This window comes from Carassius carassius, chromosome 9 (genome assembly GCF_963082965.1).
Source record: "Carassius carassius chromosome 9, fCarCar2.1, whole genome shotgun sequence".
NCBI classification, from domain to species: Eukaryota; Metazoa; Chordata; class Actinopteri; order Cypriniformes; family Cyprinidae; genus Carassius; species Carassius carassius.
The window spans coordinates 5,949,077-6,019,403 of NC_081763.1; the positions used below are offsets into that span (position 1 = coordinate 5,949,077).

At 40.4% G+C, this 70,327-nt stretch overlaps 6 protein-coding genes and 1 long non-coding RNA gene across 8 annotated transcripts; 3 read left to right on the forward strand and 4 right to left on the reverse strand.

The window, feature by feature from the left end:
* Positions 1-3,697: 3,697 nt before the first annotated feature.
* On the reverse strand, positions 3,698-8,489 carry LOC132148793 (galectin-3-binding protein A-like). The gene is made up of 5 exons (XM_059557506.1): positions 8,334-8,489; positions 7,881-8,084; positions 7,656-7,787; positions 5,652-5,913; positions 3,698-4,793 (listed from the first exon to the last, which is right to left on the reverse strand). The coding sequence occupies exons 1-5, from the start codon at positions 8,398-8,400 to the stop codon at positions 3,767-3,769; spliced, it is 1,692 nt and encodes a 563-aa protein (XP_059413489.1). The 5' UTR covers positions 8,401-8,489; the 3' UTR covers positions 3,698-3,766.
* Positions 8,490-10,110: 1,621 nt separating this feature from the next.
* Positions 10,111-12,652, reverse strand: LOC132148794 (galectin-3-binding protein A-like). Its single transcript, XM_059557508.1, has 5 exons — positions 12,498-12,652; positions 12,141-12,347; positions 11,915-12,046; positions 11,567-11,828; positions 10,111-11,435 (listed from the first exon to the last, which is right to left on the reverse strand). Exons 1-5 carry the CDS (start codon positions 12,556-12,558, stop codon positions 10,364-10,366), a joined length of 1,734 nt encoding a protein of 577 aa, XP_059413491.1. The 5' UTR covers positions 12,559-12,652; the 3' UTR covers positions 10,111-10,363.
* Positions 12,653-24,355: 11,703 nt separating this feature from the next.
* Positions 24,356-30,235, reverse strand: cant1a (calcium activated nucleotidase 1a). 2 transcript variants are annotated; one of them, XM_059557510.1, is made up of 4 exons: positions 30,124-30,235; positions 26,096-26,757; positions 25,542-25,745; positions 24,356-25,330 (listed from the first exon to the last, which is right to left on the reverse strand). In XM_059557510.1, the coding sequence occupies exons 2-4, from the start codon at positions 26,733-26,735 to the stop codon at positions 24,960-24,962; spliced, it is 1,215 nt and encodes a 404-aa protein (XP_059413493.1). In that variant the 5' UTR covers positions 26,736-26,757; positions 30,124-30,235; the 3' UTR covers positions 24,356-24,959. The 2 variants fall into 2 exon arrangements, with proteins under 2 accessions (XP_059413493.1, XP_059413492.1); XM_059557509.1 differs by lacking the exon at positions 30,124-30,235 and adding an exon at positions 28,206-28,342.
* A 653-nt stretch (positions 30,236-30,888) lies between these two features.
* On the reverse strand, positions 30,889-33,667 carry LOC132148796 (synaptogyrin-2-like). Its single transcript, XM_059557511.1, has 4 exons — positions 33,427-33,667; positions 32,607-32,844; positions 32,369-32,502; positions 30,889-32,270 (listed from the first exon to the last, which is right to left on the reverse strand). The coding sequence occupies exons 1-4, from the start codon at positions 33,523-33,525 to the stop codon at positions 32,076-32,078; spliced, it is 666 nt and encodes a 221-aa protein (XP_059413494.1). The 5' UTR covers positions 33,526-33,667; the 3' UTR covers positions 30,889-32,075.
* Positions 33,668-43,258: 9,591 nt separating this feature from the next.
* LOC132148494 (uncharacterized) lies at positions 43,259-44,548 on the forward strand. The gene is made up of 3 exons (XR_009434919.1): positions 43,259-43,349; positions 44,111-44,225; positions 44,437-44,548. It is a non-coding gene; the product is annotated as an uncharacterized LOC132148494 (long non-coding RNA).
* Positions 44,549-46,041: 1,493 nt separating this feature from the next.
* Positions 46,042-56,987, forward strand: LOC132148710 (transmembrane channel-like protein 6). The gene is made up of 15 exons (XM_059557411.1): positions 46,042-46,053; positions 46,263-46,430; positions 50,738-50,992; positions 51,131-51,276; positions 51,366-51,510; positions 52,336-52,497; positions 53,553-53,686; positions 54,239-54,332; positions 54,963-55,060; positions 55,132-55,227; positions 55,308-55,383; positions 56,293-56,426; positions 56,541-56,648; positions 56,740-56,818; positions 56,913-56,987. The coding sequence occupies exons 1-15, from the start codon at positions 46,042-46,044 to the stop codon at positions 56,985-56,987; spliced, it is 1,782 nt and encodes a 593-aa protein (XP_059413394.1).
* Positions 56,988-58,308: 1,321 nt separating this feature from the next.
* On the forward strand, positions 58,309-61,060 carry LOC132148495 (heterogeneous nuclear ribonucleoprotein A0). The gene is made up of 4 exons (XM_059557185.1): positions 58,309-58,389; positions 59,057-59,152; positions 59,821-59,967; positions 60,631-61,060. The coding sequence occupies exons 1-4, from the start codon at positions 58,318-58,320 to the stop codon at positions 60,673-60,675; spliced, it is 360 nt and encodes a 119-aa protein (XP_059413168.1). The 5' UTR covers positions 58,309-58,317; the 3' UTR covers positions 60,676-61,060.
* Positions 61,061-70,327: the final 9,267 nt, after the last annotated feature.

Consider the following 70,327-nt stretch of genomic DNA (forward strand, 5'->3'; position numbering starts at 1 on the left):
AGGAGCAAAGGAAAGAATGTTTCCTTACTCTAGCAGAGGAAAACCAGTCTCTTATAGGCTTATATAGAAATCCTCCGACATTCCTTTCTAAAAATCCTAGTTTTGTGCTTCTAATTCGTGAATGGCGTTTTGTTTCTTTTTGTCTCTGTGTTCATCACTAATCACGCAACGTCAATGTCTTATATTATCTGCCTGGAATGATTTCTGCGAATGACAGTCAGTGGAAGTGAGAAAATGTGTTTATTACGTTTGAAATATGGATATTTATCTTACAAAATGCATGGATTTGCTACAGAAGGCCTTTATTCACCCCCCGGAGCAGTGTGCGGGACATTTTATTATGGATGCACACACTTTATTTCATGTCTTTTGGACTGTTGACAACCAACACCCGCTTACCCCCATTGAAAGGCTTGGAGGGGTCAGGAATATTTTTTGATATACCTCTGACTGGATTCGTCTGCTAGAAGAAAGATATATACACCTAGGATGTTTTGAGGGTGAGCACAAAATTTATGAATTTTCATTTTTGGGGTGAACTTAAATTTGTCAATTTGCTAATTAATTTGGAAATTCAGTTATCATAGCACAAAATGTAAAATTATTAAAGGAGTACAGGGGTAAGATGACCATTTTGGGGCAAGAAGTTTTGAAAAAATGTATGGAACATGAGAATGGCATAGAAGCAGTTAAAAATATACATAAATATAAAATTAAAATGAGGTCTTTTAGCCATCTGTAATACTTTTATGCTAGATTTTCATGTTTCACATCAGGTGGTACTGTTATGTGATTTACCAGTTTATAAAATGATGTAACTGACTAAAGATTAGCTCTGATCTGAATAGATAAACAAGGGGATTTTCACACAAAATTGTGGCTATTGGGTAAGTTAAGCTATTGGTTGAAACTATATATCCAATTTAACTTTAATGCTTTTTTAAACATTATGCAAAACTATGCAACAGCATTAGAGAAAACCTGAGGCTTTATGTAAGAGCCCCGAAAAGAGAAGTGATACTAACTCATGTTGGTGAGCATGATTTCATCAAAGTACAACATGTTTCTGGATCAACATCCTTGTTGATATTGGAACAACATTCCAAGCAACCAACCAGAACTGAGATATAACTTTTCAGGAAATATCTGCTTCTACACCCTTGTTAATTAGTTATTATTTCCCCCTGATTTTAGGAATAAATTATGGGTAGGGATAGGTTTAGGGGTCAGGACTGGGTTAAGTCTATATTTTTGGACAATAATGTTGATCCAGGATCATCAAAAGATGTTGATCCAGGAACATGTCTTCCTTGGCAAAATTATGGCGACCAACTCATGTTAGTCGTGGTAGTTGTTGGTGATGCTTTTATAGTGAACTTTTGAATCAAATGTAGGAAATACCATTGAAATACTATTACATAATTTCAAAGAAGAAATCCACTGGACCACTAAACATTGAACCCACCCGTTTGACGATGTGGAAAGCTGCCTCTGGCTAACATGGACAATATTGTTATATTTAAATCTTACGTTGTAAAAATGTATTCAATTCCAATTCAGTATTCAGTATCAATTCAGTATCCCATCCTTCGAAGTATCCTTAAGCACTGAGGTGCCTCAGGGTTCAGTTATTGGCCCGCTCTTCTTCTAATCATTCATAGCTTTTCCTACTACTGCTGCATTGATTACTTGCAGTCGTTCCAGCCTAACAACACCAGATCCTGTGAGTGAATTTGGATTTGACATGGACAGCCACTCCAACTCAATCTATCTATCCTTTATTTTGAATGGCATCATCAGAGAAAGAATATTTTTGGACGTTTTCAAGTATGAATGTTTTAATTATTTTAAAAACAAATCCCTGGGTATAGTGAGCTTAAAGTGTAACTGTCAACAGGTTTTTTCCTTCCCAAAATGAAGAACAAAGCACTATTTTGTCCAGACACCAGTAGTGCCCTCACCCAGGAAAGAACAGAATTGTGAAACTGTGATATGTGTGAGGTTTTATCATGTCATTGATGTGAAACATCTCATAGTATTTCAAGAGCCTGGCGAGACACAGAACAAGTTCTAACACAACTAGATATATTTATCAAACCAACCTCATCAAAACAACATTAGTCATTTTAATGGTATCATTTTTGTTTTTTAAAGTCTCAACAAAAGCTCCTTTGAATATAAACGTATGCATATTTTCTCCGAAATGTGTCATGGTGCACTGGTGGCAACATTTATTTATTTTTTAACTATGTGGCCTGCTACAGGAATTCTTGCTTAGTCACTAGACTTAAATAAATAAATAAACATGATATGCTGCTCATTTGTAAACTAGAGTGAACAATTTCAGACTTTCAGAATAATTATATCAGACATGTTTACAAGTCTTGTAAAAGTGTTTTAATGATCAGACAAAATATGTGCATAGGAATTTCCTTTATTGAGTTTGACCATGGAGCATTTGCCACTATTCAAAAGCTATTCTCAAATGTGTTATGCATAAGAGGTTTGTCTATTATGCTTTCTTACTGGACAGATAATTTTTAGATACTGTACTTCTGAATGCAAACATCACAACAAATTACAATGGGGTCCAGAATTCTTAGATTTTGGTTAATGCACAGGTGAATGTGAATATGAATATAGAAAATATAGAGCATGTTCTTCTTCAGAAATAAAGCAAATGCTATTCCATTATAAGTCCACATGGAACGAAGAAAGATTATTCAATGAGTTGATTTCTGTGATATCTAGATATTTTTGTTTTTAATTATTTTTTATAGAATATTTGATTTGTGTCAATAAGATTATCAAACAGAGAAAAATTATGTAACTTAAAGTGTTGGGTAAAGTTACTTTTAAAAGTAATACATTACAATATTGTGTGACCACCTTTAAAAGTAACTGATTGCGTTAGTTATATTATATGGAAAGTAAAGCGTTACAATACTTTTGCATTACTTTTTTCTCATCTGGGCTAGGCCTGCTTGTCTGTATGCAGCGATAGCTTTATGTCTATGAATGTTAGCACACATTATTGATTTTGGGTACATAGCAGCTGTTTAAATCTAGTGTAGTAGATGAAATATTGCATATAATTCTCTATAAATAGAATCAGGTACTATTTTCTGTGGTGACACTGATGAAGATGTGAATCAAAACAGTTTTGCCTTTGCGCTGAGCATGTTGCACTTTTCTTCTACAAAATTTTGTAAGATCTTTTTCTACAACAATCTCTCGTTGAACTCATTTTTAATTATTATTTAAATAAATAAAAAAATTAAGCTTACACACCAAAGTATTCTCCATCTCACTTCATTCATTCATTCATTCATTCATTTACAGTCTTTTAATATTGTAGTTACAAATTAATAATCAAATAATATATTTGCAATAAAAATATTAAGCATTAATATTAATAAAAATAAAGCATTAAGATTACAACAATAAAGGAAACAAGGAAATTATTGTTTGATTCACTATTGTATACCATATCAAAATATATATCAGAATCTTTAAATTTGTCATTTTACTTCATACAGTAATGACAAAAAAAATGATAAAAGTAGTAATGTAAGAGTAATGTAAAGAAAATACATGCATAATGATAAAGCTGATTGAGTTAAAATACATTTTCCTTTTTACCAGTCTATGATTTATTGCCAATTTACCAATAGTACAGCATCATGATTTTAATTTGATTGAATAAAAAAAAAAAATACAAACAGACGTAAACTTTACCACCGGTAGAAAATGACAGTCAGTGCAGTCAGATATACTCTGGACGCACTACAAATCTGAAACTGTAGTCGTCAGGACAGGGGTTCGGCAGACCCATACTGCTGTTATTTGGAAGCACAGCCATGTCATTTTTGAAATCTTGGACTTGAAAGACATTGTTTTCATTCTTACAGGTGAGAATCAACCTGTTGCTGTAGCGAATGTTGCTAGTGTACAGGTTCTGATTACTATATCCATACAATCTTGCAACAGGAAATGATGTACATGAAATACCATAATAAGAGCATTCCTGACTACTAAGAAACACCTGGGCTTGCCACTGCACATTTTGTTCTCTGTAAAGAGCACTAGGGTGTGCTGGAGTGGAGAAGGATTGCATTCTGTTATTTTGGCCATAGTAGTAGTTATGGTATTGGTAATTGACGGTTGTGTCATTGATAAATACACTCCACTCATCTCCAGTGTAGATTCTGGGTAGATACTCACTACTCGTGTTATTTCTGATCTTAGAGAAGGGCAGAGCATTGAACTGGAAACCCCTGAGCAGACCTGTTAGGTACAGTTTCTCATGATTCTGATGGAGAACGCTTGAGGAAAACTGCATTTCGTACAGTTTGTCCACTGGGATCAAGAGGAAGCGGATCTGGTTCAGGAGACTGGCCTGTTGGTCTGAGCTCATCTCATCACCTTTGTCTTGGATCCATCTCTCCAGAGCTTCAAGAAGAAAAGCTTCATCCTTCACAACCAGGTCTGAGCGCTGCAGCAGAGCGTCCATCATGTGAAAGGAGACGGTGCTCCACACTGGAGAGCTTATGAGGAACTCACAGTTCCAGGAAAGATACTGAAGGACGTTCTCCTGCAGGACAAGGTCACCTGTGCGGACGCCATACTCGAACATGGATACCTGTGTTTGGAAAGTGTTGTCTTCAGGGATGAGTGAAGTGAAGGCCCTGCCGACATCCTCCATAAGCTTCTTCACTCCAAAGGTAAACGCCAGCTGATGCAGACATTGAGCCGATGTGACGGAAACATCAATCTGACGTGTGTACAAATACCTGAGAAAAAATAGATGGTGCCTAAGTACTGTGTCAGTATTTAGTTCTGATGAGTCATTCACAGGAAACACTGTCATTTGTGGTTGTAGCTGGTGGCTACACTATCTTAATACTCAGTCTAAAAGCTTGAATACACTACATGAAATAAACGCCTCACTGCTAAGAGATGCATGATAAACTGCCTAGAGCATTAAGTGCAAGTTTCACAATGCTAACCATGTTACGGCTGTCTTGGTGTTGGAAGCTGCCATTCAGCTGTCTCAGCAAGCTGCAAGAAATAGAGGTTGAGTGACTGAATGGAATTCAAGCGTATTTCGGGCAAACCACTGGTCGCTAACCAATATCAGCTGTTGATTCGTCACTCCACCTACTTGTGGACGGACATATGCGCCCACCTCCACCCCTTTCCGTCCTAGCATCTTGACAAAAGGGCATTTGGATATCTGCTTAGGAAATTATTTCGACTGGACTGCTGACAGGAGCCACTGACTTCCATACTATGCAAAAAAAGTATGGAGGTCAATGGCTACCGTCAACTGTTTGGTGACTAGCATTCTTAAAATATATATTGGAACAATTTGACGGTGAGTAAATGATGACAATGTTCATTTTTGTGTGAACTATCCCTTTAAACCAAAATAATTGATCCACAGAATTCCCAATAAATTCTATTTTTAACAAGTGGTGCGGACTGAACTTTATTATGATTTATTTTTGCAAGGTGGAGCTTTTATTGGAGCAACCACATTAGACATTCTACCTCATTCTTTGTATGATCACAGTAAGCCACAAAAGACACTGTTCAAGAGATTCACACACAAACATACACAAACAGAGAAGTGGTCTTCAGAACATTACCTGAGAAACGCAGAGACATGAGGGTGGCAGGTCTGGCTGACATCTACTGTGAGGTTTCTAGAGTTATCTGTTATGTTAAGTTCTGGATAAAACACGAGGATCATTCTGTGCACACAAAAAGTCAATTCTGACTCTTCACCGATGTCTTGGACATTAATTCTGAAATCACAACCATCTCCACTGTCAAACAGAAGACCAAGATCATCAGACAGACCCAGACTGTTATCCAGAAAGAACTGATGATTGCTGGTTATGTTTGTACCTGCAAAAAAAAGGTAATAAATAAGATTAAAATGTTCCTCAATTCAATAAAAATCGTGGTCAAAGCACTTTAGGAAAACACAGAAAATAAATGTTAAGTTTCTGTTAAAAAAATGTATTTAGTCCACTGAAAGCCAAACATGGCCAATGAGTCTATTTTTTTTCCGAAGCCCAACCTGAAAGGGAGTCCAGAAGATCCCACAGCATTACAGTTCACATAATTCACTTAGTTTTAATTCAAGGCTGAGCATGCATTTTATTAACAAACGAAACAACTAACAATCAAATCAGGAATCTCCATTTTTGGGAAGCTCCAATTTACCCACAAATTAGTCTGAAAGTTTCATGAATGAGGCCCACTGTCCTTATGTGATCCTTTACATACTCTTCCAAATTCACGACGATTAAGGCATTTGCAACTGAAATAAATACCTGGCGAAAATTAAATAGATATTTGTGGCTATATGTTAGGCTTGTAAGTGTATCTGCCAGACAAATTGAACAAAAAAGAAATCTTTGAAATTCAAGGGGAAACATTAAATAATAAAAGGCAAGTATTGTCTAGTTTCACACATTTAAATGTTGTATACTGGTTGGAGATGAGACCTCAGGTATGCTAATTTAAAATGTGTAACAGCGCCACCTAGCAGCAGATGCCAAGTGCAGTGGTTCTTACTCCTGGGCTGATTGAGATCATCCTCTCGTTTGAAGAGAGATCCATGAACTGATGACATACAAAATGTGCACAGCAGGGGATCCCCAGGACCAGGAATAAAAAAAGCCACTGGCCTAGTGGGTGATATCTGGGACCATTCTAGTTTCTGCACTTAACCACAGATACAGAGGGTGACACTCATTCATTTTATTTAGATATTGGACATTCAGTTGTTTTGTTTTTTTAATGATACCGAATATTTGACTATCCATGCTTGCTATCCTTCCTCGTTCCTCTGGCTCTGCCTAGGTCAATCATCGACCTGCCTCCTCCCACTTCACCTTGTTGCTCCATCTATCAGGCTCCATTTGGCTTCCATTTGGCTTCCATTTGGCTTCCATTTGGATCCTTCCAGCTCCACCTTTGTCCTCAGTTGCTTTGACTCTGACACGGTCTTCTGGGTTTCCGGCTCAGTCGCATGATCTTGGCCATCCGGACCCATGGTGTTACTCTGGCTCTTCGTCTCTCCGTCCCCGTCTTGGGCTCCATCAGCCTACCTCCACCATGGCGACTCCCTCCATCATCTCATTGTGGGTCTTCTTCCTGCCTGGACTCTGGGTCCACATCTGGTTCCTCCTTCTCCTGGCTCCTCCCTCTGTCATCGCTGCCTTGGTCTCTCCATCCATCAGCTCCCCTGGTTCCCTGACCTCGGTGTACTCTGTGTCCTCCTCCAGAGCCCCCCTTCCCTCCTCAGATGGACTCTTTACGGTGTGTTTCCAATTTTGTCATTGATTTCCATAGTTACGTATTAGTTTCAGGTGTGTCTCATTTATTTACCCATTATATATACCCCCTGTTTTGTTCAGTTCTCTGCCAGTTATTTGCTTTATATGGTGTTTGTGCTACGTTTGCTCCTGCAATTCTCCTGTGTTTATTCCTTGTGGAGTTAAAATTAAAATGCTGTTTTGGATTATGCTACTTCGTTGTGCGATTAATATAAGCCTACACATTACAATAGCATTGCAAGGCCTAAAACTATTTCCATAAGCAAACGCTGCAATTTTTGCAAGATCCAGTAGATGTCTTACCAGTCTCACAGACCACCCCTGCATCCTCTTTATGTGAGCAGTCAGTAACACCCCAGCCTTTAAAGCAGCATTCAGACAAAGAGCTCTCCGAGCCTTTACAGTTCATGTCATCCAGCCAGATTGAACCAGAGCCTAAAAAGTATAGGTCAAAAGGTCAAAAATTAGACTGCTGGTATCACAATGCATAACATTTAAATCATTTTCCCCACACTAATGTGTTTGTACCTTCACCATATTGTCCTCCAGGCGTAACCGATATTGCTCCAGGAAAACCCAGCTGTCGACACACCACTTGTGCTTCAGCCATGTCCCATCCATCGTCACAAACTGTACCCCACTGTCCATCATGGTAGACCTCCACACGACCAGATGAGGGCTGATCCCCCACCAGTCGCACTCTGCCTTCACGTTTAGGCTTTGACTCTTCCTCTGTCACAAGCGATAAACTTATTTATTTAGAGGGTTCATGAAAATGTAAAAGAAAGCCCAAAACAAAAAAGATCTGTGCAATGATGAAGGCTATTTTTAAATCTTTGCCAAGATTTAAAGGAGACAGTAGTATATTCTTATGTTTGTAAACACATGATTATTTGTGTAATATTTATATAGAAAGTGTAAATGGAAACAATATTATGTATTTGTAAAAAAGACTTATGTATGTTCATATAGTCTACTAACCAAACAAAGTCCACCGCTGCGCTGACACATAAAAAAACAGCAATGTCCATAAAATATACATGACCATTTTCTTGCTGGAAACTCTTTAAAACACCAAAGCAGGATCAACACAATTCACGGAGGTTCTTACTAAAAGACAAACCAACTTGCTTTCATTTATATATCTTCTAAATTAGGTCAAGCATTGTGAGATATCCCTTACATGACTGACCACTATCCAATCAGAATGAAGGACTACCTTAAGTTTCATTTCATGAGAAAACAAACTCAAGAATAAAGGCAGTGTGCATGTTCAAACAAAACCAGTTTCAGTGGCTGTTTGAGTTTGAGACAAAAAACTTTCACACAATACAAAGAGGAGGTTCTCAAGCCACTTCTCAGCACTGGTGTATGTACATAAGTCTATGCTCAAATAAATGTGACTCTTTTATGTTTTACTAGTTTTCAAAGAGACCTTTTGAATCTGGGGTTTGGCGTTCAAGTGATTTCTGCGAATCCTGAAACGGATTTGAGCATGATGCAGCTGAAACACTCAATATTAGGGTTAACTACTATTCTTTTACTGCAGATTATTGTCACATATATAATTACAACACAGGCTTTTACTTACTGATAACTCAGGAGTTACAGTACAACAGACGTTTCATACAGTATTCACAAGTCTTGAACAATTAAAACTATTGCGAAATTAATCATTCTGAATGTAATGGCCAAAAATGGTCCTCTGTCCTCAGGTTTAACAGGGTGGACATTAACTGGTGAACACCTCAACTCATTTCATTTTAATACATAGAGGGTGTATTCAGTGGGCCGTTGAAGCTTGTATGTACTGTGCTCAAATGATTGACACTTTCAGAGCATAGCAAAAGTCTTTTATCAAAGGGACATTGTTTCTTAGAATAATAAAACTCTTTTGACACTGGCAGGTGTGAGCACATCTTAAAGAAGAACTCATGAAATATAAGCTCTTTGACATTTAGATCTTCATTTCAAACTTATAAGATTACTCACTTAAACAAATATTACTGTGACAGTACTTGTATTATTTGTTCATGCAGTTAACATGAATTAAAATGCAAAGCATTTATTTAAATGTAGTTTTTCTTTGGCTAAAGGTGCAAGAAAATAAGTAGGCCACCTTAAACCTTCACTAATTCACATTTATTAAAATAGACTGACATTGACTGATTGTTTTCTTGTAGCAATGACGTTCAGAAAACAGAAGTGTGCAGTTAGGAATTTCAAAAAAGTGAAAGTGAGAGCAGAAAGGAAGGTGAGGCATGAAGCTGAAACTGTGGAGTGAAGGAAGAAATGAAGATGAAGAAGTCCATGTAGATGGAGAGTAGAGCTATTTAAATTATGTTCACAATTATAATTTATCTAAAGGGAATAGAGGAAACATGTTTGCTTTTGCATATGATATAGTCACATTTTAAATGTGTTGTAGAGTTAATTTCCATCAATATGCTGTTAGAATTCATCAAAGTGAATGTTATAAATCAAGGAAAGCCCACTTTACCGGAAAATACATTTGCACGAGTGCGTGATCTCAAAATACATCTCTCAAATAAAACATTTTATAAAATAAAAGAAATATCTACCATATCCAATATCTAGTTTATGCCTAATGAATGTGATCATTCTCATATTAATTTATTAAACAATGAACTGTTGTGCAACTGTCAAATGTAATCAAATCTGATGAGGCTAGATCTTTTTCTGAAACATCTTAACTATTAACACCCGGCCGTCAAAGAGAAATCAAACTGACAAGAGATCATGTAAGAAATATGTTATTTTTTATTTTTTAAGTGCACTTTCGAAATCAAGCATTTTTATTTTGACAATATTTAAATGAAAAGTTTCAAATCAACTGTAACATTTGAGAGAAATCACTGCAGAATGAGTAACATTAATAAAAAAAAATTCAAATAAAAACTATTTAAATGTAATAGATTTGATTAAACTAGATTTGAATATACTGAAATGCCTGTAGGTAGGAAGCTGAAGTCAAACAGAACTCAGTGCAGTCAGATATACTCTGGACGCACTACAAATCTGAAACTGTAGTCGTCAGGACAGGGGTTCGGCAGACCCATACTGCTGTTATTTGGAATCACAGCCATGCTGTTTTTGAAATCTTGGACTTGAAAGACATTGTTTTCATTCTTACAGGTGAGAATCAACCTGTTGCTGTAGCGAATGGTGCTAGTGTACAGGTTCTGATTACTACTTGCAGTAATTCTTGCAACAGGAAATGAATAACATGGAATACCATAATTAGAGCACTCCTGTCTACTAAGAAACACCTGGGCTTGCCAAAAGACCTTTTGTTCTCTGTAAAGAGCACTAGGGTGTGCTGGAGTGGAGAAGGATTGCATTCTGTTATTCTGACCATACCCGCGGTTATAGTTATACTCCATATTATAACCATTTCTGTATTCATAGCGTGGGTATTTGACAGTGGTTGCATTAAAAATTACGCTCCACTCATCTCCAGTGTAGATTCTGGGTAGATACTCACTACTCATGTTATACATTTGCTTTCTGATCTTAGAGAAGGGCAGAGCATTGAACTGGAAACCCCTGAGCAGACCTGTTAGGTACAGTTTCTCATGATTCTGATGGAGAACGCTTGAGGAAAACTGCATTTCGTACAGTTTGTCCACTGGGATCAAGAGGAAGCGGATCTGGTTCAGGAGACTGGCCTGTTGGTCTGAGCTCATCTCATCACCTTTGTCTTGGATCCATCTCTCCAGAGCTTCAAGAAGAAAAGCTTCATCCTTCACAACCAGGTCTGAGCGCTGCAGCAAAGCGTCCATCATGTGAAAGGAGACGGTGCTCCACACTGGAGAGCTTATGAGGAACTCACAGTTCCAGGAAAGATACTGAAGGACGTTCTCCTGCAGGACAAGGTCACCTGTGCGGACGCCATACTCGAACATGGATACCTGTGTTTGGAAAGTGTTGTCTTCAGGGATGAGTGAAGTGAAGGCCCTGCCGACATCCTCCATAAGCTTCTTCACTCCAAAGGTAAACGCCAGCTGATGCAGACATTGAGCTGATGTGACGGAAACATCAATCTGACGTGTGTACAAATACCTGAGAAAAAACAGTTCAGGGGTTATAAGTGTCTAACATTGATTATATAGTCAGTTTTGATTTGCAAAATTCTAATTCGCAATTAACTGAGACAATTGGATTGAGCTTTGAAGTGGTCTTCAGAACATTACCTGAGAAACGCAGAGACATGAGGGTGGCAGGTCTGGCTGACATCTACTGTGAGGTTTCTAGAGCCATTTCTTATGTTTAGTTCTGGATAAAACACGAGGATCATTCTGTGCACACAAAAAGTCAATTCTGACTCTTCACCGATGTCTTTTACTTTAATTCTGAAATCACAACCATCTCCACTGTCAAACAGAAGACCAAGATCATCAGACAGACCCAGACTGTTATCCACAGAGAACTGACGATTGCTGGTTATGTTTGTACCTGCAATAATGTAACAAAATAGATTACATAGTACAAACTAAAACAGACATTCAAATGCAAATATATCTAGTGGCTGAATGTCTTACCAGTCTCACAGACCACCCCTGCATCCTCTTTATGTGAGCAGTCAGTAACACCCCAGTCTTTGAAGCTGCATTCAGACAAAGAGCTCTCCGAGCCTTTACATTTCATATCATCCAGCCAAATTTTACCAGAGCCTAAAAAACACAAACAAATATAAGTCGGATTAAAAATATAAGACTTCTTTTTATCACAGTGTGTAATAAATAAATTGTGCTGTGGAGTTTGTACCTTCACCATAACGTCCTCCAAGCGTAAATGATTTTGCTCCAGGAAAACCCAGCTGACGACACACCACTTGTGCTTCAGCCATGTCCCAGTCATCATCACAAACTGTACCCCACTGTCCATCATGGTAGACCTCCACACGACCAGATGAGGGCTGATCTCCCACCAGTCGCACTCTTCCCTCTTGTTTTGCATGCTTTAGTCCGTCATCTTCAGCCAGTGACATAAGATTTAGAAGAAGACAGAAATGTAGAGATGATTACAAACATAATTGTGACATTGTATTATTATTATTTTTTCAAACTTTTGAAAAACACATACAAATAATTTGGAAAAAAAAGCAATATTTTATTTACTAACCAAACAAGCTCAGACGCGCTGCTGAAACGTGCAGAAACAGTAGAGGCCACAGAAGGTACATAATTCTTCTTTTGCTGGAGATATTGGAAACAGTAGCATCAGGAACACAATTCACAATTGAATGAGTTACAAAACATCCAGCTCTTCCTTTAAATAATGGCCAAATCAAGTCAACTATTGTGAAACTTAGATCAAATGCTGTGTAATCACATTTGATGGCTACCAACAGTTTCATTTCGTGAAAATGCGAAAAATGGGAAGTTTCATTACTGCAACATATGTATTTAAACAAGAACTGTCTGTCAGCATGTCTGGGCTAAGGTTAGGCACATGCAGTGCAAGTGAGATCAGTCAAAACTAATTCACACAATACAAAAAGAAAGTGATTAGTTAATTTCATACATGTTCTCCCCATCACAGCCAGCACCTCTGATCATGGAGAAGAACGCCATCCACCAGCTCTTTGCTGCAAAACTAATTCTGTCAGAAGGCTTGGTCACTGTAACCAAGGTTGGTTGAGTCTGACTCTGTTTTCCCAGGGTCCCTACAGTACAGCCTACATTCCCAGCAGTTGCTGTCAACCTGTTCCTTTCCTTACTGGAGTCACCACTTCCACCCTACAGTTTTTGTTTAATTGGGCTTCCCAGTCAGTCTCATCCCATCTGGTCAAGTCAAGTCAAGTCACCTTTATTTATATAGCGCTTTAAACAAAATACATTGCGTCAAAGCAACTGAACAACATTAATTAGGAAAACAGTGTGTCAATAATGCAAAATGATAGTTAAAAGCAGTTCATCATTGAATTCAGTGATGTCATCTCTGTTCAGTTAAATAGTGTCTGTGCATTTATTTGCAATGAAGTCAACAATATCGCTGTAGATGAAGTGACCCCAACTAAGCAAGCCAGAGGTGACGGCGGCAAGGAACCGAAACTCCATCGGTGACAGAATGGAGAAAAAAACCTTGGGAGAAACCAGGCTCAGTTGGGGGGCCAGTTCTCCTCTGACCAGACGAAACCAGTAGTTCAATTCCAGGCTGCAGCAAAGTCAGATTGTGCAGAAGAATCATCTGTTTCCTGTGGTCTTGTCCTGGTGCTCCTCTGAGACAAGGTCTTTACAGGGGATCTGTATCTGGGGCTCTAGTTGTCCTGGTCTCCGCTGTCTTTCAGGGATGTAGAGGTCCTTTCTAGGTGCTGATCCACCGTCTGGTCTGGATACGTACTGGATCCGGGTGACTTCAGTGACCCTCTGATCTGGACACAGACTGGATCTGGTGGCTACGGTGACCTCGGAACAAGAGAGAAACAGACTAATATTAGCGTAGATGCCATTCTTCTAATGATGTAGCAAGTACATCGGGTGTTATGGGAAGTGTTCCCGGTTCCGGTTTACCTAATTAATGCAGCCTAAAAATCATTTGGATATTAAAAGCATATTAGTATGTTATGTGTAAGCCAGGTTAAAGAGAGGGGTCTTTAATCTAGATTTAAAATACAAGAGTGTGTCTGCCTCATTCAGGGATTTATAGATAATAAGCAATATTATAAAATCTATACGATGTTTGATAGGGAGCCAGTGCAGTGTTGAAAGGACCGGACTAATATGGTCATACTTCCTGGTTCTAGTAAGAACTCTTGCTGCTGCATTTTGGACTAGCTGTAGTTTGTTTACTAAGCGTGCAGAACAACCACCCAATGAAGCATTACAATATTCTAACCTTGAGGTCATAAATGCATGGACTAACATTTCTGCATTTGACATTGAGAGCATAGGCCGTAATTCAGATATATTCTGGTCCTGTTCCCCAGGCAGCCTGTTGTGTCCTACCCTATCTAGACCCACCTGACTCTTCTGCTCCCCCTGATCCTACCACAATGCTTTCTCTTCCCAGTCTAAAGCCCCCTTACCTAGCCTTATCTCCAAATGACTACAGCCTCATTAACTCCCTCTGCCAATGTATTAATGAAATTAATAGTTGGATGTGCCAGAACTTTCTTCAGTTAAACATGGAAAAAACTGAAGTCATTGCATTTGGAAACAAAGATGAATTTTTCAAGGTGAATGCATACCTTGACTCTAGGGGTCAAACAACTAAAAATCAAGTCATAGAATTAGATCTTTTGTTTCCAGCCAAGACTTGGAGAAACTTGTTCATGCCTTCATCACCAGCAGGGTGGACTATTGTAATGGGCTCCTCACCGGCCTTCCCAAAAAGACAATTAAACAGCTGCAGCTCATCCAGAACGCTGCTGCCATGATTCTGACTAGAGCCAGAAAATCTGAGCATATCACACCAGTCCTCAGGTCCTTACACTGGTTTCCAGTTACATTTAGAATTGATTTTAAAGTACTTTTACTTGTTTATAAATCACTCAATGACCTAGGACTGAAATATATGTTCACTGAATATAAACCTAACAGAGCACTCAGATCATTAGGAACATTAGCCACTTTTAAATCTAGACTCAAATCTCATCTATTTAGCTTTTTTAATTTTCAAAGTTTTTAAATTGCTTGTTTTCTTTTTGTGAATATTGTTCTTCATGATTATTTTACTGTCTTTTTTGTAAAGCACTTTGAATTACCATTGTGTACAAAATGTGCTATATAAAATAAAATTGCCTTGCCTTCTGACTGGGTGCCATAATCACTGCAACCAGCCCTCAACGGCCTCCCTATAATTCTGATCTTCTCTGGGTACTGTCACGATTGTATTCTCTCCTTATTCTTATTTGTTCATGTTTTCTATGTTTGTTCCAGGACCAGAGTTAACCAGGTATGTTTAGATATTTCAGTTAGGTTTGATCAGGGATGAAGATAAACTCCAGGAGCAAAGTTGCCCATTTTTGGTTTAGACCTTAGCTGTGTTAAAAATCTCCCCATGATCTTATTCACTATTCCCTACATTAGTCCACTATGGTCCAGTTGAAGGAGTGAATGAAAATAAGTGAGCAAATTTAGACACTGAATGTGCCAGGAGGGCTGCCACTTTTGTGTAGTTTGTGCTGTAAGGAACTAGTTTTTCCCGATCCAGATTCCACTCCACAATAGAAGTTTGAAATAACTGAAATGAAGACTTTAGTCTATGACATTATTTTTCAGATGATGTGAGGTTCCCAATAGCACCAGTGCAAACAAGACAGACTGGAAATGGAAATATAAATGAGAGGGTTCTTTCATGATCAATCATAGTCTTGTTACAGCAGTGGGTACTTTTCACCCTGATAACATGGATCCTGTAGAGTTTTTCCCGAAACTGGAAAAGGTAGTGCATATTTATAGTGTCAGATGCAGATGCTTGTAGACTTCTTATGATCTTTAAGTAGCGCTCTCTCACAGGACGTTCATGACAAAAAAGCAGACAGAGGGGCAAGGAGAGAAGCTCTACTTACAGTTGTTGGGACTGATTTGGTTAACTTGAGAGAACTGAAATGACAATGGAAACTGGAGAGCATCCTATTACATTTGTGTCCAGGTTGTGGGAAATATTTAGCCGTTACAGGGGTTTTCATTAATTGAGTAGATCACACATGCAAGAAACCATTTCTCTTCATCTAGATCATCTAGAAAATCTTATATTTAAATGCAATAGGTCAAATTGATTGATCATGAAAGAACCCTCTGACCATCAACGGTGCGACTGTGGAGAGAGTGAGCAGCACCAAGTTCCTGGGTGTGCACATCACAGAGGACCTCTCCTGGACTGAAAACACAGCAGCACTGGCAAAGAAATCAAATCAGCGTCTCTACTTCCTCCGCAAACTGAGGAGAGCCGGAGCCCCGCCCCCATCATGTACACCTTCAACAGAGGCACCATCGAGAGCATCCTGACGAGCTGCATCACTGTGTGGTATGGCGCCTGCAACGCGTCCTGCCGAAAGACTCTGCAACGCATAGTGAGAGCAGCTGAGAAGATCATTGGTGTCTCTCTTCCCTCCTTCCAGGACATTTATGGAACCTGTCTCACCCACAAAGCCCTCTGCATCGCAGGTGATCCCACCCACCCATCACACAGCTTCTTCAGTCTGCTGCCATCAGGGAGGAGACTGCAGAGTCTCCAGGCCAGGACCAGCAGACTGAAGGACAGCTTCATCCACCAGGCTGTCAGGAAGCTGAACTCACTCCCGAATAACATTCCTTTATTGTATAGTTGTATCTACATTTTATATTTTGATCTAGATTTTTAGGCTTTAATGTTAATGTTATCTGTGTGCACCAGGGGTCTGAGAGTAACGCAATTTCAATTCTCTGTATGTATGTACTGTACATGTGGAAGAATTGACAATAAAGCAGACTTGAACTTGAACTTGAAATGAAAGCTGCAGAATCTAGACATCTAGCTGCTGCTTTTGACAGGAAAGAATATTCGCGACTATCTAATGGTTTCCATCAGAGACAAAATCAATTTTAAAGAGTAAATTCAGAGGGTGTTAATCTCAGTCATACATGTGGAAAACTGGTCACATAACTAGAGATTGTCAAGACAATGAGAGACCTCATCAAAGCTTTGTCTGTCATGCATTTGGAAAGGATGGTCACATAGCTGGACATTGTTTGGAGAAAAGTAGGAAAGATGAGGAAGTTGTTGTTTTGCATGTGGAAGGATGGGACACAAGGCGAGACAGTATCACTTTTCAATCAAACGAATGGCCTATCGAGATAAGAGCCATTTAGAAAACCATTTGGCACTATTGAAAGGTAACAAAGGAAGAAGCCATTCACACTTTGCCAGACAGAGCACTGCATGAACAATATAACTAGTTCAGACACAAGCAGATGCCATTTGAAGAACAAGAAAGCCAGTACCAGTGGAATTGTCTCAAGAAAAAGAACAGAGTGATCCATGACCTAGAAATCCAGAGCTTTACAGACCTACAAGATGCAGATCTCCAGGCTGACAAGAACTAGACACTCTTGAGACCCACAATAGGATGAATGTACTGATGGAATGGCAAAGACATCAACAACACCAGTGACTACTTCTTCTAGAAGGACTTTTTCAAATTGAAAAGAATAAACAATGGATGAGAAAACAAGGAGAGATCAAACCATTTCAGAGACTATGGACAACAGTCTTTTCACCAAGATGGAAAACATGAGGGCAAAGAACATATCCACACTAAGGAATGCACAAAGACACAGACTCACTGCACATGACAACAAAAGGAGACAAATATAAGCATACTCAAATGCAGAACATTGTCTACTGAAGGCACACAGTGAATAAAGGATGTTCACACTGAGATTGACACAATGCATGTGACAAAATGAAAATACAATACTTGCGTGCATGCACGTACACACACACACACACACACTTTATGTTGCCATAATGAATGCTTTTGCTGGTGAAATCTGTGCATTGGGAGTAAGTATGATGCTTCTTTTGGAACAAGAGCATCAAAGGGGGGACTGTAAGAAACTATAGTCTGCCCAGACCCAGATTCTACTCCAAAATAGATCTTAGTTTATGCTCATTTGCCAGAATGGCTTAATTATAATAGAAGAGATGAAAGTCAGCGGTCATGTTGTTTCTAGATCATTTGGGATACGCACATCCTGAATGGGAAAGGGTGTGGGACATAGAGAACCATCTAAGGCAACAGGGTTTGAGAACTTTATTAACATACATATCTGTTATGACAGGAGCAACTTCATTCACATTAAATGTAGTAAAATCTAACTGTGTAATAGGTTTGGGTTTAGGATGTGCGTCATTCATTCTAACTACGTTGAACCCAAGGTACTACATGTACATTGTCACTGCTCTGCTGCAATAAACATATTCATCAAGATCTTCAGCGTTCTGATTTTTTTCTGAACTCTGTCATGGAAACTAGTATGTACCAAGCTTATTTAAACTATTTAATAATCAATTAAAAATAAAATTATACCTGTATGATATTACTCTGTACCCACATTGGACAAGTTGTTTGGAAAGGGAAGGATTATTCAGCCGCAGGCGCCATCTTCTGACAATAGGTGGGAATTCATCTAGCATGACCCTCACAGTGTATTTTAGGTATCGTTTAACCATTGAGTGTACATTGGTTTACACTCATTATTGCATTGCATTATGGGATTCATTGAGTGCACCAGATAACCACTACAAATTGCTGTCCCCTCAAATATTGTCCTATTTAAGGGTATAGATGGAAATCCTATCAAATCCTACAGGTTTTGTCCTATCAAAGATCTGCTCTACCTGCCGTCTGGACTCTCTGCAGGCTTCTGAGCTCTTCCATATCTCTCAAGTCCTTTGGTTCTGGTGGTCAGTTTTTTTTAATTCTTAATACTGATCTGCCTTCTGGCCCTGATCTTGCACCTGGTTTTTCTCGTCTGCTCTTATTGAACTGCCTTTCCCTTGCCAGAATAAGTTTGCCCCAGAACTCAGAGGCCTGTTGGCAAGTTATATATTTTATATTAACATCTAGTCTAGTCTCAAAATCCGATACTATACTACGTTAGCCACGAGGAATGTTAAACAGCAATAAGATAATTAAGTGATCAGTTGGATGATGACTGACGTAACTGAAGACACCTGATGTTCACATAAAGAATCTCTGAAGGAATGAGTCAATGTTAAATTCACCAATATGGTGATCAGTGTTCTTTAGTTGGGCTCTTGACCCTTGACGCTTTAACATTACATTTTGTCAGGCTGCTGTAACCACATTATAGCAGTCAGATGAGCCAAGAGAAATGTGATCAGGTGTTGTTGATTATGTTATGAGATCATAGTGTTGTGACCTGAATCACTGATCTCACTTTGAGACTAATCTCGGAGTAAAGAGTTACCCTATTGATTAGAGTGGCCCTGGGATTCTACAGCCTAAAAACTGGCAACAAAAAAAAGATTATGAATCTCAACAGTTGTGACCATCAAAAAGTATGACATTCAAAATGAGCATTACATTCTGGGTGCCACCAATCAAAATTCATCCATGGCTCCCAGCACTTATTATGGCATGAATACATTAGGAGCTGCATTGTCTTTGTAATTTCTTTTATTATTATTTTTTTTTATGTGACTTTTTAGTAACTTATTTGGTGATGTTCAGATTTGTTCTGTTTGTTTGAATTAGCTGTCTGTAATCATTGTTGAGAATAATACACAGATTTTTGATGTATTTGTCTAAAAATGAAGCAATTCAAACATATTTTGTGCCAAATCTCTGGAACATCACAGGGCTGCTGTAATCAGTCATGTAAACTACATGGTGATTGTCACTACCAAAACATATCCAATCTCTGAAGACACTTTAATTTCATTTTATAATTTTTTTGCCATAACAGATGTAAACAGTTATAGCAGCCATAAAAAATAAAAAATAAAAATAAATAAAAATGTTTTAAGAGCCCAGCTTAAACAAACACTTGACTTGCACAGTGGTGACCTAAAAATGTTGACTCTTTAATTCAGTGATTCTGCTTGTTAACATCAAGTGTCTTAAATAATGGTCAATAATCACTCAATTAATCACTTAATTATCTTTTTAAAGCGATCATATGATGCGATTTAAAAATTTTCCTTCCTCTTTGGAGTGTTACAAGCTCTTGGTGTATAAATAAGGTCTGTAAAGTTGCAAAGACTAAAGTCTCAAACCCAAATATAAATTATTTATAAAAGTTAAGAGTCAACCACACTCCCCTAAAACGGCTCATTCTAACATGCTCCCACATGTCTACATCACTATGTGAGAAGATTTGCATAATGCTGCCTAAATGTTCTCTCAAAGAAAGAAGGCATAACTTTTATTCTCTCTGTTGCTGACGCTGCCATGTCGTGGAGTTGCTGCGTTTCATGTGAAAGCAAAACTACTTTGTTTGGCCTTCCAAAGGAGGACAATTAAAAACTAGAAATCAGTGGATAAGTTGTATTTCAACACTGTTCCAGAACAGTTCAACCCAAATATTCAGATGTGTGCTGCACATTTTATGGAGGACGATGATTGTTTCCTGAACCAGTAGCCTGCAATGTGTCTGTGGCACAATGGCTGTTTCTATAAAGTTGGGCAGTTCAAACATTGCAAGGACAGTCTGGCGCTTCTGGCTCACAGCCTGTTAGTACATCTTTTGAATCTTAAACCACTGTTCAATGTTACTTTTAACACTTTGAGTGTAGACTCAAATAAACTCTGGGGAGAGATAATTTAACACTGGGTTTTTCGCCATGTACATATCACTATAATTTTATTTATTGGTAGTATGTACAGTTCCCTTTCAATACTTCACTCGTACTGCATCGAAGATGCTTATGGGAAAAACTCCTTTTTTCTCCTGAACTGAAGCCTTATTCAATCACGCAGTGAAACTGCACGGCCATTGGTTCGTGCAGTGTTATTAAAACAAACCAATGGCCCGGCAGCGGTGCTGCACGAACCTATGGCAGCGAACCTTTTTAGAGAGCGATCTCGCTCCTCGCGCCCTCCCGTTATATTCCTCCCGCGAGACGGCAAGGAAGAAAAGGCGGGGCAGAGGATTAAAGCAACAGGATGAAAGCGAGCTCTCACCCACGGCTATTGGATGGAAAGCCAAGGGCGTGCTTATTCATTGGCAGGGCAAGCAGCCGTGGCGCTCCACTCCATGGCAGTGCTACAAGTCTTCCAGGCCAAACTTCTCGCCGCCACTGATGAGTCTGGCCCGGATGTCGCCACGCTCAGGGAGCTGAGTAGTGCAACGGACTTGGCACTGCGTGCTACCAAGGGCACTGCACAGGCTATAGGGCGCTCGATGGCTAACCTGGTCGTCCTGGAGCGCCACTTGTGGCTTAACCTCTGGGAGATCAAGGATGCTGACAGAGCCCAGTTCCTGGATGCGCCGATCTCCCCCAGCAGCCTCTTCGGTCCAGCAATTGAAGGGTTCGCTGAACGCTTCACGGAGGCACAGAAGTCGTCCCAGGCGATGCGACACTTCATGCCAAAGCGCGCTTCATCTGCCACTGCCAGTTGCCCCAGACAGGTGCCGACTCGTCAGCCTCCCAAGCAAGCGCCCGCTACTACCGCCACTGCCCAGCCTGAGGAATCCGAGACCTGACACCGCTCTCGCTCGGCCACCAGACGGTTTCAGTTCAGTTTCAAAATTCGGGCCAAACGACTCAAAGGTCGTCCTGAAACCAAGGCATGGCTATGTACCAAAGGTGCTCTCCACACCTTTCAGAGCACAAGTGGTCACTCTCTCTGCATTACAACACACAGAGGACGATTGAGAGCTGAATCTGCTTTGCCCAGTGAGGGCACTAAAAGTCTACATAGAGCGTTCTGCACCGATAAGGCGATCAGAGCAGCTCTTCATATGCTTTGGAAACCGCGCCAGAGGGTTACCGGTCTCAAAGCAAAGGCTTTCGAAGTGGATTGTGGACGCAGCCTACTCTTCTTTGGGCCTGCAAAGCCCAATTGGAGTAAGAGCCCATTTGACGAGAGCAGTGTCTTCGTCCGGGGAATGGTCTATTGGTGTGACTATCGCAGAAATTTGTGCGGCGGCTGGTTGGAACCCGCCGTCCACATTTGCTAGATTTTATAATCTAGACGTCCCGGCACTTCATGCTAGGGTACTTTCTGTGTAAATGTCACCTTTTTGTTACTCATTTGCATGCTCTTGGCCATTCTTTGCCCAAGACTCAAAGTCTGCTCGTATGCACTCGGTCCCTTTGGTACTGAGGCGATATGAACACGGGATGATCAGGCTAGGCCAGACGTAACCTCATTGAGCTTATTCTGCTCCTAGTTGCTATTGTCATATCTTGGTATCACAGATCAGGTACGATTGTGTTGGTCGTCCCCACTTCTTAGCATGGCGTGATTGAACTGGGTTCCCATAAGCGTCTTTGACGCAGTACGAGTGAAGTATTGAAAGGGAACATACTCGATTACTAACGTAACCTCAGTTCCCTGAAATACGGGAACGAGTACTGCATTCCTTGCCATGCTAAAAGACTGCACGACTCAGTCGTCGCTTCAGTCGAAGTAACCTGAATTCCTGTGGCGAAGCAGCCAATATATAGCAAGATCCCACGCCCATTTTGGCGGGCTTCGCTGCCATAGGTTCGTGCAGCACCGCTGCCGGGCCATTGGTTTGTTTTAATAACACTGCACAAACCAATGGCCGTGCAGTTTCACTGCGTGATTGAATAAGGCTTCAGTTCAGGAGAAAAAAGGAGTTTTTCCCATAAGCGTCTTCGACGCAGTACTCGTTCCCGTATTTCAGGGAACCGAGGTTAAATTAGTAACCGAGTACGTTTTCTATTTAGCACATTTCCTTCTGAAATCCAAAAAATGCTATTTCAGAAAAGAGCATCGCTGATACTGATCTTCACTGGTCCTTTCTCACTTGCAGACTCTTCAAGGTTGTTATCTATCACATAAGCTAACCGATGGGGTGCAAAAATTCTTAATGGAAATATTTACTGGGTGCTTACTTACTGGCTCAAGTTAAGGAGACAAAATCTCTAAGAAAAACTCATATGTTATTTTGGTCATTTAGTGATTATGAATGATTCAAGCAATTGGATAAAAGAAAATAAGGTACACTTAAAGGGTTAGTTCACCCAGATAGCAAAATTATGTAATTAATAACTTACCCTCATGTTGTTTCAAACCCGTAAGACCTCCGTTTATCTTTGGAACACAGTTTAAGATATTTTAGATTTAGTCCGAGAGCTCTCAGTCCCTCCATTGAAGCTGTGTGTACGGTCTACTGTCCATGTCCAGAAAGGTAAGGAAAACATCATCAAAGTAGTCCATGTGACATCAGATGGTCAGTTAGAATTTTTTGAAGCATCGAAAATACACTTTATTCAGCATTGTCTTCTTTTCCGTGTCTGTTGTGTGAGAGAGTTCAAAACAAAGCAGTAATTCGGAGTAATTCATTTACTCAAACAGTACACTGACTGAACTGCTGTGAAGAGAGAACTGAAGATGAACACGGAGCCGAGCCAGATAAGAAGAACCGAGGAGTTGATGATACTGCCCATGTGTGATTCAGCGTGAAGCAGACTGACACACAGAGCGTATGAACCGAACTGATTCTTTTGGTGATTGATTCTGAACTGATTCTGTGCTAGTGTTATGAGCGCGGGTAAACCGAAGGCTTGATTTAAGGGCAATCATCACAAATGACGCCATTACGTCGAGCGCAAAAGAACCGGTGAACCGTTTTCTTCAACCGGTTTATTAAATCGAACTGTCCGAAAGAACTACTGGTGAACTCAAAACCGATGCAACCGGTTCTTGACTCGTGAACGAGTCAGTCTTTTGTTCGTTATCTGGCTCGGCTCGGTGTTCATCTTCAGTTCTCTCTTCACAGCAGTTCAGTCAGTGTACTGTTTGAGTGCATGAATTACTCCGGAATATTGGTTTGTTTGAACTCAGAGGGAGTGTCAGCCACATTAAACAAGTTAACAGCTTAAGTCATTTGTGGATTAATGCGTATTGGAGACGCGAACCGTTTAAAACGATTCAGTTCGATTTGGTGAACTGAATGATTCGTTCGCGAACCGGATATCCAGACTGCTTTGTTTTGAACTCTCTCACACAACAGACATGGAAGAGAAGACAATGCTGAATAAAGTCGTCGTTTTTGCTATTTTTGGACCAAAATGTATTTTCGATGCTTCAAAAAATTCTAACTGACCCTCTGATGTCACATGGACTACTTTGATGATGTTTTTCTTAACTTTCTGGACATGGACAGTAGACCGTACACACAGCTTCAATGGAGGGACTGAGAGCTCTCGGACTAAATTTAAAATATCTTAAACTGTGTTCTGAAGATGAACGGAGGTCTCATGGGTTTGGAACGACATGAGGGTGAGTTATTAATTACATAATTTTGCTATCTGGGTGAACTAACCCTTTAACGCTTTCTTAAAAACCTTCAATCTGTTGTTTTCAGAAAAAAAAAGAAAAGGAAAAAAACAGCAAAAACAAATATACAGCTCTGGTGCATCAATGAAAAGTAAAGTTCATTTTGTGACAGTTAAGTTTTTTAAGAGTTATTTTTAAAAGTAGCAGATCTGTTTAAGACACTTAAAGAAAGTAAGAAAAAGCATGATTAAAAAAATAAAAACATTCATCAAAACCACGTCAACTGCTATAATGTGTGTACAGTAAACAATTTTATGCATGTACTACAGTCTATCACTTCACTTCATTCATTCTGTTACATTCATTACACAGTAAGTACAGTGCTATCGTGAAACCACTAATGGTCATTGTTGAAAATGGCAATGAAAAACTTGTGATGAAGGCTCTGACATGTCTCTTAAAATAAAGGTTCAACATGTACTGAATCCTTCAGTCTCTTTAGGCAATTGCTGCCAATAGCCAAGTCTGCATTAGTTGAACATCATTCAACTATTTCAACAAAAATACACCTCAATGTCCACATCTAGACGTACATCATCTAAAAGAAGGTATTTAGTAGTCCTCAGCATGTGTTTACCTTCAGAAAAATCCCTCTGTCACTAAATGAATTCAAGTCCCTCATACTTCACGTCCCCAATCTTGGTTTCAGGAAGCAGGATTCTGCCATCTAGGGTGAACACCACAATGTAAGTGGCGATTTTCCCAGCATCCTCCTCAGATTTTAGAGCAACAATAATCTGATCATCTGTGTTAGGGACAAACTTGAATGATGAAAAGCCATGTGTAGGGTTCAGGGGCCCAACATCTCTCACTTTAATGTCCTGGAAGTCTGGGGAGCAGCTGAGCATTAGATTGGTGCCCCTTCGCTCATCTGCGGTCTCATCGTATCGCTCGCTGCTAGCACGTCGTGGCAGGAAGAACCAGTGCTGCAATGTGTCGCTCCAAGCTGCAGACTCGTGTATAAGGTACCCTGAGATGACAATAGAAAGAAAATGAGCAGGGAACAAGAACGAAGCATTCATTTCAGTGATGTAAGCGACTGAATATGGAAACATGGAACTTGGAAAATGAAGTATTTGTGAGTGTTAAGACTACAAGGGCTCTTGACACTCTTAAAAGTCACAAATGGTCTTATGACATCAATGTCACTTTGACATGTGACCCTGAAGACTGCCGTTTACCGGGCGGACTGATGCCTGCAGCGCTGCGGAGAGCATTGTACATAGGGACCCAGTTCTGGTGCTGTACATCTCCGTTGAATCCCACCACTTTTACCCACTCAGGATTGTCATTCAGCACTTCTCCACTGGTGGTGGTCCACTCCTTCCCCAAACCCCCCACATACAAGTGTTCGTCCTTCACTGCAAGCCACTCAGCCTTAAACCCTAGAGAACGTCACAGAAAGAACCACAACTGAATCAGACATCATGTGTGAATCAATTGCTTTGAATTTCATTCATTATTCTATCTTTATTATTACCTTAAATTCAGCTGATGATAGCTGATGAAATTCTGAAGATGATAAATTAATGTAGGTGTCAAGATGGGGAGAATGGTTCAATACTCACTGTTATTGTGAGTGGGTGTGTGTGTGTGTGTGTGTGTGTGTACTAACTTGGATGCGTTAAATGCAGAGGACAGGTTCTGAGTATAGTTTACCATACTTAGGCTTCACATCACTTTGAAAACAGCTGTGCTAAATCTTGATGCAAAATGGTACAATAGCAACACTAACCTTTTGACACAGAGCCATCCCCATCTGGCAGTATGACCCAGGGCACTGCCTTGAGTCCATCTATGTTATATACAACACCCGTACGATCATCAACGCTGTACAGTTTGCCATTAAACACCACTAATTCAGAGAGCTCCATGCCCCGCCCCTTCTCTGCCAGGTGGCTTTCCAAGACCACCCTGTCCTGATCCCATTCAACCGTCACTGTATCTCCACTCTCCGACACCAGGAGGTGGCCCTTCAGCATGTAGCTAAACCAGGTCAGCTTCTTGTCACTGAGTGAGTTCGTGTCCAGGTCAGCGATGACCCCTATACGGTAGCGTGTGCCCTGTGTGGTGCGCTCTGGTGGACTGAGGGGGTATGTGTCATTGTAATGGCCCTCCATTCTCACCTCCTGATGGTTTAACCTCAAACCATATTTGCCTCTGGGTTGAGGGTGAAAGGGCAAAAGTTGCATGTAGATGAGGAGGACGAGGGCTAGTGCTGACGCTATCACCACAATGGCTTTCCATTTGATGCGGAAGCGGGAGTCGGTGGTGTTAGTCATGGAAGCCAGCATCGGGAGCCCTCCAACAGAGATGCGCAAAGAGTTCATAGGCTCATTTTGGTTAAGACGTGCATAGCCTGGAGAAACAGGCATTAGGGAGGGACAGCAGCCACACCTACACAGGGAACAGAGGACATATTTAGGTCAATGTGACACATTTACATATATTTATTTAGCAGATGGCTTTATCCAAAGTGACTTACAACTGAGGAATACATCAAGCGATACATCATATAAATTGTTAGCATTTGTTACTCGGCTTATGAACGGGCAGGGAAGGAAGTGAATCAACTGCCAGTCACTGGAATCAGCACAACCTGTTTATCCAGATTTTATCCTATTTGCATGGGTTTCTCTTTTTTCATCTCATCAACACAACCTGTTTTACTCTTATGAGAGACACTGGATCTACCTAAACAGGTCCTGGAATACAGACAGTTAAAAACAAAGAGGTCCCACAAATGAAGCCACAATACAGTCAGTTGGCAACCCCCAGTGGGTTAGTTCAACCAAAAATGAAAATTAGCCCTCACGCTCAAGGCATCCTTGTTGTATATGACTTTCTTCTTTCAGACGAACCCAGTCAAAGTTATATAAAAAATTGTCTTTGATCTTTCAAGCTGTTTGATGATTATTAAATTTTGAATATGGTTATTTTTCTTACAAAAACACATTGATTTGCTACAGGAGGCCTTTGTTCAGCCATGTAAGACTTTTTTTTATGGATGGGCGCTTTCTATTTCACTTCTTTTGGAGAATGGACACCCGCTGAATGGAATTAAACAGCTCGAAAGATCAAAGACAATTTCTAATATAACTGACTGGATTTATCTGAAAGAAGAAAGTCAAATACACCTAGGATGACTTGAGAGTGAGTAATTTATGGGCTAATTTTCATTTTTGGGTGAAGTAACTCTTTAAATTCATTGTATTTGTGACGACTGATGAATGATTGCACATCCATATGGACTTCTCTGCTCTGGCTAAACTCTATGTGCCTTAGTGGAAAACTCATGTCATACCATTTCAGACTCCCACTTTTACAACTCATCTGCACACTAGCAGCAGCAAACGAACCTGCAACTTTATGTTCTTCAAATACGGAAAAGTTCTCCAATCTATTATTGGTCGTGAACCAATGTGTTGTGCTGGAATTGATGTGCAAACAAATTCAGAGCAATTTCTGATAACCACAGTGTTGACTCTATTCAGGAAAACCAACTTACCAACATGGAGGAGGAGAAAATGTAAAAAGAAAAAAAAAAGAAAGTCACAGCAATTTTAACCCCTTTCTGCATTGGTGACAAACCCGTTTAGCGACCTTGCTTCTCTATCATTTCATTGAACTGTCAATTCTTCATTGAGACAAACAGGAGCAAAGGTTACAAATGTACAGACAACAATTTTCATCTCTCCAGCATGACTCCTCCTCTTAAGTTTGCAAACAAGAAATATAATCAAATAGATTATCAAATAACAACAAAAAAAAAAACCTGTGTTAGATCACTCTTGTCCTACCTAAGACACAACTCTTTAGTTAGAACCAAGACACCAGACACTTACCAGCTTCTCCAGCTATGACAGGACACACTGATGCCACAGCAACACTTTGTGTAGGAAATGAATAACGTTGACGTGGAGGTAAGGAGTGGCTTGGTGAACGTACGGAAGATACACAGAGTGAAAACAGGTACGGCTGGATATTACAGCAATGGTGTGAAAGCAGTTAACCAGTTTAAGAGGTTTAGCACAATTCTCACATTTAAAAAAAACAAAAAACAGTAGCAGCCCTAGTCTTATATATAAGTGTGTTACTCCAACTGTAAGACTCTGTACTGAACTATTTATCTGAAATGTTAATATTTAACACAACTGAAAATCTAACACACAACATTTTCTGAATCTACACGGAAGAAGGAAAGACTGTAAATGGTATAAATGGTGTAAAGCTAAAATGACTTCATGAGGTTTGGGCTGTCCATCCAGCCTGGGAGCACCACGGACACTATCCTATCTGGCCATATTGTTGTAATTCACATACTCCATTTTACACTGTGTAGCCAGGGTACATCACGCAAGTGTTTCCCAAGTTTTTAGCCACAAACACAAGCATATCAATGGTTTCTGGTTTAAGAGATGCTCTGTGCCATGACACTATGCACTACAATTTATTTCATATAGGGAACTAGCACTTCTTGGTTAGTTTGCAGGAGGAGTCAAATTGCCTATTGGCACATGAATCTTAATCTTCAAAAATATTTTATATCAACAATATTCTGTAACTCAACAATTTTGTATGCAATGCACAGCCTGTCCTGTGTGACAGTAAAGGAAAAAAAATAATTGTGCAATGAAAATTAATTAATTTCATGTTCACATAGTGAAAGTAGGGATAACTGCAGGTGGCAAAAGATTAGGGCGTGCCGAAAAGTAGGGGGCGTGAATAAATGTCTTTCTAATTGGTTAGAGTTAGGTGTTAGTTTCTGTTGTAGCAGCCACCCTGCAGCTACCCGTCTCGAAATAAACTATCCAAGTGTCCGCTGTTGCTTATATAATTATCACACTACAATACAAAATAATTTGTCAAGTAAACGAAACATGATGAAACTTTTGAGTTGAAAGTGTTACAGCTTACTTCTAAAGATTGCAGTGAAACATGACATGGTAAATACTGAATGAAAAATACTGAAAGTAGGTTAAGATGAATTTAAAGTGGCCCTTGCTTGCCTGCAAATGATCTTCAAATGAAGAAAGATGAAAATTAACATTAAAATTTATGTTGCCACTTCACTGTTCTCTCCAAAGGCAAAATGCAGTAACTACACCAACAACAGAACTGAGGAAATGGCTTCAAATGTATTTGCTCTGCATTTTGATTGATGTTATTTGAATTTCCACACTCCACTTCCTGTTTATCTGAACAGTTCATTCAACCCAGCCAACAAAAGGAGTGTAATCTTTAATCACGTGATGTAAACATTTAACGCACGTCCAATCGGACAGTGCTTCTTTCTACTTCTTTCATCTGGTATTTGTTACCCAAATATATTATAATTATTAATAATTATTCTCCATGTGTTTGGTCTAAAGGCGTTAAGCGTTATAGTATCAAGAGTTCGTCTGTTGCCCTACTATTAACAATGTAACTATCTCAGATATTCGGTTACGAAAAGATCTCACACAAACAGAGGGCTAACTTATTCATGTGACGTCACAGGTCGTATTTGCTTGGACCAGCTAACAGTGGCATGTCTAGAGAGCCACAGTGATTTTCTGCGTAAACCCGGTGCAGTCTGCACATCTGAGGCGTCTCCCTGATCAAACACACCTGGTTCAGCTCTTCAGCTCATCAGTGAAGACTAGAGACCTCAAGTGAATGTGTTTGATAAGAGAGACACCTAAAGCGTGCAGTGCTGAGGGTTCTCCAGAACCAGGATTGGGAACCACTGCAGCTGAAAGTATTTATAAAGCTATTACTTACAGTAGCGTGGAAAACAAGGTTCAAAATGAATCCGGGCTGTTGATGATCAAACTGCGGCTTGTGAACTCTCATTCCTCACGGATCCATTCAGGCAGCTCTGCGCTGCGCATCCATAGACAGTAAAAGTGCGCATCCCATCCACTTCCGCAGTCGGGGGCGTGCGCAGCACATCAGACCTTTCTGCTCATACATGCGTACATTTTACGCATACATTTTAACTACGACAGCAACGAAAACATTGCATTTTACAGCACGAGTAATAAATAATATTAATAAATTAGTACTTTAAACACAGCAGTGTTACAAACCTTTTAATAGAGGCTACATTAGTTGCTTTGAAATTATTTGTATCGTAAAAAGCGCTATACAAATAAACTTGAATTGAATTAAAAATTACATCTAAATTAAGAAATTATGCTACATTGTTAGCTGTGCAATTATTATTGTTATTATTTTTACAGGAATAGTTCACCCCAAAAATAAGATCTGTAATTTACTCACCCTAATGCTGTTGCAAACATGACTTGGCTTTCTTCTGCAGATTATACAAACTGTACTGTAGTACTGTACTGCGTTGACTCTTTGAATTTTGAAAATTGAGACATCTTTATCTCTCTCCTGTCTTTTTTCAAAATTCTCTGTTGTGTTTGTGAGTGTGTGTTTTGCAGTAGAAAGAAAGTCATACTATGAGTGAATGACGAAAAAAAAAAATCACCAATTAGCCCCTAATCATTCGATTGCAAACAGGATACAAGAAGACTGATATCAGTTAACACTGGAAAGAATCAAGTGTTTATTGTGCAGCATTTCCTTACAAAACCAGATTGTTGCAATACCTTCTGTTACAAAACAAACAGTTGCAAAGTAAATTAACATAGACACAATGATCATGTGCTATTACAGAACTGTGTGAACAAAACTACCATTGAAAAGAGTTTCAGTTCAGTGGCCAACTCAGATGATTATTTCTTCTAGTTTTTCTTTTATTCATTCGAGGGTAATGAAGAAAACGGTAAAAGTGGTCTAAAATAGTCAATGCAGAAATACACGAATAGAAATTCCTTCAAATCAAAGCCGATTGCTAGATATTCTTTTCAAAAAATAAGGCACAATTTCAATAGTAAGAGGTAGAAATCTTGCAGTGAATTTGGCCTGACATAAAAGAACATGTTAAAAGCTAAACTGCTAGAAGTCATCCACAATATTACATTATATGATTGTTTAATACTTCAAAACTCAGGTGCTTAAAGTTTACAAAAAATAAGGCTTATCCACAAAAAAGCCTACGGTCTGTCAAAAATGAAATTAAAGCACATTTACAGTAGTTTACTCATTTCTCACAACCTCAATCTCACCATTCAACAGTTATCTTCACTAGACTCAAGACTGAAGTTAATAAAGCCTTTTGGCAATAGATTTAGTGCATACTTTTCATGTGATATATGGAAAAGCAGTGCTTTTAAGGAATTACTCAGTAATGTATTTGGCACAGAGTCTGTTCACTTTCTATTATCTGCATATGAGGAACTTCGTCTAGATTTTGGTTCTGTATACAGAAATGACTACTTTTAGGGCACGTCAGTTCTGTAGATTTTCATGCATTATCTGATTGTGCATTCAAAGACATGGAATAAAGCAAATTCCATCGATTTCATAAAAACTGCAGCTGGTGTTGAATCTGTTTTTCAGAAACTAATTTGAAAAAAAAAAAAAAAAAAAACCTAGCAAGATAATTCTGCAGATGTGCAAAGATCTTTTACAATTAGGGTCATGTTTAGAATTTGCATCAAAAACAAAATAAAAATAAATATGTTTTTCCAAACGTGAAAATACACACCTGCTAAGTGAAAATACACACCCCGGTCACAATTCAAACTCTTATGAATAAGGCAAAAAAAAAAACAGTCAACAGTGGTGAGCCTCTCGGAAAGTGTTAAAAAATGCCTTCACCCTCAGTACTCTGGAGGCTTGTACCCTCCCTGTCCCGCAGAGCTGGCACTGAATGGGGACTGCTGGTAACCCTGTGGAGCACCAGCGTATGCAGTAGGGTACGGGGAAGTTGGGTCACCGGCTGGATCATTGTAGCCTATGCCAATCTCATCCATTCCTTGGCGGTATCGTTGAAATGCAAACACAGAAAGCGTGGCCTTGAGAAAAAGGGTGAGACTTGTTTCAGTTTCATCAAACAGAAAGGAGATCGTAATGCAGCAACAGGAAGTCTAATAATAAAGTGAGATGTGCTCACCCAGGTGACAGTGGAGAAGAAGGAAAAGGTCACCACAGCTCGAGCTGCATCAGCTATCACTGCGGCCTGAGTAGTGTAAGACCACTGATTGGCTAGGAAGCAGAAACACACAAACCACAGGAACGTCCACAGACCTGAAAAAAAAAACCGGAGAGAAACGGGGTTTGTTCTACCGAAAATGAACGTTCTTTCATCATTCACTCACCCCGACGTCATTCCAGAGACTCATAGTGCTTACCAGAGAAACCAAGATCAGCCAAGACGATGTATTTTCTCTCGTTGGCATTGCTTATCTGGGGGAAGTAGGCATCCAGCACAATAAAGACAACACAGGCCAGGAAAGCTAAAATCCCAATGCCAATGCCATAGCTGCAAGCACCCTCATTCTCATTGAACATGCATTTAGTGACTTCTACATGCTGGTCGTTCATGTAGCCTTCAGAGAGGATGGTGGCAAACACCACTATGGAGAAGAGCTGTGACGGAAAGAAACAGACGTAGAGTTAGGGACAACAGAAGAATCTCTTTAATTAGGCATCCTCACAGGACTAAGAAACACCAAAGAAACTGCTATCCAGACTGTGTGTGTGTGTGTGTGTGTGTGTGTGAAATGTGTTGCTTGAAATGTGTGCTAATACTATATTTCTTAAAAACATCAATGTCTTTGCAGTAAATAATGAAATATAAAAGTATGCCATTAAGTCTTAATAGCTATCTGGGGCCAGTGTAACTTAACAGTACTTTTGTAGTAAATGGTTAAGATTAGAGAAAGAACGAAAGAAATAAACGCAAACCAGCTGCACAAAGCTGTGTATTACAGAACTCTGCTGTGTTCTCTTGATTTTAACCCTGTTGACAAGTCACATGATGCAGACCTCAAGATCAAACTCCCAAACTCCTGCTGCCATATGTCTGTGCTTCGCAGATTACGACGGCACAACTCTGTTTTGCGTCTAAACTCTGTTCAGCTAACACAGTCAGAATAATAGCACACACTTTGATCATCCTCATCGAGTAGGAGCACTAGCTCGATGAGCTAACGATGACTTAGCTCTCACCCAGCTGAGCAGCCGGACGATAGTCTGAGGTCGTTTCACAAAGCTCCAGATGTCAAAGGCTCCTCCGGCCAGCGATGCACCGTAAGCACTCGTCTCCATGTCCGCGCTTGTGACTGTAGCCCCTGGTTATTATCGGTCAGCGCTTCGGCAGACTGTCCAGCTTCAGGATCTGCTGTTTACTTTCACAACTGTTTCCTGAAAGTGTCGCAGCACCACCCATCAGGGAAGTACACGTCACGTCAGAACCAACATTCACAGACAGGCAGTTATTATTATCAAACATAAACAGCCCCTGTTTTACACACGCCCTGCATATGTGTTAGTCTATCTATCTATCTATCTATCTATCTATCTATCTATCTATCTATCTATCTATCTATCTATCTATGTCTGTCTCTCATATTAATAATTAATATAATACAGGCTGTCATTCTGTTGATCTAGTGCTCTAGATAAACTACACGTGGCTTGAGTAATCAGCAGCTGTCTGTTATGTGCCATGGACATGTTTAAATATTAATGAGTGTTAAGGCTTTTCCAGTGTTGTGCTGTTTGTTGGTGTGTATTCTTGGTGTTTCTAGGTGCAGAAGTAGGCCTTGGTGTTGTTTGAGGGATGACCACGTGGCCTCAAACACCGAGATACTTTTTCATTTATGTTTGTTTGTATGTTGACCTTTTTTAATGATTCTCTCATAACTCTGGAGTACGTACACGTGTAAGCACCGATGAATATAGTCCTCTAGGTGGCGCCGTTAATCTGCTTTTAATTGAATGGTTCGCACAGAAATGAATGTTCATTATTTGAGTCATTTCTCGAACCTGGTACCGGATTTGAGGCCCTCTGACCTTATTAAGTGTATTTTATCTATTGGGTCACCAAAATCTATTTATTCATTTTCTTTTATATTTTTTGTTAATTAAAATCTATTTTGTAATTTAATAAGGTCTAAAAACATCTATATATTAGAAATTATCAGTTTTTTTATTTTATTTTTTTCTCAGTGGACCCCACCTATTTTGCCATGTCCCTCATGGCCTTCTGTGAAACTTGGGATATGAATAATACAATTAGAAAAAAGTCCATACATTTTTCTGTTCTCATAAATATTTATCTGTATTTTTTGGCTGGTAATGTTTACTATTATTTATTTTTTGAATTAAATTCATGATTATTCAATAAAATCATATTATTTAGTTCTGCACCTCAGTTACCCCTCAACCCTGTAACACAAATCATTCTCCCTCCATAAAAATAATGAACTGATCCTTATGTGACATCATTAATAGGAAGTGACACCATATAACTATTTTGAACAACATCGTGAGCAGACACAGGCAAGTTACCAGCTTCTTTTATAACTATAACATTATCAATATTGTGATTGTGAAGCTTAACGACTCAACCCCGTTACATCAAATAAAGATAGAATACAGTAACTTGTGGAAATGATCTTTGTTATTTAACAATATACATGACCTGCTGATTGTAATCATCATTAAGGGAGTGATCCAGTATGTCCCTAGCAGGTACCCAACTGCTCTCCTCCAGACTGTAACCTTCCCAGTCCACCAAGTACTGGAATCCTCGTCCCCTCCGTCTCAAGTCTAGAATACAATTAACCGAATAGGTCAGTTCCCCATCTACGAGACGCGGCGGCGGGGGAACCGGGGCAGGCGGATTAATACGTGAATAAAACACGGGTTTAATTTTGGACACTTGGAAGGCGGGATGTATTCTCCTGTACGCTGGAGGTAGTTTGAGGCGGACTGTCACCGGACTTATGATCTTGGTGACAGTGAATGGGCCAATGAATTTGGGCGCTAATATGTTAGAAACGGAATCCCCTGTCAGAAACCATGTCTACCGGGAGGCCATGTAACCGAAAGACGTGATCTCTGACAGTGACCGCTGTCTCCTTGGCTGTAGGTAATTTGGGCAAGTGAATGAAATGTGCCGCCTTCGATAATCGGTCCACTACGGTCAAAACGACCATCATGCCATTAGAAGGTGGGAGGGCGGTAACAAAATCTAGTGCAATATGTGACCAGGGTCTCGAAGGGACAGACAGCGGTTGAAGAAGCCCATCAGGAGGCCGGTTAGACGACTTACCACTGGCGCAAACTGAGCAAGCCAAAACAAAATCGTGGACGTCATGAGCCATAAGTGGCCACCAGAATTGTTGTTTAACTAACCGCTTGGTTCGGCTTATCCCTGGATGACAAGCAATGTTAGAGCAGTGACCCCACTGAATAACTTCGGACCGTAACTCTTCCGGCACAAAAAAAACGATTCGGTTGGCAACCGGGCGGAGGCGTTACCCCCTCTAAGGCCGTCTTGACCTTCGATTCGACCTCCCATACGAGTGCTGAGACGACTATTTTCTCAGGTAAAATACACTCGGGAGTCACCGGGCGGGCGGAGGAATCAAAAAGACTTGACAGAGAATCGAGTTTGACACTTTTGGAACCCGGGTGGTACGACAGAGTAAAATCAAAACAACTGAATAAAAGTGCCCACCGAGCCTGCCTGGAATTGAGTCTTTTGGCATTTCTAATGTACTCTAAATTCTTGTGATCGGTCCAAACAATCAAAGGTACCCCTGACCCTTCCAACCAGTGACGCCACTCCTCTAAAGCTAATTTGACGGCCAACAATTCTCTGTTACCAATGTCATAATTGCGTTCAGCAGGAGATAAACAATGTGAGAAAAAAGTGCAGGGATGCATCTTATCGTCCGAGGCAGCACGTTGGGAAAGAACTGCTCCTACCACCACCTCTGATGCGTCGACCTCCACCACGATAAAAATTGGCGAACCCCAGAAACCGCTGTAGGACCTTACCGGAATCTGAAGATGGCCAATCTATCACAGCCTTAACCTTGTCAGGATCCATACGTATTCCCTCGGACGAGACGATATACCTTAGGAAGGGAACAGACTGTGCATGGAATACACATTTCTCCGCCTTGACAAAAAGCCCATTCTCAAGTAACCTCTGGAGCACTCGTCTGACGTGTTGAACATGTTCCTGGAGAGATGAAGAAAAAAAAAGTATGTCATCCAGGTAAACATATATAAACTGATCTACCATGTCTCTCAACACGTCATTAACGAGTGCTTGGAAAACCCCTGGCGAGTTGGAGAGCCCGAACGGCATCACCAAATATTCAAAGTGCCCTCTAGGGGTGTTAAAGGTGGTTTTTCATTCATCCCCCTTCCTGATGCGGACCAAATGATAAGCGTTACGTAAATCCAATTTTGTGAATACGGATGCTCCCTGTAACCTCTCGAAAGCTGAAGACATCAACGGTAACGGATAGGTGTTCTTTATCGTGATGTTGTTCAGCTCTCGGTAGTCAATACAAGGTCACAGAGAACCATCCTTCTTAACCACAAAAAGAATCCCGCCCCCGCAGGAGAAGAAAAAGGGCGGATGAACCTCGATGCCAAGGAATCAGAAATGAATTTCTCCCTGGCCTCCCTCTCTGGAATAGAAAGAGAGTAAAGCTTGCCTTTAGGCGGAGACTTACCTGGCACTAAATCTATAGCACAGTCGTAGGGACGATGCGGAGGAAGAGAAGCAGCACGGGACTTACTGGACACCTCCTTCAGGTCCAAGTACCTTGCGGGCATGTTTGATAACACCATGGTCTCTTTCTGAAAGACAGAAACAGGCACAACAGGACAAGCAGAAACCAGACAAGGCTCATGACAACTTTCACTCCACAAGGTGACTGTGTTGGAACCCCAATCCACTCGTGGATTATGTTTGATTAACCAGGGGTGACCTAAAACAATGGGAGCGACAGGGGAGTCCATGAGGTAAAAGGATATGGTTTCACTGTGGCTGCCTGAGGTGAGCAGAGTTATGGGTTCAGTGTAGTGGGTGACAGTTCCTGGCCATTGAGTGCGGTGACATGGATGGGATGAGACACAGGAAGGACTGGAAGGTTCAAGTGACTTGCAAGGAGAGAGTCAATGAAATTACCTTCAGGACAGTCGATGATGTGGTTGAGGACTTCCCGGCGGAGATCCCACCCGATAGTAGCCTCAAACTTACTACCGGTCTGGCTCTTTTTACCGGGCAGGAATGGATGGAATGCTCCGAGCCACCGCAATATAAGCATAGTCCTTGGGATCTCCGCCGCTCTCTCTCCCTCCGGGAAACCCAAGCTCTACCCACCTGCATGGGTTTGTGATCGTCGACGGGACCGACCATGTTCTCTCGACTCGAGCGGCCCCTCTCCGGAGAGACGTAATGGCGTGTAGGACTGACTTGTCTACCCAGGCGGTTAATCTGAGCGTCCACCCGGAGTGCCAGGTCGATTAGGCCGTTGAACGTTGGGGGCAGCTCGAGGAGGTAGATCTCCTTCTGAACACGGTCGGCCAGCCCATGCAGAAATCGATCCCACTGCGCTACCTCGTTCCACTGGCACGCGGCCGCCAGGTTGCGGAACTGAATGGAATAGTCCGCCACCGTTGATTCTCCTTGTTTGAGGCCCGAGAGCTGGTGAGCGGCTGCCCTGCCGGCCACCGCTCGATCGAACACCCATTTCATCTCTTCGGAGAGGGCATGGAACGAGGCGCAGCACGGATGTTGATTCTCCCACACTGCCATCCCCCATAAGCAGCCCTGCCAGAGAGTAGGGTAAGAGCAAACGCAACCTTGGACTCCTCTGTCGCGAAGGTGCGGGGCTGCAATGCAAAATGCATGGAACATTTGTTAAGGAAAGTCTTGCAAAAGTTTGGCTCACCGGAGTAACTCTCTGGCGCCGGAAGTCGTGGCTCTGGCCGGAAGTGGTCCTGGGAGGTCTCCCGGGGGACAGGCGGTGCGGTGGGTGCAGTGGGAGAGGTGAGTTGATGAATCCGCTGTGTGAGCTCGGACACCTGTGTCACCAGCGCTTGGATCACGCATCCGGTGTTCACGATGCTCTCCTGCTGCTGATCCATGCGGTTGACGCTGTGGTGAATGAATTCAGACAGTGAAGTGGTGCTCGCTGCTTCCATGTTTGGTGAGAGCGTTCTGTAATGACTGGGTGAAGGAGTGGCAGGAAGCAAGTGCGAGATTAATGATATTTAATGAAGTCAATGATACAGACAGTATTTAAGACACAAACAACGCTGGGAGGAATGCACAGTCCAAGATGGTGGTGATGAGTGACGAATCCAAAGCAAAGCATAGGTCATGAACATTGTTGGGAACTCAGAAACGAAGACCAGGAGACTCTTGGGTAATCTTCAGCAGGATTCTTTATTGAGAACGGTCTGCGTGGCGCTGCAGTCATCAAGAAGTCTAACTTGTCCTTAAGACATTGTAGTTTTTATACATTCAAGTGGGAGGGATCCATACCGTAAACAAAGCATGCAAATTGAATCAGGAAAATGTCAGACACTGTAATTTTCCCAGCCTTGATCTCATCAGCATAACAGTGTCATTCAAATGCATAGGTGCTAATTCAATCAGTCTGGCAAGACTGGTGAGGAAGAGCACAAAGACAAAAGGTCATTATCTCAGACTCTTGATTTTCTTGATTTGATCTTCTTGGATATGTCATTTTTATTACCTACTATTATATTGGAACCTATATTTAACATTTTATAAATTTGTAATCCCACAGTCCTCCCGTTGAGAGTTCTAATAACTCTCACATAATAAAAATGTAAACATTTAAAAGTTCATTCTTGTAACCTGTGATCGTTACAGGCACGTAGCACTTGCTCTGTGTTGATTGTCTGTACTGACGAATGGCATGTTGAATAAAACACTTGATACTGTGGACGCATAGATAGTACACCAGTAGTAAGAACAACAGCAGAATTGCTATTTCCTTGATCCACAGCCAGGGTTTACCTAACAGGTTTCCGAACCATGATGAATTGTCTTCATTCATCTGGTTTAATTTTGATGAAAGTTCAAGAATGTCTTGTTGAATTTTGTTCAAGTTCTCTGTTGGATCCAGTAAACCGGTGCAGCACTCAGGTCCGATAATGGTACATGCTCCCCCTTGCATTGCAAGAATGTAATCCAAGGCAACTCTGTTCTGTAAGATCATTATCTTGTGTGAAGCTAGAGTGTTTGTGATGTTACCCAAGGCCAAAGCCGTATCATTGGCCAGTTTCTGTACAGAATTCGATAAGCTTCTGACTTGATCCAGGGCTTGCATGACACCATAAAATGGGATTAATGTTCCAAGAGTTCTGGACCACCATGTTTGTGCACACATGAGTCCTGGAATGCAGTGATCTTCTGTGTTCGTGGTAGGAGCTGAATCACTTAAACGTGGAATATTTTGAAAGGTGGTATTGCCTGTTATAAGGACTGGAGAGGATTTCACATTTTCTCTGACTGCAGGTAGGGCATAGACTAAGGTGCACCTGCCATTCAACTTCACCGGTAGCACACTATAGATTGAGGTTCCACATAGCCAAAACATGCCTGATGGGGGGGAAATCCTGCACCATTGGTTCACATTAAATAGCTTAGGGAATGATCGTGTTTGCCTAATACATACTTCCACATCCTCATTCTTTTGTCGTGTGGATGATGAAATTTCTGTCTTCAGTGACATTACCATTTTAATTATGAATTATGAATTATGAAACCACATGCAGCACTGGGAATTTTCCCCAAATCTTTAGAGTCTAAGGATAGCTGTTCAACACACCAACTAAATGTCATTGGTAAGAGTAAGTCTGTCATAACAGGTGTTGTTGAGGTCAAATTGCAGGACCTTAAACCTGGAATGCAACATGGTGAGGCTTGAGGAACAGTCACCTCATGACATGTGCTTTGGTTAAAAATTCCATTAGTGACAACACCAAATAGAGTGCAGGTATCACAGTCAGAAATGGGGTGTGCTACCCATGGGATTCCTGCTCCTACAGAAGGTGGATGTGGCATGCAAACGTTCTTTCCAGCAAACAAGGAGTTTCTTGACATATTCATCAGCTCTAAGAATATGTTGTTTCTGGAGTCTATACTTTGTGTGATGTCCATGATGATTACTAGTACGGCAATCTTGATCATGTTGATGGATGACTGAAGTTCCCGTGTATGATTCTCTGCATTGTGTATTTAATTTATTTATTTTTTTCTTCCTTGACAGTTGGCTCGGTTGTGGGTCTGGTTGTCTTTTAAAATAGGTGTCGTCATACACAAGTGAGGAGGTTGGTGTGTATGGGCCTCGGGACAGCCATCAAGTGGTATCTGCACAGAGTAAGAAAGAAAACAAACAACGACAGAGCAGCATTTGTTGTAAAAAAAAAAAAAAACTGTAAACACTAGGGTTGTATCCTCTGGTCGATTTGAGTCTGCTATTGTTGTTCCTTTCTTTCCCTATTTCTTAATTACTGCGACACCTAAAGAACAGTGAGGTAAGGATGGACTAGTAGGTGGGGGAATGCCTAAAAGGGAATCTTCACCGCAGGATTGGCCCCCGAAGCCTGTTGCATTCGGTTCTTTCCTGGGCTCCTCACTGTTCCATGTGTCCTATCCTATCCCTGTAGGTGGAGGAACAACTTTACAGTGTGAAACATGAGTCCATGTTTTCCTTCCCTGACAAAACACTGCAGCTGCTGTAATCAACATCACTTGATGTGGTCCGTGCCACTTAGGCTCTAACGGCTTGTTTCTGAATGACTTTATCATGACCCACTGACCTGGGATGATTGTGTGTCCCCCTTCTGGTGGAGTCTGCCAACACGACTCAACTCTCTCTCTGGCACTCTGTACTGCCTTTGTGAGGTTTTCACAGTAAGTGATCAGGGCATCTGAGGCTATGTGTACATCAGCATTTCTAAGATCAATCACACCTGGCATCTGCATTGGGCGTCCTGTAATAATCTCATGAGGGCTCAGTCCTACTGATCTGTTAGGTGAAGCTCTCATACTACACAATACCGCTGGCAGTGCCTCGACCCATGGTACTCCTTCCTGGTGCATTTTGCTTAGCCTGGTTTTTATAGTTCTGTTTGCTCATTCAACTTGTCCTGATGTTTGTGGCCTATAGGGGCAGTGAAGATTCCACTTAATTTTCAACATTTTAGACACTTCCTTGACTACCTGTCCTGTGAAGTGTGTACCTTGATCTGAGTCAATGCAATCTGGTGATCCCCATCTGGGAATGAAATCAGTGACTAGACATTTAGCAGTATGTGCAGCTGTAGCACGCCCTGTTGGATAAGCTTCTAGCCATCTAGAGAACTTGTCCAATACTACCAAAACATCAGTTTTTCCCTTACAAGGAGGCAATGATATGTAATCAACTTGCAGGTGACGAAATGGTCCTGGTGGAGCTGGAGTATGTGTTGCTGCTGTAGCTGCTGCTGACACATCATTATTTTTTTGACATGTAACACACCTCTTGACTGTTTCGGTTGCTACATTTCTGAATTTTGGATTCCACCATTGATTTGAGAACCTGTGATTCATCGTTGCCGGACCACTGTGACCCAAATTGTGTATTTGTTGAGTCAAATATGGCAGCAGTGATTCGGGAGCGACATACTTCCCCTCTTTGGTCCAGCATCCAGATGAATCCACTGTGGCCCCTTTGTCTAACCATGTCCATGCTTCATATAGCGGAGCGTCTTTGTACAGATCAATAATTGATTTAGGAGGCAGAATTGTCTTCTGTGCTATACTATCTGAACACACTTGTACAGTTGCATAGGAACAAGACTGTTTAGCAGCTACATCAGCAAGAGTATTACCTTTAGCTTCTGCAGTGTTAGTTGTGAGATGTGCTTTCACTTTGATCACCGCTAATTTCTTTGGAAGTTTCATGGAAAACAATAAATCTTTTACTAATCCAGCATGCTTGATGGGGGATCCAGCAGAAGTTAGAAACTGTCTAGTTTGCCAATTGACACCAAAATCATGAACCACCCCAAAAGCATATCTGGAATCAGTGTAGATATTTGCAATCGATCCTGAAGCTAGCGTGCATGCTCTAGTTAAGGCTACTAGTTCTGCAGCTTGAGCTGAAAAATGATCTGGAAGACAGCCTGAAGCTACAACTTCAGTGGTGGAAGTTACTGCATAACCTGCTCATCTGTTTCCCTCAATGACTTGAGCTGAACCATCAACAAACAACTCCAAATCTGCATTCTCTACGGGAGTTTCTTTTATGTCACTCATAGCTGCGTATGTAAGCGTAACACAATCGTGAGTTATTTCAACTTCATCCTCTAACAAAACTTCAGTCATTGCAGACATCATACATGAGGATGGGTTTGTTACTGGTGCACGTTGTAAAACAATGTTCGGGGCCGTGAGGGTCGTTAACCAATTTCCCCAGCGAGAGGAGGTGACAGAAGTGACTTTTACTTGATTCATTAGTGCGGACACTGCATGAGGACATCTTACATTTATAGTCTGTCCTAGCACCATTCCTGTTGAAGCCTGAAGAGCTAGATGAACTGCCTGCACTGCTCTAAGACATGGGCCCATGCCTTGAGCAACTATGTCAAGTTTACATGAATAGTAATGAATTGGGCGTAAACTGCCCCCATGATCTTGCATTAAACATGCAGTCATAAAGCCTAAGTGTTCATGTACATAAAGCACAAAGGGTTTATTAGATGTATTTACATTAGATGTAAATAAAAGCTTTGTTTGTTTGTTTTGTACTAACTGAAATTATACTGAAATGTTTACTTTTCTTTTTTATTATCTGTTGTGAGATAAGTGCTAAGAGTGTTGTTTGTAACACTATAGTACCAAAAATAGACAAAAAGAAGAAGGAAAAAAACCTTGCTAGACGTCAGCCTGTTGTTGTTTCTTCCTCCCAGCCTGGTTACTGTGGTTTTTCACCTTGTCTGTCAACGATAAATTGTTTCTGCTGAGTGCCAAAGTACCAGTCACTGTTTCTTCATATGAAAGCTTTGTCCAGAGTATTTTCTTCTTAGACTGTGCTGTTTAGGTGAGTATGGTTATTGGTGGTACTTTATCATTACAGCTGTCAGACGTCTGCTCTTTCTGTCTAAGATGAGTGTTGTTAAATGGATAGCATGGGTTGATAGAAAAACTAAAATTGGCTCTGAAAATCTACCGTGATAAAGCTGAATACCCTTGTGGAAAACAAGTACACTTTAGCATACTTTTTAAAAGAGTGTGTACTATGGAAAAATATACTTACTTGAACTGAATGTAATGTTAAACACATTTAAATTTAATTAAAGTACTTTACACTTGTTACTATGTTAGACAACACACTCAAAAAAATATTAATAAGTGTACTTCTTTAAAGCATGAAAAGAGTTTTGTAATGATTGGAAGTGTATTATAAAGTAAACCGTTTAATAAGTCATTATTACACAGAGAACTTTCTACAAGTGAAATGAAAGAGCACTGACTTAAGTGGCCTTTTATGTCATTAATATTGTATTATCCGTAGGTACAGTTTTCATTATATATTCGTTTTTAAATATATTTATTTATACAATTAAACACACTTCTTTTTCTTTTATTTTACAAGAATAGTTTTAACGTAAGAAATTGACAATTTCTAAGGGAACGTCTATTATGTTATGGTATTTTCTGATGTTGATTTTGACATGAATGACACACTTTTGGTTTTCATGGTTTCTTTCATGTGGTTTGTAATATGTTAAATTTCTCTGGAACATAAATCCCAGGCACATATTGCCTCATAGTACGAAAGTTAATTTCTTATACACACAGCTCTAGACAATCTTGATGGCTGCGTCCCAGTTCATGGAGACGAATTCCAGTGAAGATGAAAACGAAGACGTTATTGAGCTGGAAGCTATTAGGAGACCGTACAGACCAGTCAAACGTGGGTACACAGCATACAGACAGCCTGATGTGAATCACATAGGACAAAAATAACTTATTTTAACCTTAAATTCTCTCTCTCTCTCTCTCTCTCTCTCTCTCTCTCTGTCTCTCTCTCTCTCTCTCTCTCTCTCTCTCTCTCTCTCTCTCTCTCTCTCTCTCTCTCTCTCTCTCTCTCTATCTCTATGATCCAACACATGCAAATCGAAAAGACTCAGGAGCACAGCATTACCATGATCCCAGACACACCAGTGCCCTGCACAGGAATAACTGGTCCACTTCAACCCAGAGGGTCCTGTCTTCCATGCCTAGTCGCTCTATCAGTAAGAGAATGATTTGATGCTGTTTTTCATGTAAATGTGCACACTTTATAATTAATAAAATCAAAGCAGTTTTACTAAAATAAGCTATTGTCGCTGTAATAATAGATCCAACCCTAAAATACTTTAGCATACTTTTAAAAAGAGTGCTTATTACAGAAATAATATACTTTGATGTTTTTGGACTCTTATTGCATGTTATTTACATTTAAATGGAAGTGTGTTAAAAATTTATATTAAATGCAGTTAGTTGAACTGTAAAGTGCTTTTTTTACCCATGCATTTAAGAACATTGTTATATGTGGTTTTATAATTAATACTGTTGTTTTTGAAGTTAATGTACTGACAAGCGTTTAAATGTACTTTAATTCTACTGAAACTTGTGTCTTTAAATATATTTGTAATTCCACATGATGAACAACGTACAAATGATGAGTAATGATGAAGTTGCAATTTAGTACATTTAAAATATATTTACATTTAAATTAAATTAAAATTAAATTTAATTAAATTAAATTTTTGCATTAAGCAGACGATTTTATCCAAAGCGACTGACATTGCCTTTGAGCTAACAATTTTCTCCAAACATGTGTTCCCTGGGATTTGAACCCCCAACCTTGCGCTTGCTAACACAATGCTCTATCTGCTATACTATATATATATTTATATATATATATATATATATATATATATATATATATACAAATTTTACTTTATTACAAAGTGCATTTTTTATGTAATTGTTAAAAAAAAATCAAAATATTTTCTCATTAAGTACACTTAAGCTGCCTTTTATTTAATTAACATTGTTATCTGCAAGTAAATTTTTTTAAATTAAAATACACTTTTTAAATTTGAAATGCACTGTGAAAAGTGGTATTTTCTAATGTATTTATTTTTTACAAGTGTTTTACCTTTATTTTGAATTTCACACGGCATTGCATTGTGTTTTAGAGTTTTACAGAAATGCCGTAAAATTAATGGATAATGTCTCGGTAATGAGCCGCCAGTACTTTTGTTATCTTGCAGATGTACTTCTTAGTGTACATTACTGAGCTCAAGCTCATTCAATACAATTAAGTTCTAGAAATTTCCTCTGAACTGACTTTTGCATTTTCTTTTGATCAGTTGATCAAAATCAGTTTTTCAGTCTTTGTTCAAAGTCATTTCTTCTCAAGTTCACATTAACCACTGTAAGAAAAAGTGATGAGGACATTGAAGATCTTGATGAAGATGTTTTTTGCAGCATAGTGTAACGAGGAGTGTCAGAGTCATTCAGATCCAAATGCAGAGTGCTTTATTTAAGAATGGTCAAACAGGCAGAATTCAGGAACGGCGTCAGGTATGTCAGGGATATCAAGAATCATAAACGGTAATAAGCAGAGATCAGGGCAGGCAGCAGAGAATCAGAGTTAAACAATCCAAGATCAGACACGGGAAGAACAAACACAAGGAAAAACGTTCGGAAATGTCAGACAGGCTTAACAAGACTTCGCAATGTGGCTTTGTGTGAGTGCTACTTATATGTGTGTGTAAATGAGGTACAGGTGTGTAATCAGATGCGGGTGTGTGTGTCAGTCCCAGGAGTGAGGCAGGATGGGAAACAGAGTTTAAATGGAAATGGGATGGAAACAACAATGCAGAGTCCTTAGGGGAGTGCCCTCTATTGGAGCTTATGGGCACTCCAGCTAATGATCATGGCATAATCCCCCCACAAGGAGCAGCTTCCAGACTCTCCATACAGTCTAGGAGGGCAGTGGAGCAGAGGTGGAACAGGGGGAGGGACGGAGGGCCAGGGCCACGTGGAAGTTGAGAGGCCGGGGACTGGGATAGAGCCAGAAGAGCCGGAAGCCAGGGTGGAGCAGGCGGAACTAGAACCCTTCAGGGTGGAGCAGATGAGACTGAAGCCCACCAGGGCGTAGCAGAGGACCACCATAGCTGAGCAGACGAGACAGAAGCCCACCAGGGCGTAGCAGAGGACCACCACAGGGTAGTCGATGGCACCGGAGTGCAAGTATGATCAGGTGGGACTGAAACAGAGAGCATAAACAGGTTAATAGCGGCCTCCGTGGCCGTGACAGGGCAGGCGGTGAGTTCATGGAGGGCCTCCATGGTCGTGAAAGGACAGACAGGGAGTTGATGGATGGTATCCGTAGCCATGACAGGAACAGATGAGAGTTCATAGATGGCTTCCATGGCCATGACGGGACAGGCGGGGAGTTCATAGATAACCTCCGTGGTTGTGACAGGACAGACAGTGAGTTGGTGGGTGGTCTCCATGGCCATGGCAAGATAGGACGAGAGCTCTGGAAGTTTGGCTGAGATGTGACGAGGCTCTGGGAGTTCAGCTGAGACGTGACGAGGCTCCAAAGTTGATGGATGGTCTCCGTAGCCATGACAGGAACGAATGAGAGTTCATAGATGGCTTCCATGGCCATGACGGGACAGGCGGGGAGTTCATAGATAACCTCCGTGGTTGTGACAGGACAGACAGTGAGTTGGTGGGTGGTCTCCATGGCCATGGCAAGATAGGACGAGGCTCTGGGAGTTCGGCTGAGATGTGACGAGGCTCTGGGAGTTCGGCTGAGATGTGACGAGGCTCTGGGAGTTCGGCTGAGACGTGACGAGGCTCTGGGAGTTCGGCTGAGATGTGACGAGGCTCTGGGAGTTCGGCTGAGACGTGACAAGGCTCTGGGAGTTCGGCTGAGACGTGACGAGGCTCTGGGAGTTTGGCTGAGACATGACGAGGCTCTGGAAGTTGGCTGAGACGTGACAAGGTTCTGGAAGTTCAGCTGAGACGTGAAGAAGCTCTGGTAGATCCGTGGTGATTTGACTGGGTTCATGAAGATCAACTGTGACCTGACTTAGTTCATGAAGATCAACTGTGACTTGACTTAGTTCATGAAGATCAACTGTGACTTGACTTAACTCACGGAGGTTACTGGTGACTTCACTTATTCATGAAGGTCATTGGTGACTTGACTTTGCTCATGAAGGTCATTGGTGACTTGACTTTGCTCATGAAGGTCATTGGTGACTTGACTTTGCTTATGAAGATCAACTGTGACTTGACTTTGCTCATGAAGGTCAACTTTGACTTGACTTTGTTCATGAAGATCAACTGTGACTTGACTTTGTTCATGAAGATCAACTTTGAATTGACTAGACTCTGGGAAATCAACAGGGACCTGATCAACGGGGACCTGACTTGACTCATGAAGTTGAACTGTTGTTTTACTTGACTCTTGGGTGTTAGTGGGGATTTGACCTGATTCTGGACAGTCAGCGGTGACTTGACCTGACTCTGGATGGTCAACGGTGACCTGACTAGACTCTGGGAAATCAACAGGGACCTGATCAACCGTGACCTGACTAGACTCTGGGAAATCAACAGGGACCTGATCAACGGGGACCTGACTTGACTCTGGGAAGTCAACGGGGACCTGACTTGACTCATGAAGTTTAACTGTTGTTTTGCTTGACTCTTGGGTGTTAGTGGTGACTTGACCTGACTCTGGACGGTTGACTGTGACCTGAATTGACTCTGGAAAGTCGACTGGGACCTGACTTGTCTCTGGAAAGTCGATGGGGACCTGACTTGACTCTGGAAAGTCGATGGGGACCTGACTTGACTCTGGAAAGTCGACAGGGACCTGACTTGAATCTGGAAAGTCGACAGGGACCTAACTTGACTCTGGAAAGTCGACGGGGACCTGACTTGACTCTGGGAGATCAACTGCTGCTGCCATCTTGTGCAGTGGCACTGGGCTGGCAGCCATCTTGTGTAGCGGTGCTGGGCTGGCAGCCATCTTGTGCAGTGGCGCTGGGCTGGTGGCCATGACAGGATGAGTCTCAGGGGCGGTGGCCAATTTTGTGCAGTGGCACTGGGCTGGCGGCCATCTTTTGCATCTCGTCATCCACATCACCCACAGTAAATGCGGAGCCACTTATTTGAAGTGCCAGATCCATATAAATTTCAAGTGTCCAATGAGGTTTGTGCAAAGGCATGAGTGAGCCGAGCAAAACTGTTGACTTTCTTCTTCTCTATAATAATTAAGCCATTTTGGGAAATGAGCATGATCAAACATATTATGGAGTGGAAACTGGGTCGAGGCAGACTATAATTTCTTACACCACCAACACCGTCCACATTTAATGTCCACATGCCTTTTGCACTTGTATATATATAAAAAAAATACCACTATTTATTTTATTTTCAAATGCAGTGGCATTTACACATTAATCTACACTTTATATTTTATGGTACTTGTAGTTTGTTACATGTAATACGGCTATTGTACATTGAGGTACAGAAGAGCAGAGTCCTCTCCAGTAACAATGTATTTATTATCTTCAGTTTCAAATGTATTGTGTTACATTTATGCTCCTTTTTTGCTTTGTCTTTCCTCAGGATTTCATCAGTTGACTGCATTGTCCCGATCCACAGGGACACGTAGAAGACGACCTCTTAGCGTTGTGTCCACCACTCACCGCTCTACCGAGCACGATGTCTTTAGAGAGCAGGACGAATGTGAGAATGATGGTTTGCAGCAGTAAAATGCTCACAGTGCCAACTATCTGAAGCAATCAGGGCTCATATTATGATGAATCAAAATTTTCTTGATCTTTAAAGATAAAAGCATTTGATGTACTGTGAAACATACTGTAACTCTTCCTCCTCAGTGACTAAGAAATTCTTACTGAAACTAAAGTGCAACAATGACTCATTCTATACATCTCCAATTTAATTTAAAACTTGTGGACATAAAAGTCTTACAGGCACAGCAACAAGAAACAGGCTGTATACAGCGAGATAATGGATGCAGAAATCTTATTTTGACATTAGAAGTGGACCTCTGACACTTTGTTTCTGTGTTCTAGTTCTAGTTACCCAAAAGGAAGAGCTGCTAAACAAACTACAAGGTTTGTCTGCTGGTGAAAGTGTGCGTTTTTTGCGTGAAATGCCCCTTAGTGTCTCAGAGAAACGTCAGATCAGGTGACTTTTAGACAGCATTAGTGCATCTTTTAAAAATGATGTTACCTGAGTGCAATAATTCATTTGTTCTATGTGTCAGAATGGTTCATTTCATTTTTTAATTCTTTGCCTAATCTTATCTAAATGTGTGTTTTCAGAGCTTTGGTCTTCTGTTGGGAGGCTGGACAGCCTCTCTCTGCTAACAGAGCCCTGTGCTGCCATCAGTTTAAAACTTGGTTGTTGAAGGTGAATGTCTGCTTGCATTTAAGGCTACGTTTACACGACAACGGTGTAGATGAAAATAGGTTTTAAAAAGATTTCACGTGTACATGACAGCATTTTCAAAACGATATGCATTTACACATATCCACGAAAACAGCCAAAAACACTGTATTATGTATGCCAGGCCAGTAGTTTGCACTGTCACCTTGTTAGTAAACAGTACCTGTAGGGAAGTGATGATTATATGTTGTATATGATGCCTCTCTGCTGTTGGTTTTCATATTGGTAAAAATACGCACTTTGCTGAAGAAGCGTTAGCAAAGGAACAAGGTAGCATGTAGTCTGCCATTGTTGTGTATGTTTGTTCACACCTTTAAAATCAACACGTACTGTGCATGTCTACATACCTAACACATACTACTTACTCGCATAACTTCACCGTTTCCAAAGATTCCCGTTTTGGGTGTTTACCATAGACTGTATAAAAACAGTGTTTACACGGAAACGATAACGATGCCATTTTCAAAAACTTGCACTTTGAAACCCATTTTAAAAAATATGATTTTTCAGTCTCCAAAACGCTGTTGACGTGTAAACGAACAGATAAAATGCATAAAGCGTTTAAAAAAATGCATAAATTATATTTAATTTTTAATTACTATTATGTATTTGTTTAACATGGGGGGGGGGGGGGGGGGGGTCATGTGTGGTTGCTCTCCGAATGTTGTTCATGACTAAATATTATGTCATTCATAAGTAAAAAATTTTATAAAAATGCAATTAATTAAAGAGCAAATCAGTAGATTTTTAACATGCCAAAATCGTAAGTTTTCTCTCAAGATGGCTGATTTGATTTCTTCATTGCTTTAGCAAAGTAAGTGGACACCAGTTTGTACCCTGTTCAAAATACATATTTTTCAATATTCCAGAGTTTAATACTAAAAGCAACAGTTCTTGATCCATCAATCTGTATGCACTCTTGTTTTTGATCTATAGGGTTTGTGTGGTTGGTTGGTTGGCTATGGTAGAGTCTCCTGGCAGAAACCCATACAGCTCTGGCAGGGAGAGCTCAGAAACATCAGAGATCACTTCGGCAGCGGGGTTCTGTCTTATTTCATCTTCCTCAGAAGACTGTTACTTTACAACATCCTCCTCTTCCTAATCAATGGATTTTTCCTTGTCCTACCACAAATCCAATTCCAAAAAAAGGAACACACTTCCTCAGATGACCTCTGGATGCTTACTGGCATGGTAAGGTGAGGCTATATGTCTAATTTTAAACTTTGGTGCTTTTTATGAGGGTTTCCAGTCCCTGGAAATTTTAGATGAGCGACATTTATATTACTTCTACTCTTTAGTGAATGCTATGTTTTTGTTTTTTCTTAACAGGGCATCTTCACAGACTCTGTCATGTTTTATGGCCACTATTCCAAAGAAAACTGCCAAATATGTCCAGAAAATTATGACATACCACTGGCATATATTTTTACTATCGGAGCAGGCATGTTTATCACATGTGTAATGCTGGTTTACAGGTTTGTCTGTTTTCCTTGTACACTGTGTTAATTCAATATCACATCATAAGCTTGCCCTGTGATTAATCAGATTTTGTTTATCTTTTCAGTTTGTCTAAATCAATCGGAAAGAGTTTCCATGTTTTCAAGACTTCTGGAAACCTAGCTTTAAAGGTTTTCTGCTCTTGGGATTTTAAAGTCAGCAAGAAACAGTCTGTTAAACTGCAGTCGATGAACATCTGCACTCAGCTTAAGGTTTGTTTTCAATATGACTATTCATGTTAAAACTAATTTATGCTCCAAATTATTGCACGAAAAAATGTCATAGACAATGTGTATGCTATTAAAGTGAGATCAAATTTTATGGTTGCGGTCAAACATGTGATATGAATAACAGTTTGTAATGCAAATGTTTAAGGTTTAAATAGCATATGAAACTAACACGAGGTTAAATAAATATAGCTGAAGGCCGAAAATCTCCAAAAAAGGGGATGAAAGTCCTACTTTCCTTGTTAAAGTCCTACCACTGTTAACAAGGAACTCTGATCAATGAACTAAAGTACACAATTAATATATGTTTCCATTTCTCCCAGAGTAGTTCTAGAAAACTATATATAGTATTATTGACTAATCAATAACTAATGTAGAACAAATGATCACATTTTAACCACCACTTTAGCATTTACTTATAACCCCATAATCAGTAGGTAATAGCTACAGTAATTTAAGATTATGGCGAGTTGTTAATAATTACTACATTTTATCATTCCTTTTACAGAGCTTACGATGTTTACAAAAAATGTTTACAAAGCCATTCGTTGGTAGACTTTCTTTAAAAAAGTGTAAACACTGTCGCACTTTCAACACTGTTTTTAGACTGATTTAGTAACATCTGTAAAACCACTGCTGTGAAAGTCTGAAGAAGGACGACCTGTTTGTCCAACCAAGGGCAGACCGGGACAACTGTGTTTGGTCAGACTGAAGCAGGAATGACACGCTTTAACAATACGTAACGTCACGGGCAATGCTTTGTTGACTTTTACGGTGAAGCTTGGATTTGAGTCAATGTTTGTGTTTTAGGAGATGCTGTCTGAGCTCAGCTGCAGCAAACAGAAGAGGAACTTGTGTTCAACTTGGAGCTGGTTACACTTTCTTGTATGGTCCATTTGCATCTTTTGCATAGCTGGCTGCATGCTGGGTGTTTACTACTTGCCCCCTTTGTTTGACCACATCTCTTCCAAGGTAAGGGTTTGGTCATCGTCTTGAATAGACAACAGGAAGGCAACAGGATGCTTATCACTTAGGAAATCACACAATTCATGACAGAAAACACTAGTCACATCCTGTTGAGTTCACACACCAGTTATTTTATTGCCTCGTTACGATGCAAACAGCTTTATTTTCAGCTCACTGCATTTTATGGTCGGCTGTACAGCAGTGTTGGGGAAAGTTACTTTTAAAAGTAATGCATTAAAATATTGTGTTACTCCCTAAAAGGTAACTAATTACATTAGTCCGTTTTTATGGAGAGTAGGCTAATGCGTTGCATTACTTTTGAAATCTGGGCGAGGCTTGCTTGTTTGATTTTAAAGGGATACTCCACCCCAAAAAAAAAATGTTGACATTAATCACTTACCCCCATGTCGTTCCAAACCCGTAAAAGCTTTGTTCATCTTCAGAACACAATTTAAGATATTTCAGCAGTTAATCTGCCATCAGTGATTCAACTGTAACGTTATGAAGCGACGAGAATACTGTTTGTACACAAAGAAAACAAAAATAATGAGTTCATTCAGCATTTTTGTGTCCTCTGTGTCACTCCAGCATAGCTTTATTTTGGTGAATATAAGTTGTATGCAAGCAGTGTACGCACTTCTGTGTCAGCCGCACTACAAGGATACATTTTCTACGTATATTTAGGCTTTGATTTGAAAGAAAACAGCGCATCAGTGCAGCAGTGCTGACACGGAAGAGTGTCAAAGATTTAAGGGGTTTGGAACGACATGGGGGTAACAATGTGATTCATGACAAAAAGAAGAGAAACAGTAGAGGGCACAGCTCAATCAAACCTTTCAGCTGTGCTGCTATTCTGGATTGCGTGAAGAATAGGACGCAGGAGAAGAAATTCAACACTCTTCAGCAATAAAAAAATGTTTGCTTATTAGTGTGATTGAATTGGATCACTGTAATGAAATGGGATTAAATAAAGGATATTTGTGTATTTAATTATCGCAGGTTTGTGTCATATTCTGAGTTTGCATTTCACAGATTTTATTCAAACAGTGGACTCTTTTCAGAAAGCTGTCTGTTTGCTGATGCTGCCTTTGTTCGTGTCATGCATCAGTCACATACTGCCTGGTTTCTTCAACATGTTATCCGGGGCAGAGCATTACGACTCCCCGAGCACTCAGATTTACGTGTCCATTGTAAGGTCAGGAAAGCCTTCACCATTTGTTCACTTACTTTTTATTCACTTCCTGTTTAATTCTGAACTAAGTTATATTTTCTTTCAGTATAGCATGAAGCAAGTTTAACATGCGTAATTGTATTGCCTTTAAAGCAATGCTTTAAATAGCCCATTTATCATCTCTCATGTGTGACATTATAATTTAGCATGACTCTTATCTTGAGAACTACTCCGAACCTTTCAGAGACATTTGTCTCTTTTAGTCACAAGAAAGTCATCCAACCAAAGCATTAAGTTGCATCATTTACTAACACAAACAGTTATTTTTATTTACTGTAATATTATGTAATTCATACATACAGTGATTTGAACTATATGATGATATGATAGAATTATATGGATTATGGAAAGAAAGTTTCTTACCTAAAAAAGTTCAAATATGTGTATACCAAAGTCCATTTAAGGTATTGTATAGCCTTTGGCAATACCCATGAATTTCCTGTTAAGTTTGTTGTAACATAACATCAATAAGTCACTGAGTGCTCATCAAAGATCTTTCGCTTTCTTCATTCATAGGAACCTGTTGTTGAAGGGTTGCATTTTTGGGGTATTGTGTTACAACTGGCTCAAGCAACTTTCTATCAGGAGGAATGGATTAAAAACACACCAGGTGACCAGAAACTTTAAATCAGATTTTTATTTATTTATTTTATTCTGAAACCGTATGTTGTAATTTTTTTGACAATAATAACAAAACAATCCTTACAGTTTGTTATTCAGTGTATGAAAATAGTAGAACATTTAATAAAAAAAAACTCTTTTTTGAATATACTAAAGCATAAAATACCATATTATTTAAGAAACATGCTAAGTTAACATACTGTAGCAAACAATGCTACAGTCAGTTATTCTCCTTTGAAAATGTGCGTTCCGGGCCTGAATATCTGTCTTTGTTTTGGTTTGTGAAACCCGCCCACTGGCAGTTCACCCAATTGAATTTCAGCAACCCGGGTTGCCAATTGGTGCAAAACACAGCTTATTTAATTTCATCCACCGCCAAGTGCGCTCATTCCTGTTTGTGTTGTCAATCTGGCAACCTGCATGTGCATCAAGTCTGAGGAGGAGGAGCCGGGTGAAAAAACCCTCTTCAATATTTTGAATTTGGACTGCAATACCTAGTTCAACCACTCGGTGTCAATGCTACATACAGCAACTTTAAGAGATATAGCTTATATATCTATGAGATTATTGGTTGAATATCAATTGAAGCAAGTCTGTTTTCATTTGTGCTTACTTGCAGTGCTGGGAAACACTGGTTGGACAAGAGGTTTACCATTTGGTTTTAATGGATCTGCTATTTGCAATTACATACATCATCTTAGTAGAGTTTCTGTGGGGGTAAGTTCTCACGTTTCCAGATGATAGCAGTGATGTTGATCTTAGTTTGTTGACTCTTTCTGCCTCTTCAGGCTGTGTATTAGAAACACCACGTTCAGAAGAAGGAAACTAGAGTTTGATATCGCAGAAGATGTTCTAGAGCTCATCTACGGCCAAACCCTTGTGTGGTACTGTCCTCTCCTCCTCATGAAGAAACATTGCATTGTGTTCTCAGTCACTAACAGTCTTTTCTGTGTTCTCTTTGTAGGTTTGGTGTGCTGTTTTCACCACTCTTGCCTGCAGTGCAAGTTGGGAAACTGTTTCTACTGTTCTACTTCAAAAAGGTGAAGATCTTCTTAGTCTTTTATATAGGCTTCATTGGGTTGAAGTGGATGGAGGATACAGGATCGAGTTTAATGCTTTCAATGTAAAAGTGTAGTTCCTTCGAAAATGAAATTCTGTCATCATTTATTTACCATCATGCTATTCTTGAGAAAAAGGAGAAAACATAAGATGAGTGTGCTTAGTGATTGGGAGTTCTGGAATACTGCCAAAAATACACAAAAAGTATCACAAAAGTGGATCGTGTGACTTATGCACTGTTTTCATGAACAGAATTTGTGAGAAGCAACCCAAGAGTGAGGTTGTTGTTTACTCATTTGTCATGGTTGGTCACATGACATCCAAGAAACAATGACATCAAACCTATTTTAAAGTATTTTAATTAGACACAAGTGTGAATGACCTCACAAGTAGATGGGGACATAATAAGTTTTTTTGTTTGTTTGTTTGTTTGTTTTTTTATCTTTTCATCACACATAGATATGGTTCTTAAGATTAACATAGCCAGTTAAATGAGCTACCTTTTTTACAGTCTCACAAATTTCTTTACAAACACAATTTTTTAGCATATCTACCTCTAAGTAGTACCTTGAGGATACATATTATGCTCTAATGAACTAATATGCATCTTTTGGGGGCAGATAAGTTACAAAGTCCCAGTAAAAAAAGTTTTTTTTTTACCTTTCATCTTCCAGTTTGTAAGTATGGAAAAAGGCAGCTTTACCTAACACCTTTTTCACAAAAGAAAGAAAATAATACAGGGTGAAAACAATGCAGATGTGTACTGACAATATATCAGAAGTGTCATCTTTTGGAAAAATTGGGAGAAATTGCATCTTTAACTGTATAAGAAATGTTTTATTTACAATATATTTTTAGGATATCCAATATGTTTGTCACCCCCTTTATAGACGAGTTTGATGACGAACTTCCAACTGCCCAAGAAACCCTGGAGGACCACTCAGATGAGCACATTGTTCATCAAACTCCTGTTTTTCCCCTCCTTCACTGGGGCCCTTGCATGTGTCATTTACGCAATGTGGAGGTTTGTCTCTTCAGAGTATACATTCACATGCTCCAGAATACGATGTCTTGACACAAAGCATATGATGTCAGTCATATAGAGATGTTAAAGTGCGAGTGTGTTTTGTTCTCCCAGGGTCAGGCCCTCATCAGATTGCGGGCCCTTTAGAAACCTCCACAGCATGTTTCTGCTGAACCTGGTGGACAACCCTTTGTTCCTGTTCATCGCTGCAGGCCTGTTCCTGTGAGTAGTCCTCACTCGTGGGTCACTCCTGGGGGCAGTAGAGATCAGATTTGGTTCATTTTTTTAAACTGTCACCTCTGTCTCTTTCCAGCACCATTATATACATTTACATGCAAGTTTTGGATGGCCAAAAGATGATCATCTTAAGGTTACAAAAACAAATAGACAATGTGAGTATAATGAGCTTTGTTGTTCTTTAACCATTTTGGTTTACTAGGTCATGACGCACAGCCTAATGATTTCTTGTTTTCATCTCATTCTTAGGAGGGTGAAGATAAGCAGTTCCTTATAGCCAAACTTCAGGCCCTCAATGAGGCGAGTGCCCCGAGTCCGCAGTAAGGTGAGCTTACAGTCTTTCCTTTCAACTAGAAATTCTCCTTTCACTTTACTGTGTGCATTCAGGATGTTTGATGTTAAGATAAATGAATGTTTGAAGACAAATTCCACAGCTTTTTTTAAAGTGTCGCAATGGTTCACTTCCTTCTTGTGAACAGGGATGTTTCCTTGACCTCGTCACCTGCTGATTTTCCCCGGAAGGCTGAATTCTACAGAAATGAATTTGGAAGAATACATTGTGGTAACCCCCTCAAAAAAAAACATACCTGAGGAACCAGTGCGTCTTAAATAGAACGCAGATGACACTGATATTTAGTTATGTTATTGTCATATAAACGTTTTTTTGAAATGTAAATTAAAAGTTGAATTTTTGCTTATGGAAATGTTTTGGTTTGTCAGTTCTTTATTCCGCTGTTTAAAGGTTATATTTTGTATGGTTGAGGAAGAGCAACACGCTATCAATATGTAGTGTTTCTTGTATCAGGTTAATTATGAGATTCACTTCAGTTCATTTATCTGCTATGTTTCGACGTTTGAAATCAATAAATGAATGCAACATATCTGTATGACCTTTTTTTTGGGGGGGGGGGGGGGGGGGGTAATTGCTCTTATTTTAAATTGCTATTAACTTTGTGAAATACATGTGTCCGATTTGTCAAAAGGCAGCATTCCATGATCATAAGCTTTCCACAGTGCAAGTGTTTTGTGATGCAGATAGGCTGACTGAACATTACTCCTTACTTTTACTGGTGTATATCCCTTGGACAAAGACTGCTAAGGTCACTTGACATTGTAATGTATGGGGTATGTAGAGCTATGGATTTTGTCTGAACCTGTCAAACTGAAATCTGCAGAACTGTGGTCACATGGTCCAGAGCGCAGTTTACCGTGTGATGTATTGCATTCTTTGGGAGGAGTTGCTTAAATCTGACATCCACCTTATGAAGGAGCTGTAAGAAACCACTTTGGTTAATTTGGCTCCCAACATCACAATATCAACTACAACAGTCATTTCAGAAAGGTATGTGCATGTGTCTCCTCTCGCAATCCAGCTGTTAACCATTACTTTTACATTTCCCACATCTGTTAATCATTAAATAAAGTGGTTAATTCTGTTGCTTTTGTGTAAATGCCTGTTTTATGGTTCTTTAACAGATAAAAATGGTCATATACTGATTGTATATGTGTTTGTTTCTATGTACTTTTTAGTGAAATGTACTAGAAATCTGAGTGAAAGTTTCAAAGCACATTCTACCATTTATTTCTCTCTCTCTCTCTCTCTCTCTCTCTCTCTCTCTCTCTCTCTCTCTCTCTGTGTAGAGTTTATTCAACAATGCAACCCTCACAACGTTTATACATCCACCTCCCAGAAAAATATGAAGATTTTAAAAAATCGGGTGAATGGGTAAGCAATGTCAGAGATGATCTTTCCTGTCCTGCAGGAATTGATTTGCAGGGTCATTTTATACAAAATAATTTAATATAATTAATTGTTTCCAATAAATTCTTAATTTGAGCGGCTTTTAACTATACAATTAAATCAACAAAAGAAAACTGGGTATAAATAAATAAATAAATAAAAAAACAGTTTGAACAGACAGGAAGAGGCTCAGAGTAATCAAATCTCTTGGCTAAACAGAAATTGACCACAATCACATTTGTTTTCTAATTGACAGAAGCTATAGACAGGTGAGATATTTTATGACAGCGAAATCAATGGTACCTGTCAGGTATTATTATTTACATGTATGCATTTAGCAGACACTTTTATCCAAAGCGACTTACAGTGCATTCAGACTAACAGTTTTTACCTAACATGTTCCCTGGGAATCGAACCCACAACCTTGCGCTGCTAACACAATGCTCTACCACTGAGCCGCAGGAACACTATTATCTGAGTGCCTTTTCATAAACAATGGCTTACTCTGGCCACTGGCTTTTAAATCTGTTTTAGATGCAGGTTTGAGGTTGTTGTTTTATCTGTGATGCTATAGATAACATAAGTGGTATTTGGAAATTGAATGGATGGAGGTTTGTGATTTGATCGATGTCTTGTCTACCTTTCTTCGTAGGACCATGGGATTGTCATCACAGATTTGAATCCATTGGTGACACAGGGTGAGCTTCACGACTACTTTGAAAAATTTGGGACTATTACAGAATGTGTAGTAAGTTATTATTAGATATTATTAATAATAAATATGTTATTATTTTTATTCTCATGTATTTATCGATATATATTAATTAGAAAACACTATTATAACAAGGTAATGTTTTTTTTTATTCTAATATACTTCTTATATTTTATTGTCATCTCACACATCGTGGATTTGCATGTTCTGTAATGTATTTCTATAATAAAAATACATGTGATATTCCTATTATATAATAAGCATCAAACAAACAATATAATAATTGTTTCGATGCATAACAAAAAAAGAAAGAAAGAAAGAAAAATGATTGCACAGTCATCAATTAAGTGGCGATGTGCACTAAGTAAAAAAAGTGACTCGTCAATTCATGGCTCTGTTGAGAATGTCTTAGCAAACAGTTAAAAATAGTTAAGTTAATGGTGACTAGTTGAGAGAGAGAGAGAGAGAGAGAGAGAGAGAGAGAGAGAACACATTTTAGTATGTTGGGTGAAAAATGTAACCCAAACAACCTAGCACAGGGTTTGTTGATTTTTGACCCAGTGCTGGGTTGCCAAAATGATCCAAATTGGGTTGTTTTTAACCCAGCAATTTGTCTGTAGTTTACTTAGTTAATCTCATATTTCATGATCTTTACTGTAAACTTTGGCTCCTCTTGTAATTTATGAACTTTTCTCAATGAACAGTTCACAATCGACAAGTCATCAGGATGGCCAAAGGGTGTGGGCTTTGTGAGATATTCATCTTCAGCAGAGGCTAAAGCAGCCGAAAAGGCTGGGCCGCACTGTCTTGGAGGTTTTCCCTTAAGGATCAACAGAGTTATTACAGAAAAAGTAAGTCAATCTACAATCCCTACCAAAAAAGACTGGCTTAGACTTCCATGCTGGTTTGGTGCTGCTCATGAAGGGGAACCAGCATAGCTATGTCCTTCACCAGCATCCAAAACACAACATAGCCTACACTGATGAGCAGCAGGGCTGGTCTTTTCAACCCTATAACTGTAGAAATCTATTCAATTATGTCCTTTAATCTCAATATGGCAGTTGCTTGGTTTGGGACTGTTTGCGTTAATTCTTGTAATTCCAGGCTGTGTTGTCATGAAGTCAGGAAAAACAGTGACATGGCATTTCAAGTTTTAAGATTTAACATTTTAAAATGATTGGCTCAAAACAGCCTGGTGGGAGAACTGTACTGTCATGAGCAGATTGCATAGCATGTATTGCCATTGAGATGAATGAGAATGATAAAAGATTGTTTTCTCCAGGTACTACAGACCTCATTTTATGATTTGTAATAGAGAAGAACACCTTGAACCCAGTCACAACTCTCTCTCTCTCTCTCTCTCTCTCTCTCTCTCTCTCTCTCTCTCTCTCTCTCTCTCTCTCTCTCTCTCTCTCTCTCTCTCTCTCTCTCTCTTTCTCTCTTTCTCTCTTTCTCTCTTTCTCTCTCTCTCTCTCTCTCTCTTAGAAGGCTGTCCAAGACAAATCTGCGGCCAGTTAAATACTCCTCCATGCCAAGCCTTTCAGACAGACTGTGTGTGAACTAGAAGTGGAGTATAGGAGCACCGAAAGTGATTTACTCTGAACATCATCCTACCACAATGTGAACTAGATGTTTCTGCAGGATAAACCAGTGTATATTGTTACATTTTGTACCTAGCATTCAGTTTGATTTAATGTCTGTATGCCCTACTGTAAATGATCACTTTTATATGTATTTCTCAAATGTTGAAGAGAATGCTTGGTGAATAATACCACTTTTGGATTAGGATAAATATTATCCTGTGGAAAACATATTTTATGTTATACTTGGATTAGCCTAGTTAATGTATAATTAAACTCTTTAATCTGCACCTAACGGTCAATAATATTTTTTGTTTAAATTTGTGAAAATACCTTGCTATTTGTTCTCATACAAACTATGTGAAAATAGTATTGACAACCATAAATATGTCATGATTACAAATGCAACTACAAAGATGCATTACACTGTTTATGTGGACCGAGCACTAAAACATACGTAAACAATAAAAGATATTTCAGTGAGGGCGAGATGCAACATTTTCGGTCAAATATTTATCCATCAAGAACACTTAAAGGGATACTCCACCCCAAAATGAAAATTGTGTTATTAATAACTTACCCCCATAAAAACCCGTAAAAGCTCTGTTCGTCTTCGGGACGTATTTGTATTTGAACACCACAAATAATCTCAGACCCTCCGAAAAGGAAGTGATCTGTCCATTATTGGTAATCTGTTCTTTTAAGTCCCCTCACATTTGAACACCCATTGCATGCTGCATTCAAGTCATTTTGCTTACAAGCCCACAGTCTCCAAGCTGGGGATGGTTAATTTGTTAAAATGAATAAAATTATATATATTTTTTCTTTTTCTAAGATGCATGCACAAAATGCAATAGTATTATACAGTTGCGAAAGATTATGTAACAATTTAATTTACCGCACCTTTATAAATTGAATAAAAACATGAAAAAAGCAAAAACACACTGATGCACATCCTTTATTCGTCACTATCTTGATTTTCCTCCACAGTCAGCAGTGATGCTGTCAAACTTGTAGTGGAGCTGCTGAAAGTATTTGTTGAAGGTAAGTCAAACATTACCTTTGTAGGCACTGCATACTGTGTTATGGTACAATGCAGTATTATTATTATGAATATCTGTATGCTACAGAGGTGACAGTGAGGACTGTGGCACTTTGAAAAGATTCTGCCACAACTGGTAAGTTTTATGTTAATGTATATGCTTGAAATCTTTTCTTTTAAATTTTGTTGTGAGTTTGATTATAGTTACACTAATAAACCATGCTCATGTTATTTGGCCCTCTGTGAGATCCCTGATATTTTCTCACTGATGTCAAATTTCCTTTGCAGCTTCTTGACTTTTACATTTGCTGAGGAGCCAGAAGATGGCGATGTAACCAAGTTCTGCTGTGCCTGAACACCCTGGACTTCAGTTTGCATATTCACACATGCTTCAGTCTTATTTTGATAGGGTATACATGTTAACTGTAAAAAAAATAAAAAATAAAAAAAACTATGTCTGAGAGTTATTTTATTTGTGATCCGATGCTCATACATCTCTTAAAGGTTCATATTGTTTAGCGGTTGAACTATGTGCCTCCAGCATGTTCGGGGTCGATTGGGATGCCTGCTGGGTAACAGCGCTGTTATTGCCTCCTGGTGAAGAGGTCTCGACTCTCACCCATGGCTCTGTAGGCCACCTGTGCTCTGCTCAGCAGCAGGTGCTTCCAGCATGCTTTGCCCCGCTCCCCATCAAAGCCTCTCAGAGCAGTTGGAATTGATTAAAGTAATAAGGGAGGCAGCAAAGACCCTCAGATGATGACAAGTGGCAGGAAAAAGAGGCACCCCCCTCCGGCCACTTTGAAGTCCCCCCCTTACCCTCGCTGTCCTGCAATGTGGTATAGTTGAAGGTGTCACAGAGGTGAGAGAGGGCACAGGGCGGAATGTGTGTGTGTGTGTGTGTGTGTGTGTGGAGAGAGTGTCAGCCTGTTAAAATTATTGTGACCACACGCATAGTTTTTCAGTTTTAGTGGAAGCATAACAAAACAAATTGGAACCAAAGAACATGACACAAGAAGAGAGGGGTGTGATCTTAAGTGTAAATAAACAAGACACTGAGTCGCTCAAGGGAGCTCCCGGTCTTTCATCAAGGCAGAGAGAAAGCTTTTTGCTCTGATAATTGCACTCTTGGAGTTAGTCGAACCTGCCGCCAGTGAGTTTCCAGTTGTGATGTTAAGGGGTTTGCTTGAATAGGTTTGTTATTGGATAAGCAAAGGAAAGGGCTTGTTGGATTTTGTTAGATCCTGTAGTTAAGGGGCAACAGCAAGACAAAGCTTGTAAGTTGGATACAAAAGCTTATTTGCTTATGTTACAGGTCTGGAAAATGTATTTAACCATGGGAATTTGTGTATAGTGAATATATATATATATATATATATATATATATATATATATATATATTCTAGTAATGTTCAGATTTAAATATTTAAAAGGCTAGAAATAGTTTTTAGCGAATATGTTTATAAAATCTAGGAAATCCGGGTACCATTTGAGTGAAAATCATTGGTCGTCTTTTGTGTAAATGTGGGAGTTGTTCAATACATATTATTGTTTTTTATGGAACATAACTACTTTATAAAATCATACATCTTTGCAGTTCACTTCAAACTTGATAATTAAACTTCAGTACTAAACTATTAATGCTTTTTATGCCATGTTCTGTCTGAATACTCGATTTTGATTGGCTGGCAGGTGTTGATTAAATTCGTATAACTGCACAGGAAGATCCAGGTCAGTTTAATCACGTTCTATATTAATGTGCTTCCTATAAACATTGGTAAACATAGAAACATCTAACAAGTTGTAACATTTTTATAGTTATGGTCAAATATTGCAGCACAAATATTATTAACATATTTAACATTGTGAATGCTGGCAAATGACCATGTCATAAGCGTGATAATCAACCGCTAGCTGTGCATTAAACCATTTGAATGCATTTTTCGGAGGCAACTTTCTTTGCCTCTACGTGCACCAAATCATGCACATCTAGCTGTTGATTATCCCTTACATGTTAGGTGTAATTTTAATTTTGTAATTATAATAACCCATATTTTATTATCAGTTTTGCATTAATTCGCAAAACGAGATGTTGTAGATGTTGTCCTTTTTCTTGCCATTCATGTTTCAGAAAGGGGCAGCTTTTGTCCCTGATGAAAAATGCTTAGGTTGCAAGTTGGAAATCATTAAAAGGGTCCATCAGTGTATACTTAGTTCTTTACCATTTGTGAAAAAAGTCAATTTAATGGCAAAACATCCTTGTTTAATTACTTTGGTTGGTTCACTGACTTTCAAGAACAGCTTTGCATATTTATATGAGTCATTGGGAGTTATTTCAAACAACTGATGTCTATTATAATAGACATCATATATATATATATATATATATATATATATATATATATATACATATCATATATTATAGTTATTTCAAACAATGTGTCTGTCTTAGTGTTAATTATGCAGAACTAAAAACAAATTCAGTCCTGATAATGGCAATTGTTTAATGCTATGAAGTCACTAAACTCATACAATCACTTATTTATGGTAAACGTGTCTGTGGTGTTGAATATATTTCTATCCATTTTAGTTTTCTATATGATCATTGTAACTGCCTGTGGAACAAATGACCTCTGAAGGCAGCAATATTAAACATTTGAAAGCAGTTAAGACAAGAATGGAGGGGTGGGTTGAAAAGAGTAATGAGTTAAAGCTTTTCTTGATCCTACATTAAAGACTGGGAGTGTCAACAGCTATTCCAGACACTTTGGAGAAGCTCTGGAGCGCTGAGCTCTTTCCCTGTGAGACACAGACTGATCCGTCTCCAGTTCGGCAGTAGAGTTTGGATGGGTGTACAGAAGTCTGTGGTTTGAGAGTGTATTGGATAAGATGTTATGAAGGCAGGCAGGAGTTACTATGTTGTGGCATTCTGACACATAACACAGAGAACATCTTCATCACTTTGTCATTTCTGACAAAAACATGAACTTCAGGAATAATTTCTTAAAAGAACGTTCTAAGTTCAGCTCTATTGACATCATTAGTGGTGTTGATTATTTACAAAATAATATAATTTTGACTCCTCCCTCACATTTCTTCAAGTAAATCAGGCTTTGTTAAAGCGCTATCATGAATTGATTAAAACAAAATCTTCCATCTTACGGTGTAACTGTTTGTTTAGGCGGGGTTATGGGTTACTGACTTGAATGAATATCTTACCTTGTTTATCTACTTCACATGATCACAGCATTGAAGCTGGAAAATTGGAAATGTTTTTTTTCACAGTTAAGGTATCTGATTCACAAATAAGTTGTATTCATACTGTACATACTTTAACCAAAGCAAAGCCAACAATATCCATAATATTCGAATCAGTCAAATAGCCAACATTATTCATGATTTTATCACAATTCTTTGTCATGTTGGTTTTAATATTTTTCAAGTTGTCTGAGCATTACAGCCAAACTATTTTTCCGGCCGCGACTTCCGGCGCCAGAGAGTTACTCCGGTGAGCCAAACTTTTGCAAGACTTTCCTTAACAAATGTTCCATGCATTTTGCATTGCAGCCCCGCACCTTCGTGACGTAAGACTCCAAGGTTGCATTTGCTCTTACTCTACTCTCTGGCAGGGCCGCCTTATGGGGGACGGCGGTGTGGGAGAATCGACATCCGTGTTGCACCTCGTTCCACGCCCTCTCCGAAGATATGAAAAGAGTGTTCGATCGAGCTGTGGCCGGCAGGGAGGCTGCTCACCAACTCTCGGATCTCCGACAAGGGAAATCGTCGGTGGCGGATTACTCCATCCAATTCTCCACCCTGGCGGCCTTGTGCCAGTGGAATGAGACGGTGCAGTGGGATTGATTCTTGCATGGGCTGGCCGACCATGTTCATAAGGAGATCTACCTCCTCGAGTTGCCCCCAACACTCAACGATGTCATCGACCTGGCGCTCCGGGTGGACGCCCGGATTAATCACCTGGGTAAACAAACCAGTCCATCACGCCACTACGTCTCTCCGAAACGGGGCCACTCAAGTTGAGAGAACATGGTCGGTCCCGTCTACGATCACGAACCCATGCAGGTGGGTAGAGCTCGGCTTTCCCGGAAGGAGAGAGAGAGGCGGAGGTCCCAAGGACTATGTTTGTATTGTGGTGGCTCGGGTCATTCCCTCCATTCATGCCCGGTAAAAGAGCCAGCCCCGGTAGTAAGTTTGAGGCTACTATCAGGTGGGATCTCCGCTGGGAAGTCCTCAACTTCATCTTCGACTCTCCTTCCGGTGAAACTGCGGTGGGAGAACCATACTCACGACTGTCATGCCCTTCTGGACTCTGCAGCCGAAGGTAATTTCATTGACACTGTCCTTCCCGTGTCTCGTCCTATCCATGTCACCGCACTCAATGGCCAGGAACTGCCCCACGTCACTCACAACACGGAACCTATAACCCTGCTCACCTCTGGAAACCACACCGAAACCATATCCTTTTTCCTCATGGACTCCCCTGTCGCTCCCATTGTTTTAGGTCACCCCTGGTTGGTCAAACACAATCCACGAGTGGATTGGGGTTCCAACACAGTCACTTTGTGGAGTGAAAGTTGTCATGAGTCTTGTCTGGTTTCTGCATGCCCTGTTGTGTCTGTTTCTGTCTTTCAGGAGGAGACCATGGTGTTATCAAACGTGCCTGCAGAGTACTTGGACCTGAAGGAGGTGTTCAGTAAGTCCCGTGCTGCTTCTCTTCCTCCGCATCGTCCCTATGACTGTGCTATAGACTTAGTTCCAGGTAAGTCTCCGCCTAAGGGCAAACTTTACTCTCTTTCTATTCCGGAGAGGGAGGCCATGGAGAAATACATTTCTGATTCCTTGGCATCGAGGTTCATCCGCCCTTCCTCTTCTCCAGCGGGGGCAGGATTCTTTTTTGTGGGTAAAAAGGATGGTTCTCTGCGACCTTGTATTGACTACCGAGAGCTGAACACATCACGATAAAGAATACCTATCCATTGCCGTTGATGTCTTCAGCTTTCGAGAGGTTACAGGGAGCATCCATATTCACAAAATTGGATTTACGTAATGCTTATCATTTGGTCCGCATCAGGAAGAGGGATGAATGGAAAACCGCCTTTAACACCCCTAGAGGGCACTTTGAATATTTGGTGATGCAGTTTGGGCTCTCCAACTCGCCAGGGGTTTTCCAAGCACTCGTCAATGATGTGTTGAGAGACATGGTAGATCAGTTTATATATGTTTACCTGGATGACATACTGATTTTTTCTTCATCTCTCCAGGAACATGTGCAACACGTCAGACGAGTGCTCCAGAGATTACTAGAGAATGGTCTTTTTGTCAAGACGGAGAAATGCGTATTCCATGAACAGTCTGTTCCCTTCGTAGTGTATATCATCTCGTCCGAGGGAATACGTATGGATCCTGACAAAGTTAAGGCTGTGATAGATTGGCCAAGTCCAGATTCCCGTAAGGCCCTACAGCGGTTTCTGGGGTTCGCCAATTTTTATCGACGTTTCATTCGTAATTTCAGCCAACTAGTCTCACCTCTGACCGCCTTGACCTCCCCCAGTACTCCGTTCAGGTGGTCTAGTGCAGCCGAAGCTGCATTTACCAACCTCAAGAGTCGCTTCTTTTCGGCTCCCATCCTAGTAGCCCCTGATCCCACACGGCAGTTCGTGGTGGAGGTCGACGCATCAGAGGTGGAAGTAGGTGCAGTTCTTTCCCAACGTACTGCTTCGGACGATAAGATGCATCCCTGCACGTTTTTGTCACATCGTTTATCTCCTGCTGAACGCAATTATGACATTGGTAACAGAGAATTGTTGGCTGTCAAATTAGCTTTAGAGGAGTGGCGTCCGAGCGGAGTTACGGTCCGAGGTTATTCAGTGGGGTCACTGCTCTAATGTTGCTTGTCATCCAGGGATAACCCGAACCAAGGGTTTAGTTAAGCAACGATTCTGGTGGCCACTTATGGCTCGCGACGTCCACAATTTTGTTTTGGCTTGCTCAGTTTGCGCCAGTGGTAAGTCATCTAACCGACCTCCAGATGGGCTTCTTCAACCGCTGTCTGTCCCTTCGAGACCCTGGTCACATATCACTCTAGATTTTGTTACCGCCCTCCCGCGCTCTAATGGCATGACGGTCGTTTTGACCGTAGTGGACCGGTTTTCGAAGGCGGCACATTTCGTTCCATTGCCCAAATTACCTACAACCAAGGAGACAGCGGTCACTGTCATTGATCATGTCTTTCGGTTAAATGGCCTCCCGGTAGACGTGGTGTCTGACAGGGGATCACAGTTTATATCCAGATTTTGGAAAGAGTTTTGCAAATTGTTAGGAGCGACGGTTAGTCTGTCTTTGGGTTTACTCTCATCCCCAGAGTAACGGGCAGTCTGAGCGAGCCAACCAAGATTTAGAGAGAACGTTGCGATGTTTAGTCTCCAAGAATCCTTCTTCCTGGGGCCAACAACTCTCTATGGTGGAGTACGCTCACAACTCGTTACCAGTGTCAGCCACGGGCCTCTCTCCGTTTCAGTGTAGCTTAAGTTACCAGCCACCGGTTTTTCCTAGTCTGGAGTCTGAAGTCGCGGTCCCCTCCGGTCACGCGTTTGTCCAGAGGTGCCACCTCACCTGGACCAGAGCCCGCGAGACTCTGCTCCAGATGAGGGAGCGCACTAAGGCCACTAAGGTGGCCGATCGCCACCGGTCGAAGCCTCCCATATACGTCATGGGTCAAAAAGTGTGGCTTTCTACTAACAACATTCTGCTCCGCTCCGTTTCTAATAAACTAGCTCCCAAATTTATTGGCCCGTTTCCTGTCACCAAGATCATTAGTCCGCTTCAAACTACCTCCAGCGTACAGGAGGATTCATCCCGCCTTCCATGTGTCCAAAATTAAACCCGTGTTTTATTCACGTATTAATCCGCCTACCCCGGTTCCCCTACCGTCGCGTCTCGTAGATGGGGAGCCAACTTATTCGGTAAATCGGATTCTGGACTCGAGACGGAGGGGACGAGGATTACAGTATTTGGTGGACTGGGAAGGTTACGGTCCGGAGGAGAGGAGTTGGGTACCTGCTAGGGACATACTGGATCACTCCCTTATTGATGATTACAATCAGCAGGTAGGCCCTTCTGGGAACTCCAGGAGGCGTTCCTAGAGGGGGGGGGGGGGGTACTGTCACGGTTGGTAAACCGTGATCTCAGGGTTTTGCACTATGTGGGTGAAGTCTGTGTGTTATGCGTCAGCACTGATTGGTTTGTGGGCGTCTCCGCTAATTGTCATCAGCAACAGCTGTCACTCATTACTCATCCCTATATATTGGCCTGTCTAGCATCTTGTGTTTGGGAGAGCGTTGTTTCATGTACTTCGTCTGATGTTTGCTTTCTTCTGTGTTTCTGCGTTGGATGTCCGTGTCTCCCCGGAACCCCGTCCACTCTTCGCACATCACCAACAGCAACATCACTTACCTTCGGTTCGCTTCCCCGCAGTTCCTGTGTCACCCTCTTCTGCTGCCAACTCATCTCCGCCATCCGGATCCTTCACTCACCTGCACCATCCTGGACTGTGTATTCCCTTCAGCGTCATCCTTGTCTCTTGTTTATGTCCTGTACCATTAATCTCATTAAACATTGTTAACGCGCACTTGCTTCCTGCCACTCCTTTCACCCCGTCGTTACACTATATAGCTTAACTGATTCCTAAATCAATAGTATTACATTTCTTCATTCAAGAGCAATGAGTGATTTTTCTCTGTGTTTTAATTTTTTATTAACATTTAATAGTTCACCCAAAAATAAAAATTCTGTCAGCTGTCTGTCAATTCTGTCAGTGTTTTATTTTTATTCCACCATTTACTCACTTAAAAGTGAAAGAAACTGAATCAGTTTGAGCTATTTTGAGGAACATGGAAAACCAAACAGTTCCTGGTCCACAGTGACTTCCAGAGTATTTTTTGTTACTATCAAAGTCAATGTGGACCAGCAACTGTTTGGTTACCCGCATTCTTCAGAATATCTTCTTTTGTGTTCAGCAAAAGAAAGAAATTAATACAGGTTTGAGGCAACGTGACAGTGAGTAAATAATGACAGAAATGAAATTTTAGGGTGATCTATCCCTTGACAGTAATGTTTAATAGGCCTTCTGTCCCTTTAAGACCTGCACACATCTAATATACAGGCACGTATATGTTTTTCTCTTAACAGTTTACTTTTATTTTAGACAAAACCAACTTGAGTCTACATGTAATCCTTGTGTGTTTTGACAGTATTAGTGCAAAAGATAACTTAGTTCAATAATCAGGTTCTCTTTGACAGGCTTTAGCGTGCACTACGAGTGTATGCGGCGCTCAGATAAAGCACAGGTCAGACCAGCACGTGAATGAAACATTTAAAAGCACATGCAAATAATGAGAGAGTAACTCTACCACTGAGCTGGCCTCTGAGGGGCCTTCCTCCAAAAACTGGCTTGGCTTCACCAGGGAGCCTCGGGCTCTGTGTTTATGCTGATAAGAACTTACCTGGCAGCTTCAGACAGTAGGGCACTTTGCTGGGATCACTCCTAAGTGCTTTTGGCGCTTGGCTGTTTGTCTG

Excerpts from the sequence above, each read along its gene's own strand:
- cant1a (XM_059557510.1), bottom strand. The coding sequence starts at position 26,735 with ATGCCTGTTTCTCCAGGCTATGCACGTCTTAACCAAAATGAGCCTATG. Across the intron at positions 25,746-26,095 it reads GGATGGCTCTGTGTCAAAAG|GGTTTAAGGCTGAGTGGCTT; the intron begins GTTAGTGTTGCT and ends GACGTTCTCTAG. Across the intron at positions 25,331-25,541 it reads TGCAGGCATCAGTCCGCCCG|GGTACCTTATACACGAGTCT; the intron begins GTAAACGGCAGT and ends TTGTCATCTCAG.
- LOC132148495 (XM_059557185.1), top strand. The coding sequence starts at position 58,318 with ATGCAACCCTCACAACGTTTATACATCCACCTCCCAGAAAAATATGAA. Across the intron at positions 58,390-59,056 it reads TTAAAAAATCGGGTGAATGG|GACCATGGGATTGTCATCAC; the intron begins GTAAGCAATGTC and ends CTTTCTTCGTAG. Across the intron at positions 59,153-59,820 it reads GGACTATTACAGAATGTGTA|TTCACAATCGACAAGTCATC; the intron begins GTAAGTTATTAT and ends CTCAATGAACAG.
- LOC132148710 (XM_059557411.1), top strand. Across the intron at positions 46,431-50,737 it reads CGGAACTAGAACCCTTCAGG|GGTTTGTGTGGTTGGTTGGT; the intron begins GTGGAGCAGATG and ends TTTGATCTATAG. Across the intron at positions 50,993-51,130 it reads TCTGGATGCTTACTGGCATG|GGCATCTTCACAGACTCTGT; the intron begins GTAAGGTGAGGC and ends TTTTCTTAACAG.
- LOC132148794 (XM_059557508.1), bottom strand. The coding sequence starts at position 12,558 with ATGTACCTTCTGTGGCCTCTACTGTTTCTGCACGTTTCAGCAGCGCGT. Across the intron at positions 12,047-12,140 it reads TGGAGGACGTTATGGTGAAG|GCTCTGGTAAAATTTGGCTG; the intron begins GTACAAACTCCA and ends TGTGTTTTTTAG. Across the intron at positions 11,829-11,914 it reads AGGGGTGGTCTGTGAGACTG|GTACAAACATAACCAGCAAT; the intron begins GTAAGACATTCA and ends ACATTATTGCAG.
- LOC132148793 (XM_059557506.1), bottom strand. The coding sequence starts at position 8,400 with ATGGTCATGTATATTTTATGGACATTGCTGTTTTTTTATGTGTCAGCG. Across the intron at positions 8,085-8,333 it reads GCAGCGGTGGACTTTGTTTG|AGGAAGAGTCAAAGCCTAAA; the intron begins GTTAGTAGACTA and ends CGCTTGTGACAG. Across the intron at positions 4,794-5,651 it reads CATGTCTCTGCGTTTCTCAG|GTATTTGTACACACGTCAGA; the intron begins GTAATGTTCTGA and ends ATTTTTTCTCAG.
- LOC132148796 (XM_059557511.1), bottom strand. The coding sequence starts at position 33,525 with ATGGAGACGAGTGCTTACGGTGCATCGCTGGCCGGAGGAGCCTTTGAC. Across the intron at positions 32,845-33,426 it reads TCGTCCGGCTGCTCAGCTGG|CTCTTCTCCATAGTGGTGTT; the intron begins GTGAGAGCTAAG and ends TTTCCGTCACAG. Across the intron at positions 32,503-32,606 it reads GGCTGATCTTGGTTTCTCTG|GTCTGTGGACGTTCCTGTGG; the intron begins GTAAGCACTATG and ends TTTTTTTTTCAG.